Raw genomic sequence first — 72089 nt, 5'->3', positions numbered from 1 at the left:
ACTTCTAAAATAACTAGATGTTATGGACTAAATATTTGTGTCCCCTCAAAATTGATATGTTGAAATCCTAACCTTCAATGTAATGGTATTAGGAGGTGCAGCCTTTGGGAGAGGATTAGGTCATGAGAGTGGAGCCTCCATAAAAGGGACCCCAAAGAGATCTCTCACCCTCTCTGCCATGTGAGGATAAAATCAGTAGTTAGTAGTCTGCAACCCAGAGAGGGTCCTCACCAGAACCCGTCTATGCTGGCATCTTGATCTTGGATTTCCAACCTCCAGAACTATGAGATATAAATTTTTGTTGTCTATAAGCCACCCAGCATATAATACTTTGTTACAGCAGCCTGAACTAAGATGCTAAGAAATGAAGAGGAAGCAGGAAGTCAATGTAGGCACAACAATCATTTCAGAAGTATATTTACTCACTCATTTAATAAACATATACTAAACTTATTATGTGCTAGGCATAATAATAAATATTTGTGATACAGAGATGAGTAAGTCTCTGACACCTCCCTTAAAGAACACATGTCTACTAGGGGAGAGAGGCATTTAAAAACAAATGAATTGCAAGAATTACTACAGAAACATTAGCAAAACACAGAGGATACAGGTTTCTTCCACTTTATGACTCATATTTTCCTGTGTTAAATTAATGTGTTTATTATATTGATGACACATTTTCAGAGTCACATTAGGGGAGGAAAAAATAAAAAAAAAATTGAGATTACACCATTGACTGTTGGATTCAGTCAACAAATATTTACCAAATGATTCATTTTGTCGTGTGCCAGGTGTTAGGGATAAAAAAGGGAGCAAATATTAAATGATAGCCTTTGAAGGACAAAAAGTTATTGTCTGATTTTTAAACTCCTAGTTCAGTATGATCCATAGCACAGTGATCCAGAGGTTTAACATATTCCTTAGTTATCTATATTAAATTTCAGGGACCTAAATCTTGTTGATCTTGTGCATTTATGGGGGAAGCATTTTGATTTTGTGAGTGTGCTTACATAATGCTAATTCCATCTGATTTTGCTAAGAATGAACGGAGATGCATTACAAAAAAGAAACGTTGTACATAAAGCAGGTGTCCCTGCTTGCATAGACAATGTCCTGACTCAGGGTTTCCTCAGACAGAGACGTAATGAATAAGGTCAGTTGTGTTCAGTAATATTCCACCACTGTCCCAGGCAGACGGACTTACTCCATGCAGAGGAGGCTGAGTACATTCAGATTTAATGGTATCTAACAGCAAAGCAGAAGTTGGTTATGAAAACATCTATAAAGAAGCTTAAAAGCTGGAGGCGATATAGATTTTAAAACTATTAATATATATATAGTCACTTTGTTTCTCAAGCATTGATGGGGTCCTTTGAAGCCCAGGGACAGTAAGAAAGAGCAATTTTGGACTGCTCTTTCTTTAAATTCCCATCAGGAAATACATTAGACATCGCGGTTTCCTCTCATTTTCCCTCGTTACATATAAGCCAAAGGTTGAGGTGGTACAAACTCCAATGCTAAATCAATTGTAATAATCCCATCCTCCTTACCATAGTGATCAGTCCACTGGGAGCCAGAGAGGGCTGCATGGAGAACAACTGAGCTGAGCTTTGAAGAGTAGAATTTTGACAAGTAGCACAAGTCATAGGGCAAAGTGAAGAAATAGAAACATGTGAGGTTTGTTCAAGAACTGTGAGCAAATCTTTTTTAACTAGAACAAAATGTTATACTGTTTTTATCTCCCAGAGCTGTCCAAGTAATTAAACTCAATTCTTACACTCAGCAAGTAATTATTGAATGGTGCATAGTACTGTACTACATAATAGACAGGCTTCAAAGGCAGTTGCCTTTGGTTCAAAAACCTACTACAAAGATAAACCCATTGATTTTAGAACTAAAAGGGCCTAAGAAATGATCTAGCACAATCCATTCATTTCCAAGTATAGAAACTGAGGCCCAGATAGCTTAAGTGAATAGAAATAGCCATGTATTCAAAGAAAAACATAAGCTGTAAGAGTCATTTAAACTCTCTTACTTTGATTTCCATACTCTGCAAAGTGGCAGTAAGAACACAAGAAGCTGTTGTTGGGATTCAGGGAGATAGCATATGCAAAGTGTCAGGCACATAACAAATAGCATATTAATGTTCCTTTCATGTTCTCTCTTCACATTATTGATAGCAACATAGAGATTTTGTGGCAGAGTGAGAAGTAAGAATGTGCTGCCTTGATCCCCCCAAGAGAGCTTCCTCCTGTGCAGTACAGCAGTCCATTGTTTAAAATCCCATGAGAACTAATCTCAAAGGCCTCCAGATTTCTCCCAAAATAAGCAAATGTCTTCACAAACTCTTACCTTATTTTCTTGTGCATGTACCAAGCTCATTCTCTTCTTTAGACCTGTGGACACCTTGCTTCAAACCCCGACTCCTGCAAGAACGTTTTTCTTCTTTCTTTCCATCTGTCTAAATCTTCTCATCCATTCATTTATTTATTCATTCAGTTGGTCTGAATGCAATTACACATATGTTGGGCACTTACTAGGTGGAAGGCACTGGAATAAGGTTTGATAGAATAGTTTTGCCTTTAGGAAATCTAGCTGGGGCACAGCCCAGTTGGAAAGCAGGTATATTCACTCTAGGAAAGGTAAGGGATAATGGTGTGGTAGTATGGTCATGATGTCTTGGGAACATAGGGTGAGGGAACATTGGGTCTACCTGAAGGGGCTTCTGCCATTATTATACCCCAATTGCATATTGACCACCTTTTCTCTACCTCCTATTACATGTAGATATTGCCACACACAGCTGAGCCCATAAGTGTATATACTGCATTGTATTGATGCAAGGAAGTGGATAGAAATAAGATGATCTAACCAGAAAGGACCAGGGTAATCCAATTAAGCAGAATATGTTAAGGAGGTACCCCAGGTTTATCCAAAAAAGTAATGAGTCATGCTCAGGGTAGAGGATGAATAACTCCTGCACCAACAAACTTTACTAGGGGCCTACTGCAAGGTTTTAAAAAATCTTGCTTGCATGCCAGAATTATCTGGGGAGCATTCGAAAAATACGGATGCCTAAGCTTCATTGTAGACTTATAGAAGTAGTATCTTTTGGGATGAATTGCAGGCATGTGGATTTTTAAGTATCACACTGATACTGATTGATTCTGATGATTAACTAGCAAGGATTAGGAAGTGCTGGTCTATTTTGTGCCACCACTTGCAGAACACTGAGGATATAGACATGAATAAAACACAACCAATACTACTCCTGTCTTAGAAGACAAATCTCTGACCTAGAAAAACTGAAATGAGATGGGAGAGATAGACAAGCAAAGATACACACACAACCAGAGATGATCTTAGAGATAGATATGAAGTGAGATTGGAACACAGAGATGGGAAGGACCAACTCACCCTTGGGAAGGAGAGGAAGCTTCTTAGACGATGTTACATTTGAAGTGAGATATAAAGAATTCATGGAAGTGTCGCAAGTGAAGGGGGTGGGAAAGGATATTCCAAGCATAAGGCTGAGCCTCCAGCTTCCACTGGGTTCTGACAGCAAATCTAAGAGGTGCCTGAGTGAGAAGGATTGGGGTACGTCTTCTCTGGGGCAGGGCTTTGAGGTGTGCCTGAAACGCAGACTGTGATGTCGATCATTTATGTCACTGATTTACACCTGTTTCATATACCATTTTTATCTCATTCAACCAGACATTTACTGCAGACCTTTGTACCTAGGAGACATTTCCAAACAGAATTTGCAATAGGAATATGCAAGAGGGGCAACAAGTGTCTCAAACTTGAAGCCCAAGAAAAGCTTCCTGAGAAAGATGATGCTGAGGTTAGTCTAAAGAATTTTAAATAGGGTTTTTGTAAAAAGGGGAAAGGACAGAGGGGTTAAGTTGTTCTGCAAGTGCAAGGCATGGAGATGAGAGCGAAATCTGTATGTCCAAGGACCTTCAGGTCCAGTGTAGTTGAAGTATAGCATTGGGGGAGAGATGATGGCCATGGATCAGGCTGGGGAAAAAGGTATGTTGCGAGATGTTAAAAGGCTTCTTATGCTCTACTGGACTCTGGACTTCATCTATTCGGCATTGGGGACCATGGTTATTTTATGCAGGGCAGTAGTGGGGTCTGATTTTCTTGTCCAAAAGGTCTTTCTGAGCATATGTACATTTTCTTTCTGTAAGCATCCCCGCAAGAGGGAACATATCTTGCCTCTTTCATTTCTTTTTGTTTCACCAACAGTGCTTAGCAGAGTAGGGGGCACACATGTTGAGAGGTCAATAATTAATGGATTCATTACTTGATTGAGAGGTACAAACCCATACTTGGGTTGATGTCATAATATGGGCACTGTGTCTTATGTGGTGGCTGATATTTCGATATCCCAAACAATGATAAGCTGTGCTTCTTAATTTTAACATGCACCTGAATCTCCTGGGGATCTTATTAAAATGGAGATTCTAATTTTTATATCTTGGGTAGTGCCTAAGATTCTGCACATCTAACAAGCTTCCAGATGCTGCTGCTCCTGCTGCTGGTTTGGGCCCTTAAAACTCTGTTGCCTTATTTTAAAAAGTTCTGATAGTATGGTTGTTTATGAACTGTGGAACTTTCTACTTGGATTATGGAAATGGAGAAGCTTCATCAGGGGATACTAGTCCTTGGCTAAGAATCCATACGGCTCCTTTGGGACTGGTTTTGAAAGCAATGGCATGTCTTTGATGCCTCTTGGTTAGACATTGATATTATTTGCCTTTAAGGGAATTTCTTATGCTGCTGCCAGTTTCTTCCTTGCACTGCCAAGTATTGAATTCCATGAGAAAATCCATTAGTAACAGAGGAGTTGATCACAGAATAGCAGATAAAGTCAGAGGGCTCTAAAAAAAGCATCACTATCAGCGTGTAATTTGTTTAGCCCTATGTAGAATAGAGTCTTTTCTTGGGAGTTTACAAGTTTGAAATTCAATTATGGGCCAGTTTGTAATAATTTCTTAATATCTTCCCTTTTTTTCTATCCACTTTCACATACTTATTGTCATATAGTGTCAATCTGGACGCCCCTTGGGCCTCACCATCTTGTAGGCATAAAGACAGCCATGTTAGTGAGGCGGAAGTCTGCTCGCTTGATGCCACTCCTTACTATGAGCAGGAGCTTGGTCTTCATTTTGACAGCCCCTGACTTCTCTAGTGGCTCTCAGAGAAGCCCCAGGCCATGTTCTGTGTCATGTTCAATGTTGATGTGGGTTGTTGCTTACACTTTTTCCATCATTCGGCAGTGGAGCCAATGGCTGCTCCATCTGCGCACAGTTCCCCACAACGCTGCCAGTCTCCGTGGCATCTGCTCCCTGCATGGGTGTGGACATCCCTCCCTTGGCCCGAAGCTGCCACTCCTTTGTAAGAGTAAGCTGGGAGGCACTCCAGGGTAGCAGCAAAGAGAACTGTCTCTGGAGACAGAATGTCATGTATCAGCTGTGTGATTTGGGCAAGTTATTTAAGCACCCCAAACCTTAGGTTGCTTACCTGTAAAACAAGAATGACTTGTTTAAAGTTCTACAATCTCAAGATCGCTGAGAAAATAAGGTGATCCCCTTAAGCTCCCAGCACGTCATTTCTGGCACATAGAAAATGCTCAATAAATGCTAACCATGATTCACTGCTTTTCTCTTTATCACTGTGGGCCCAGCCTGGGAAAGTTTCATTTTTATTTCACCACAGCACAGCTGATAAATTTTAATAAGGTTTACAACAACAGGGCTTACGGCTCAGGGATAAGAAGAGGAGATCAAAATCTGAGGAAAGTACAACGGCTATCCAATATGGAGACTCTTAGACACAATAGTCCCAAGTGTTTGCTTCTGGGGGACTGTCAGGGTCCTGCTTGCCTCCCTATAGGACATCTTTCCCACAAGTCACGAGAGTGTCCTTGAACTTATATTGACTCCTTTGAGCCTAGGGCCAGAGATAAGGATGGCCATCCCAGGGTTCATTTTCTTTTCTGGCATCAGCTTCTTTTCAGGGTTATTGATGGCAGGAATCTCCACTCCTTCGAAAGGTGAGTCTTTATCAAACTCAGGGATGTTGCCTTACCCTGGAATGATAGGCCAATATCTCTTTCCCTTTCCAATCTTGCTCCAAGATTCATTTTCTTTTCTTTGTGCAGAGGACAACTGAACTCTCAGCTCAATTCATATACAATGTCTATTAGGCTCACATGAGAGATCACCTCTTATAATAATAATAACTAATTTTTCTCTTTTCCTGCCCCACTGCCTCTACAATGATATTTCTAAAATACAATTATTATTTCACTTCCTGCTGAAAGCCGCTTGTTGCCCCCTGGCACTTAGGAGACAAAATTCATGTTAGCGTAAGAGACTCTTTGTGCTTGCTGGTCTTTATTTTTGAAATGCACTTTCCTTTTTTGTTTTCTCAGAAAAATGCCCATTCAACCTTTATGGCCCAGCTTGAATCTGACTTTCTCTGTGGATTCTTTCTGGAACCTGGCTGACACCCCATTTCCGCAGGTCCCAGCCAGGCTCCCTCCTACAGGCCCCCATGACTCTGCACATTACTCCATTAACATTTCATGTATCCTAATTTGCTTCCAGTTCTGCCTCCCCATTAAAGTGGCCATAAGAGTGACCAGTGAATGAATGAACATTTACTTTGTGTTTTACAAAGTTCTCATCCATCTTACTCTGATACTTACTATGGGTCTGTGAAGTAAGTAGGACGAATATTACCGTGGTCTGCACTTTATGTATGGCAAAAAGAGGTTGGGAGAGTCAGGTAACTTGGCTAGTCACTGTGTCAGCTCAGGGAGGGAAAAGGAAGTAAATTCAGACTCACTTCTTTGGATTTTAATTCTAATTTTTTTGGCTACTATTTAATGCTTCCTTGTGACACAGACTAAATTCTGGTAGAAAAAGAACAAGATCTAAAGAAGACAAGACGTGGGTCCAAGGAAAAGTTAGAGAAGATGACAACATGCCCAGAAACCACAATTTCAGAAAAAGGACTTGCAGATAAAGCTGCTTGGATGTGCTATGCCCTGGGGTATGTTGCTGACTGACTTTTAGACTTAAGGAAAGATGCTTTTTGATTAAACAAGGTGGATGGGAGTGAAGGTGGGGAAAAATACCGTAAAAGTATTTCAAATAGTTTTTAATTTTAAATTTTTTAATTTCCATTATGCAAAACCAGATTACATTTAAAATCTGGCCCCAAGCACCCTCTCTCAGAGTATCATTCCTTTTCATCAGCCATCTGGATTGCTCTGAGTGATGATGGACACTTTTATAAAAGTCTTAAACTGTTGTGAAGAGACCTTTTTAAAGCTGAAAGCAAAAACAAACAAACATGATGTCCTACAAAGCCGAGAATAAGCTCCGGAGAGAGGGAAGGCAGCAGAAATAGCTACTGGGATGGGGAAGGAGATCGCGATGTTCCTTGCTCTGAGCCCCATGATCACTGGTGCCTCACCCACTTGCAGGTCCTGTGGGCAGCCCGAGCTTGGCTGAGCGGGGAGGCAAGGGAGACGCCACCCCGGGAGAGCCCAGAGCTATTTCAGACTCGAGGCCAACATCCATGGAGACCTTGAGTTACATCATCAAAACTGTCTGGACTTTGGTCCCCTTATGCCAAATGCGGTTTCCGGAAAAAGGATCCCTGGCGTATTTGGAAGCCCATCAACTAAAAGTCGTCTCGTCACTTTCATGCGTGAGATCTTTTCACTTGTGAAGAGCATATTATTTTGCTTAATTATGGGCTGTGAGGAGATGGCATAGAGTAGTGGAAAAAGCCTGGCCTCTGGAGTCAGAGAGGCCTGGATCTGAATCATGGCTCTGCTGTCCACCAGCCAGGGGGCACTGGCCCAGTGGGCCTCGGTTTCCTTGTTCATGAACTGAGAACAACCTCGTAATAATTAACTATCTTGTAGGGAGTTTGTTAGGATTGGATGTTTAATGCATGTCAAGAATCTCGTATTGTTCTGCTATTCGGATATTTAATAATCAGTAGCTATTATTAATAAAGCATTTGACTTTTAACACAGTAACATTTGGCAAATGAGATTTCTCTTGCACTCCAAAAGTGTGTGTGTAGTGGTCTATATAATCACTTTTTGCTTGCAAATATTGTTTATATTAATTTCCAATTCCCTAAGAAGTTTTATTATGTGGGGGCTTAATAATACACATTTTCACCACCTAGACAATTCCTTAATTTTTAATACTTAATAGTTTATTTCATAATCATCCACGCCATGATTAATTATACTTTTTAAAAATGATGGAGATAAATCACTGACCACCTGAGACTTAAGTTCTTTATTTCAACTATGGGGGATAGTATATGACCTATGTATCTTACAAAGGCTTTGTATTGTTTTTTCTAAAAAAAAATCAGGTATGATCATAAATGGGAAAGGATTTTGTAAATTAAAAAGATATGGAAATACAAGTTATGATGATTTCTGTTATGGATCCCTTTGCAGTAGATAGAAACATTCTTTGTGCTGTGACCACCTGCCTAATGGCTGTTGACTGGCTCATGTTAGATGCCTGGGAGTCACTTTGAGGTTACTTAGAGCATTTTTCCACCACCGGATGGAAGGAGATTGGGCAACTTTCTTGAGTAATTGGCTCTTCTGACTCACGTTTCTTACAGTCCCAATTGTGACCTGTGTGCTACCCAGGGTGAATAAGGAATTTCCTCTCTGGACTTGTTTAAGGAATAGCCCTGAACTTTCAGCTTCATCTTTTTTTATGTCTCCTCCAATACTATCTACCTGAGCAGCCACAGAATAGGTATTTGCCATGTTTCAGATCTGCTGAAATATATTCGCGGTATGTACTCTGGGAGGGGCACAGAATACTAATTCTCTAGAGAAATTCTCTTCAAGGATATCCATGCCTCCTCAAAGACCTAGTTGTGAAGGAGAAGAGTAGGTAAGACATGATGTAAGTGCCAGAGAGTGGTCAAGAGATACCTTTTAGCTGTGCTTCACCATCTTTCTTTCTTTACCTTCTCTGTTTTCTCCTTTTTATCTCTTTTTCCCTTTCTTTTTCTTTACTACTTTCTCGATCAAGAGATCTGCCAAGACCTTCCCAGGCATATGTCATTAGCTTCATTAGAAGTACTCAGAATGTGAACAGCTATAGCCATTTAGTCAAGATCTTAGATTCTTACCCCTTGCTGTGTATTGTAGTTACCTGCAGAGCTTGAAAGATACTGATGTCTGAGCCCCAATGGAATTTATAATCCCTGAGGGTGTAGTGGGTCCTAGATCCGGTATTTTTAAAAATTTTCAAAAATGATTCTACTGTGCATTCAGGTTGCATTCGTTGCAGATACTTGGGAAGCAAAGATATGACAAACTAACCTAAAAATAAAATAAAATAAGATTTCTGGCTCAAAGTGCTGCAATCTGTGGTTCAGCCATATTTGCTTGTTTCTTATCCATCAAATAACAAATGTTTTTTGATAACCACGGAAAGAAAGGAGTTGGTCATGCCCAGGCAAAGCTTCTAGCTGAGTGTCAAAGATAGGGCTAATGGTCATGAAACATTTTTAGAGCTAATATTGGTTGAGAGCATATTCTGAACCATGTGCCATGCCATACTTTGTCTCATTTCATCTTTTCAACAATGCTTCCGAGGCATTATTATTCTTTCGGGTTTACAAATCAAGAGAGAGGTACCAAGTGATTGCTTACTCACTCAAGAACTGACCCCTAGTTAGAAGTGAAGCTGAAATATTTCAATACAGGCAGGCAGACTGCAGAGTCTCCTTTTCAGTCATCATACTATATCTCCTCTCTACAGTGACAGATAAGATAAAATTACAAAAACTTACTAGTGCAGTTGTTCTCAATCTTGGCTGCATGATAGAATTGTTGGGGGATCACTGAAAAAACTCTTTGCTCAGTTCAGCTGTGTACCAATTAACTCATATCTCTCAAAAATGGGATGAGGAATTTTTAAAAGTTCCCCAGGTGACTCCAAGGTACAGCCAAGGTTGAGAACTACTGGATTATAGGAAAGAGAACAATACAGGTGAGAGTCATCAAGGAAAGCTTCATAGTTACAATGTTACCTGAACTTGGCCTATAGTAGGCAGAATAATGCCCTCCCCCTACCCAAGATGTCCACATCCTCATCCCCAGGACCTCTGAATATGCTACCTTACATGTCAAAGGGAAGTAAGGTTGTAGATGGAATGAAGGCTGTTAATCAGCTGACCTTAACATGGGGAATTGGCTTGGATTATCTGTGCAAGTCCTTGCTGGATTTGAAGATGAAGAATGGACTCAAGGAATGCAGGTGGTCTCTTGAAGCTGAAAAAGGCCAGGAGACAAACTGTCCCCAGAGCATCCAGAATTTCATAGAAGAAAAATATATAGCCCTTGATAGCCAGGCAGAAAAATGTGGTTATAGTAACAGAGTCAAATATTGATATATTGGAATTTAATAATAATGACCAAGGTATATTGTGGACCATTTATGGACTAGGCACCTTACTATTTGCTCTAGGAAATGCCTCTACAATGTAGACATTTGTATCTTGCAGTTGAGCTAGGATTCAAACTCAAGCCTTCTGGACTCCAGGATCAGTGCTCATTCCAGTTACCATACTGTGTGTTTTGCCTTCTTGCTAAGACCATTTGAGATGTTAGTGTTTTTCTGATTTCCTTTGAGCACATAGCAAGGAAATGTAATGTCTCAGGGGACTGTACGGTGCAGAGAAAGAAGATTCTCATACAAGCTTAGAGGAACTGCTAATTACTGAGACATTTAAAGGAGATTAATAATTGTGTGTGAGAAGGATTGAAGTAGGTGAAGCTGGGGGCAGGTAGCTACGTCAGAAAGTTGGTCAATAACTTAGGCTCCTGAGAGTTTGAACTCTGACTGGCAGTGGGAGAGGGAATGAAGAGGAGAAGATGCATATGGGAAACCTTGAGAAGAAAATCAACCCAAGGGAAAATATCCTACTTGAGAAGGGCAAAGGACAGCTCCAGGTTTTCAGGTCTGGCAAGATGAAAGGATGTTTAGTGGTGCCCCTAACATAATCAGGAATGCTAGAAAAAAGAGCAAATTTGAGGAGTAGGATGGAGTAGGGTGGTATTGTATAATAAAGAATTGGCCTTTGTCGCTGATCCTTGAGAGGGAGAATCTTAATCCTTGGACTATCCCAAGTAGTAAAGAGTGTCTTCGTTATGCTGGTAAAGTGACTTATGGTAGGCCCCTAGATAATTTTGGAATGGGGGCTGGTCACCAGAAAGATCAGCCATGTTGATTAACGTTGAGACTTTGAGTGAGCCTGACTTCCGGGAACAACAGAGAGGGGCTGGAAATTGAATTCAATCATGTGGCCAATGACTTAATCATGCTCAGGTGAGGAAACCCCAATACAAACTCCGGACAGTGGAGCTTCCTGGTTGGTGAACACATTACTGATGTACTGGGAGGGTGATAAGCCTGATTGCATGGGTGAAAGGGTATGCAAGTTCTGCATCTGAGGCCCTCCTAGATCTATCTCACCCTTATGGCCTATGGGTATCTTTTTTTTTTAGAGATGAGGTCTTTCTCTGTTGTCCAGGCTGAGAGAGACACATGATAGCTCACTGTAGCCTTAAATTCCTGGGCTCAAGTGATCCTCCTTCCTCAGCCTCCTGAGTAGCTGAGACTGTAGGTATGTACTACTATGCCTGACTAATTAAGAAAAAATAATTTTTGTAGAGATGCGATATCCCTATGTTGCTCAGTCTGGCCTCAAACTCCTGGCCTGAAGTAATTCTCCTGCCTTGGTCTCCCAAAGTGCTCGGATTACAGGCATGAGCCACCATGCCTGGCCTATTCTTTTAATAAAACTGTAAACATAATATAGTCCTTTTCTGAGTCATTCTAGTGAATTATCAAACGTGAGGGGATTGTGGCAACTCTCAATTTGTGGCCATTCAGTCAAAAGTATGGATGGCCTGGGGAGTCCCTGAAGCTTGTGGCTGCGTCTGGAGTGCGGGCAATCTTGCGGAGAATTTTGCCCTTAACCTGTAGGATCTGAGCTTAACTCAGGCTAGTTAGCGTCAGAATTGAATTTCGGTTCACCCACTTGTGAGTGGAAACAGAATAGGTGGATACTGAGATGACATAAATACCCATTTCTGGGCAAAACTCAGAGTTGTTTTAACACTAGGACAAGAAAATCCAGAGAAAATTAAATACAACCTTTAAATATGCACTACTTGATTCTCGACTGACATCTCTCTGACTTTGACTGTCTCTCGACTTTGGGCCAGTATAAGGGAATGAAATATCTATCAGGGGTTTAAAAACAGAATTGAGTTCAGATTCTGTCTCTGTTGCTTTCTTGCTGTGAAATGGTAGGCATGTAACTTATTCTCTTTGGATCATAACCCTTTTTCTTAAAATGGGAATATGCCTAATTTGTAAAGCTGTTAAGAGGATGAACATTAAAAGGTAAGATCTTGGCACATGAGAGATGCTCAATGAATGTTATGTTCTGCTGTCCTTTAAGATTACTTCCAACTGGAATGGTTCTTTCTGAGAGAAATGTTCTTTTATCCAGATTTATCAAAAGGAAGTCAAAGTGATTGATGTGGCTTCACTGAGCTTTCAATGAACTGACTTTGAGGGGATATGCTAACTCATCCTCTCAAATGTCAGGGGCTGTTAGAGCTTTGTCCTAAGGAGGTTCTTGCCATAATTGAGAAATTCACATTGTCTGCTGTGCATGTGAAGGGAGGACATTTCTATGATGCCTAAAACTGCTTGGTGCCACATTTTTCAGAGACTATCTAAGCTGCAGGTGTGCTGGGTACTGAGAATAACACCATTGCAATAAGCACACCATAAGCTCAAGTGACTTTTCCAGGGAGACCAAATAAGTCTGGACCCCGGAATAAAAGCCAGGTTTGTGAACATTTCCTTGTATCCTCAACTGTCCTCTCCGGACTTGCCTCTCTTCCATTTTGTGGTGAAGTGGTTACAGCCCTGAATCAAAGAACTGGTACAGTTATCTAGAGGAATACCCCTTAATCATTGCCCTCAAAAGGATTACGTGAAATAACTGGGCACTATCCCTTGTGTGAATTTATCTCTTGTAAAGAAATAGGTTTTAAAAACATATGTATACTGTGTAAATACTGTGATAGGAACTTATAATGTCCAAATAAGCTTCAGAGGTTTGATTCTATGTGTTATGCACATAGGAAGGTTGAAGCAATCAAGTGACATACTCCAGCCTCACTGTTTAGGAGAAGAGACAGGATTTGAAATCAACTGTGTCTCACTCCAAAGCCATTTTTGAAAGACTGCAACTTATTTCTAGTTGGGATCTGCTAGTATTTTCCTTTTATTCTCAGACCCTATCAGATTTTATTTTTTCTAGAAATTTTATTATGACATTCTTTATTCTTTAAATGTGGCTTAGTCAACAAGTTTATTTTCAAATTATTTGGAAATAATACGGTGCTAGCTATACCCAAGTGCTAGTCTGCTGGCTTTAAGTTTTGTGAGTTTTTTAAATTCTCAGTCCCAATTTCAGGGTTTGGGTTTAACTAAAATTTATTCTGGAGGTTTTAGCAAGATTTACCTCTTTTGCCATCTCCTCTTAGTAAGCAAATCCTGGATACTTTCCTTGCCACAAGTGCTTAATGGAAGAGAACATCTTGTCACCATCCAAGGCAGATCCTTTTGAGTGACATATTCTCCTGACTGGAGAGGAAAATCTGATCCATACCCCACAAATAGCAGATTTATATTCCATATAAAGCCATTACTCCTGGATTCCAGGCTAGTGGATTTTTATTTCTCAGAATTTTTACTTTTTCTCTCTGTTGACTCTTTGTGTCATCACATTTCAGAGACGACGTTTAACTTCCGAAGCTTAAATCCAAACGTATAATCAAAATAGATCATTGGTAGAATGTATAAGACTTAGGATAGTTGGGGCTAGGTGACCAGGCAAACTTTGTGCCCAGTCTAAGCAAGTGGATGGTTGTATTCATTCCAATAAGATGGTAGTGGATGTCAGGGAAGTCAGCTGCTAAGGCTGTTAGGATTTAATGAAGTGATAATGATATAATAAATGTATAGTGGAGGTCAGGGAGAGTCAGATAATTGGATCATTGAGATTTAATGAGATGATGTCTATAATTGTCTTAAGTGTAGGGCTGTGCTCCTTGTGAGTTCTCAATAAATGGCATTTACTATGAGTACCAAGGTCAATGTGAAAGCAATAGCAAATCAGTACAAGATGAATCAGTAGTCTCCCGCTTTTTGGCTTTATAAAACATTGCTTTCCAGGAATCTAAATGGGCCCAGAATCTGGGGTTAAGAGGAAAGGATTTAATAGATGATGTGATTATTATTATTATTATTATTTTTTCCATTTGCAACAAAGAAGATAGAGTGATGATTACAATGTCAACTGATAAAATGTAATGATATATGTATGCACCCAAAAGGGAAAGACGAGTTGGTCCCCATCTTTATTAAGAAAGGTACAAAGTTAAACAAGAGTCTTAATAGGACTGAGGAGTTATGAGTTCTATCACCAGATGTGTAATTTAATTTCTTCAAGACTTTTTTGGATCCTTAAGAATAAGGTGGAATAATATTTCTTAAAATTGCTCAACAAGAATACCAGCGGCCTGCTCCTGACCTATGGAATCAAAATCACCTTGGAAGAGTGCTAGGAATATGCATTTTGAAAAAACATACCAAGTGATTCTTATGATCAGGTAAGTTTGATAAACACTGGGCTAGAACAATCTATAAATCACACCCACCCTGCCCTGCTCTAAAAATCCAATAGTATATGAGTTTCTACTGGTTAAGAAGCCATTTTCTCTCACTCTTAATTTCAAGTTCTCAATAAATGGCATTTACTAAATGAGAGCTATTAAGTCCTGGAATTGGTGTTCCACTGGTTCTGTCTCTTGTCTGTATGTGTGTGTGTGTGTGTGTGTGTGTGTGTGTGTGTGTATGGGGGGGTGAGTGTGGTGGGGAATCATTGTAGTAATAAAATGTTTTTAAAATGGTTAAATCTCAAGTCACCACTCTTCAGCATGGTTTAGGTATGGCTAAACCAAAGCAGGAGAGATGAACAGATGACCTCATATTATCTCTTAGAAACCTATGATTTCATGAGAATGATACAGGTTCTGTGCATGATCTGCTCTGTTTACCTCCACTTGTCTGAAGTCAGTGAGTCATGAAAAACCAAAATTGCTATAGAAATGTCAATTTGGAAGACGTCTTTGTTTTAGTTAGAAGGATTTTTGTGGAAATATGACTTAAGATTTTGTGTTTCAAAAGATGAGGTGGATTTCCCTGGGAAAAGACTCAAGAAAACCCAAGGACATGGAAGATTTATTTTCTATTAAATACTTGGAAAAAGACAGAAGTCTCAATCCCTTAGTCATAACCAAATGCCCAGTGATGGTGCTCCTCCTCTGATGACTCTTCTGGAAAGATTAATGGTTCCTTACTCTGACCTTTACTTTCCCCTCTGGGCGCCACCTTCATTCTGAGCTGTCTGTTTACCGCATGATGGTTCTAATAGTCAACCACCTGGTTTAATTGTCTCTAACCTATTTCTACTCCAATCCATTCTATACTCTTGTGCCAGAATACTCTTTTTGAAATGCTGCTTTGCAAATAAGCAATTACCATTCTGAAGACCCCAGTGGCATCCATTGTGTCCATAAGTAAATATTATAAAATTAAAGATTCTCAGGTGGTTAAGACCTCACAAATCATGACAGTCAGCTCCTCAAAGCCAAACCTCTGGCATTCAAAACCCTCTTATTTATTCCATATATTAGTCAGAACACTTGTTTACGAATGACAGAAACTGGCTTGGTGAAAAGGGAAATTCAATGATTCACAAAACTAAAAATCAAGAAGAAAAGATGTGGCTAGAACCAGAGGGTTGAACATCATCAGGATTCTTTGTCTGTCTCTTCTCCCCAGTTCTCCTAGATTCCTTTCTCTGTGGCCTCTGACAGCTTTAGGTTCAACATCTTTAGATCTTTTCCTTGGACAGAAAAAGTTCCTCTTCAAGTAATTCTAAGTGTACAGATCCTAAGAAAGAGCCCTGACTGAATGCCTTGGGTTAGGGATGGGAAAGGATTGGGGGTTCTCAACTCGCATTGGAACTGTATGGTTAAGTTGGAAGTATGGTGAAGGCCCTAAAAGAAAGAAGCGTTTACCAGTCAAAAATAAAGGGTTCTGGGTAAATAAAGCAATTTGTTTTATATATCACGACCCACAGTATGTTAGTAATCAACTTCTACAAGCTTATTTTATACTACTCGCTGAATTTTTATACAAACAGCATGGATCTAAGCAGTATTTCCTCAAGATGACATGTACATTTCTCCTACAAGACCTAGCTGAAGTTACTTCTTCTTTGTCTTCCTGGGGTTCAGAGATGACATTTGGTGACTGTGTCATGTTTATACAACTCAGTCATCACTAAGCACATACTATTTGGTATTAGCAATTACTCTTTCATGTGTATATCCGGTTTCCCCAACTAGATTGTAACCATCTTCAGGACAGTTGTATTTAAACTCAGTTACAAAGAGAAATGCTGCTGGCTATTATTATGGTTAAATCCCTGTTTTATAATTTCCTACATTTGGAAAGAGAAATTTGGAAAACAACAACAGGAAAGTCATAAAGAATTAGAATATAGTTGTATTCAACACCACCAATTATAATTATACTAATTAAACAGATAATAGCCACTGGGAACTTTAATCAAGGGAAGAGAATAGTAAAAGTTTATCCTTCAGATTGAGTTTGGGCATCAGTTCAGGAAATAGCTCCAAAGGGACTAAGTATTTTTGATAGGAGCTATTTCTAGGGCTATAGATCTCTGCATTGGTAAAGAAGGGCTTATCTCTTCTTAGAGCTCTCACTCTCTCTCTCTCTCTCTCTCTCTCTCTCTCTCTCTCTCCCTCTCTCCTCTCTCCTTCCTGACATGTACACCATAGGGTTCCATCTTCACAACATCTGAAATGAGCCATAGTTTCACAAATAGCAAATTATAACAACCTAGGACTCTATACTACTGAGTGTGATGTTTTGCAACTGTATCTCTTGCTTAGAACTGGATATAAAGTGCATTTTCTTGATTACTCTAAATTTCTCACTCAAAAACTTTTTTTCAGCAAATTAGCAAATGAGATTTCAACCTGTGAATAAATAACTGAAGAGGTTTATTGAATAAGACACTTAAGTAGAACAAAAAATAGTGGTTATATAAATAAAGACTTCATAGAATGTTTTTGCTGACACATTTGAAATAAGGACATTTGAAATTATTTCTTAGTCTCAACGTGTTATTCCTTAATACCAACCCATCAAAAATACTTCACAACATGTGTCGATTTCTGGATGGACAAGAAGAGATAGTGGTTCTGGACTCAGGGGGATAGTTTTACTTCCAATCCAATCTTTTACATCAAGTCTTTCAATGACAAAATTGGTCAGTTCTGGCTTCAGCCCTGGTATACATAGAACTGGAAGATGTATAGAGCTAATATTAGTGATATTCCTAAACTTCTGACAAAAAGAACCAAACTAAGTTCAAATTCATGACTTTTTAAGAACTCATTGAAGAACTGAGGTCATAGAACACATTACTGGCCCAAACTCTAAGAGACAGTGACTGTAGGTAGAGAGGACATACAAATGTGTGCCTACCTGGGGTAGATGCAACTAGACACCAGTAAGAAGAATTCAGCTAAGAAGACTGAGAAATTGATGTAGGCCTAGCGTGGGCTGGTAGAATAGTGTGGAAATGCCTTGGTGCTACAAAAATTGGGGGAGGGGCAGTCTGTACCCTTTTGCTGGGCCTTTCTCAATTAACCCCACTGAGCACTCAAAATATAGATCAGAAAGGGCCATAGAACCTTGGAGGTCAGTTCCCTGCAGGAGGGCAAGAAACGTCTCTCAGAAAAACAAAAGTGTTAATCTGTGGGGAAAAAGGGTAAAACTACTGGCTTTAGGATATTGGTGACCACTGATTGCAACTGAGGAAAGGGAATCAAATGGAGAAAAAGCCTATTCCTGGGGAGAGAGGCAGGATTAAGTGCTGAGCCCACAACTATAGCCAGGGGAAGGGCAGGAGAACTAAAAAGGTCGCATAGCCTAGAGAAGCAGACATACTAACACAGAACCTTAATCAGAACAACAGACTGCACCTCACACCCCTCACTGTGAAGCTAAGAAGCTTCAATAACAAGTAACAGCAGTATTCTGCTGGGAGAGGAAGAGAAGAGGAACAATGATGTGCAAAGAGAACCTCTGTGAGGCACAGTTCAAAGGGAAGACTAAAGCTCAGAATCAAACAGGCATTGCTCTGATATACAGCTACTACCCTAGAGACAAGCTATCAATAGGAATTTGAAATCTGTGGTGCACTGTGTATAAACATAGCAAAAAAAGAAAAGAAAAGAAAAGAAAAAAAATCACATATACTATCTGATTCCTAATTGGATTAATGCAAAGCCCTCCATTAAGATTCTAGCAGATGAAAAAAAAAAAAAAAAGACATGTCCATTGCCAGGTATAAAAACTATCTACCTTAGTTTCTTAGCTGTCCAGAAGCTTTTTAGTTTAATCAAATTTCATTTATTAATTTTTGTTGTTGCCATTGGGGTCTTAGTCATAAATTCTTTTCCTAGGCTGGTATCTAGAAGAGTTTTTCCTACATTTCCTCTAGAATTCTTATGGTTTCATGCCTTGGATTTAAGTCTTTGTCCATCTAGAATTAATTTTTGTTAGTGATGAGAGGTAGGGTTTCTGTTTTATTCTTCCGCATGTGGCTATCCAATTTTTCCAGCACTATTTATTGAATAGGGCTTCTTTTCCCCAGTGTACATTGTTGTCTGCTTTGTCAAAGATCAGTTGGTTGTAGGTAGATGGTTTTATATCTGGGTTCTCTGTTCCTTTGCATTGGTCTATGTCTCTATTTTTGTACCAATATCATGCTATTTTGGTTAGTCTATGTAGCCTTGTAGTATAGTTTGAAGTCCGGTAATGTGATGCCTACACATTTATTCTTTTTGCTTAAAATTGCTTTAGCTATTCAAGCTCTTTTCTGATTCAACACAAACCATAGAATTATTTTTTTTAGATCTATGAAGTATGGTGTTGGTAATTTGATGGGGATTGAATGGAATAGGTAAATCACTTTGGATAGTATTGACATTTCAACAATGATGATTCTATCTATCCAGGAGCACGGTATGTTTTTCCATTTGTTTGTATCCTCTATGATTTCTTTCCTCAGAGTTTTATAGCTCTCCTTGTAAAGATCTTTCACCTCCTTGGCTAAGCATATTCCTAGGTATTTTATTTTTTTTTATAGATATTGTGAAAGGTATTGAGTCTTTGATTTGACTCTTGGCTCGACTGTTATTGGTATATAGAAATGCTACTGATTTATGTACACTGATTTTGTATCCTATGATTTTGCTGAATTTATTTACCAATTCCAGGAGACTCTTGGTAGAATCTCTCTGGATGGAACTGGAGACAATTCTCCTAAGTGAAGTATCTCAAGAATGGAAAAACAAATACCACATGTACTCACTATTAAATTGGAACTAACTGATGAGCACACATGTGTACAGAGGGAAGTATTAATAACACTCAGTGGAAATCAACCGGGGGCGGGGATAAACCTATATAATTGGTACAATAAACACTATATGGGTGATGGGCACACCTATCACCTATAGCTGGGACTCAAGTATTAAAAAAAAAAATCCATGTAACCAAAAACATGTGTATGTCCTTAATATTTTGAAATTAGAAAAAAAAACTGCCTTAGTTTCTATTGATCTTCACAGCCTATGTGGCTTTGAACAAAAAATTGTGAGGCATACTAAAAGACAAGAAAAACCAACACACTCCCAAGTGCAGAGAAATCATCAGAAATAATTTCAAGACTTACTCTAAAGTAACAGTAATTAAGACAGTATGGCATTGGTGAAGATATAGACTTAATAAACTAGTAGAACAGAATAAAAAGCCCAGAAATATATCCACACAAGTATTAGCAACTGGTTTTTGACAAAGATTCAAAAGCAATTCAATAGAGAAATGCTAGTTTTTTCAACAAATGATACTAGAACAATGTGGCATCCATATACAAAAAGAAAAGAAAAGGACTTCAACGTATATTATACAAAATTCAATTCAAAATGAATCATAAACCTAAATTTGGAATATAAAACTATAAAAGAAACAGAAGAAAATGTGTGTGATTTTGGTTATGGTGATGAGTATTTAGATACAACACTAAAAGCACAACTCATTTAAAAAAAAAAGATAAACTATATGAACATCTAAAACTTTTGCTCTTTGAAACACACAGTAAGAGTATTAAAAGATAAACAATAGGCCGGGCTTGGTGGCTCACGCCTGTAATCCTAGCACTCTGGGAGGCCAAGGAGGCGGGAGGATCGCTCAAGGTCAGGAGTTCAAGACCAGCCTGAGCAAGAGTGAGACCCCGTCTCTACTAAAAAAATAGAAAGAAATTAGCTGGACAACTAAAAATATATAGAGAAAATTAGCCGGGCTTGGTGGTGCATGCCTGTAGTCCCAGCTACTCTGGAGGCTGAGGCAGAAGGATTGCTTGAGCCCAGGAGTTTGAGGTTGTTGTGAAGTAGGCTAACTCCACGGCACTCTAGCCAGGGCAACAGAAGGAGACTCTGTCTCAAAAAAAAGATAAACAACAGACTGAGCAATTATGTTTGTAAATCACATATCTGAAAAAGGTCTTGTGTCCAGAACATGTACAGTACTCAACATCTAGAAAATAAACAATGTAAGTTTAAAAATGGGCAAAATATCTGGATGGAAGTATCACCAGAGAAGATATACAGATGGCAAATAAACATGGAAAGATGCTCAATATCATTTGTGTTATGCACTAAATTATGGCCCTCAAAATTCATGTTAAAGCCCTAACTCCCAATCTTCATAGAGATGAAGGAGATAATTAAGGTTGAGTGAATCATAAAGGTGAACCCTAATCCAATAGAACCGGCCACCTTATAAGAAGAGAAAAAGGCTCCGTCTGCACATGCACAGAGGAAAGGTCATGTGAGGATAAGATGAGAATGCAGCCATCTATAAGCCAGGAAGAGAGGCCCCACCAGAAACCACCCCTGAGAATACCTTGATCTTTAACTTCTAGCCTCCAGAAATGTGAGAAATAAATTTCTATTGTTTAAGCCACCAAGTCCATGGTATTTTATTATGGCAGCCCTAGCAAACTAATACAATTAATTATTAGGCAAATGAAAATTAAAAACACAATGAGATATCACTATCCAAAATAAGAATAGCTAAAATAAAATAAAAAATTAAAAAAAAAAGTCCTGACAATATGAGGTGGTGGCAAGGACGTAAAACAATAACTCTCATTTATTGTTGGAGGGAATGCAAAATAGTACAGCCAAGTTGGAAAAGGGTTTGGCAGTTTCTTACCAAGTTAAACATACACTGATTGTATAACCCAGTAATCCCACACTTTGATATTTACGCAAGTGAAATGAAAATTTATGTTCACATAAAAATATGTATGAAAATAATTATAGTAACTTAATTCATAATCATCCCAAACAGCAAACAACTATGATGTACTTCAACAAGTTAATGAATGGCCAAACCTGTGGTACATCCATTTAATGGAATACTACTCAGAAATATAAAAGAGAAAACTATTAATGCACATAGCAATATGGATGGAATCTTAAATGCATTTTTCTAAGTAAAAATAGTTACCAGAAAAGGCAATATATTTTGTATGATTTGGGTTATATGACATTTTGGAAAAGGTAAAATTACAGGGATGGAAAACAGTTCAGTAATTAGCAGGAGTTTGTGGAGGGGGAAGGGACTAACCAGAGACACTTTTAGGGTGATGATGTTGGTAGATACATGACTTTATGCTCCTGTCAAAACCTTTAGTCTGCCACAAAAAGTGAACTTAACTCTATGTAGTTTATTTTTTTTAATCATCCAGATTGTAGGGGAGTACCAGGGTGTAATGTAAACTGTAACAAATAAATGTAACTGTATTTCAATGTATGATATAACTTCACTGAAGAGGGTGTGTGGACAAAAGAGCTGGCTCAAGTATTGAGCACTAGTATTGAGAATAGTGCTCTGAATGGATACTGTAAAGCAAAAGACAAAAGGAATTGTAAAATAACGTGGTATTGAGTTGGTAAATTTGTTTCTCACAGGGTAGCTGTTAGCAATTCTGAAAATACATACATATGTGGTTAAACAAAGAAATAAAGTATACATAATGTGAGACATGTTTTTCACTCTCAGAGAGAAGTTACAAATAATCTGGGGAAAGGCAAGTGAAGGCTAGAATGAACCCAGGGACTTGTGTGTGTGTATTACATAGAATATATGTATATAGATATAGAAATAAACATATATGTATGCATACATGGGTTAATATACATACATATACTTACTAGCTCTGTCCACTGAGAGGGCCTAGAAGAACTGATACCTCAATAGGAACAAGCACACCTAATACCTGGATCTTGGTTTCTAAATACCATTCTCCAATAAAAGGAAAGATATCTGACTCTAGGCCTGGAGAAAGAAATATACAAAATGAGTATGGAGAATCTTGTAGGGCCAGAAAACACAAAGTGCTCAAGAAAAACAAAAAGGGATAGAGAGGTATATTGAAAGGACACAGGGGCCAATGGCCAAAGCAGAAACAATCTGAGTAACATAAATAGTGCTAGTATTGAAATATAATCCAAAGGGTAAAATCAATGTCCCCGAGTTTATAAGTATATAAATACATTATTGAAAAAAAATAGAAGTGAATGAAAGCCTTTAAATGTACAAGGAATGAGGGACCTAGAAAATCACCATTAGAAAACCACAACAAACAATTGCTGCAGGCAAGATTTATTGATGGATATTAAAATGCATGGATGAAACTTTAAGTAGAAATGGTATTTTCTGAGCCCCAAGGGATCTCCTCCTCCAAATTACTAAGTCTGTGGTAGTTTTAATATATTGCCACAAACTCCTTGATATCTCTTTCTCAGAATGAGGTGCTTAATTCCCCTCTCCTTGAGTGTGGGCTGGACCCCATGATTAAATTCCCATGAATAGAGTTTGTAAAGGTAAGAATAGTAACTGCATAGTGGAAAAGCGGGGCAAAACTATGTTAACCAAGTTATCATATCAAAGTTAAAGTAATATCACTAAAAATTAGTCATACTGATTTCATTGGCTCTGATAGGATGCAATGAGAAGGGCAATCAGTTCTGTGATTGTATTCTTCCCCCAAACCCATAATCTCGGTCAATTCATGAGAAAATATCAGACAAACCAAAATTGAGGGATATTTTATGAAATAGCTGACCACTTCACTTTTCTTCAGGTTGAGGAAAGACAAGGAAAGACTGAGAAACTGTCACAGATTAGAGGAGAGTAAAAAGATATGACAGCTAATGCACTGTGGGATCTTCAATTGATCCTGAAATAGAAGACAGACATTCCAGGAAAAACTGGGGAAATCTGAGTAAAGTTTGTAGTTTAGTTAATAGTATTGTACCAAGATTAATTTCTTAGTTTTGATAAGTGACTTAAACTTAGCTGAGTTGTGTAGGCCATTTCATTTTTTGCAAATAGTAACTTTGGAGGAAGAACCGGAGCTTCTGAAGAGAACGTGCGGCATATTAGCCAACTCCTGTCTGCTTGCTTCAATCTTCAGCACTTAACGTCCACCACTTTTTCCACATCAAGTATTGCAACATTGAGATGCCTGTGCCCCAGGTTAGAGCCTCTTGATTTCACCTTTGCTTTTTATTTCCCCAGGTTTACAAGTCTCCACGGTATTTATCTGGAGCTGCTTTTCTATCATGAAGGCTGTAGCTGGTCAGATTTCACAAACATAGGGTTGGTCTATGCCAACATTACATTCTAAGTCACAGTAAAGTGAGGGAGGAAGAACATAGAGTAGAAAGGGATAGGATATAGTTAGTTGACTCTGTTCACAATGATACTCTCTTCTTGGGAATTGCAACTGATAAACAGGACATGGCCTCAGTGGCCATGCCTTTACATCAATCCCAACCAAAGACAATCAGAGTCTGTCTCCTGGGAGTTTGAAATTTTGAACTGCAAGATACAAAGACTAGGAGAAAGAGTAGGAACTTATACCCCCAAGGAACACAGAGCTGTCTTGCTCCTGCTTTTTCTGAAGCTTGGGTGCCACCTCTATTAGTTTCCTATGGCTGCTTTAGCAAATTACCACAAACTGGGTGGCTTAAAATAATAGAAACTTATTCTTGCACAGCTCTGGAGACCAGAACTCCAAAATCAAGATGTTAGCAGGGACATACTCCCTATGAAGGCTCTGGGGTGGCAGGGAGCCTGTTCTTTGCCTCTCCTGGCTTCTTTGACTTCTGGCTACATCACTTCCATTTCTGCCTCTGCCTTCATATCATCTTATCTTCTGTCTGTCTATTCTGTGTGTAGAGAAGACCCTGTATAGCAAAAGGAATCTTAAGCAATTTACCAGACTTCAAGCTATACTATAAGGCTATAGTAACTAAAACAGCATGGTATTGGTACAAGAACAGAGACATAGACCAATGGAACAGAACGGAGAACCCAGACATAAATCCATCCTCATATAGCTATCCAATCTTTGACAAAGCAGACAAAAACATACACTGGGGAAAAGAATCCTTATTCAATCAATGGTGCTGGGAAAATGGGATAACCACATGTAGAAGACTGAAACAGGATCCCCACCTCTCACCTCTCACAAAAATCAACTCACAGTGGATAACAGACTTAAACCTAAGGCATGAAACTATAAGAATTATAGAAGAAAATGTTGGAAAAACTCTTATAGACATTGGCCTAGGCAAAGAATTTATGAAGAAGTCCCTAAAGGCAATCATAGCAACAACAAAAATAAATAGATGGGACCTGATTAAATTAAAAAGCTTCTGCAGAGCCAAGGAAACTGTCATGAGAGCAAGCAGACAACCTACAGAATGGGAGAAAATATTTGCATCCTACACATCCAATAGAGGGCTGATAACTAGAATCTATATAGAACTCAGGAAAATCAACCAGAAAAAATCAAACAACCCCATTAAAAAGTGGGAAAAGAACATGAACAGAAAATTTTCAAAAAAAGACAGACTAATGGCCAAAAAACATGAAAAAATGCTCAACATCTCTAATCATCAGGGAAATGCAAATCAAAGCCACAATGAGATATCATTTATTTTCTATTTCTTAAACTATGTAGTGCCAGTTTCTATTATTTGCAACCAAAAGAACTCACATAGTTTAGTCTCTCAATGTTAGTGGCAGCAGTTATAAGTGGCTTGCACCATCTGTATACCAAGCCGGACTTCAGAAGTTCTTCAGTTTTAGTGTAATAAGAATTACTTTGGAACTTATTAAAAATGCAGATTTCTGCCCTCATCCCCAGAGTTTTTCAACAAATTGGTTCAGGAATGTGTATTTTTGACAACTCCCAGACGTTTCTGGTGACAAAAGAATAGGGAAATTGTTAAAGCCTAGACCCATTAATGTCCCTTTCAAATAAAAGCAACAGGAAAAGCAATAAAAAATAATTTGAAAACTTTAATGATATTGTTTATATAGTAAAGCCATAAAATATTTTAAATAAGGTACATTCAATTTTTCAGAGCATCTAACATCCAGATAATTTATATTTCATACACTGTCCAACATTAAACAATTAACTAAATAATGCATTTTCTATAAAATGATATTACAGCTTATACAGATAAAATTATATTATAAAAACACTCCACACAGGAAAAATGGCAATATCTATTAGAAAATGCTACAAACTTTCCATTAAAAAATATATTTTATCTCTCTCATTTGTCATAATAATAAACAGAATATATTTTTTTCTTTCTAAAATTAAGACTTACACCATTTCTCTTTAGGATGATAATATGTACAAATCTTATATCCGAATGAATATAAATAGCAATACTATAATAGTGTTACAGATATATTAGTAACTTTTACAGAAAAAATATGGCTTTCTAATAAAAACCTCCAGCACAGCTAAAATTGCAAAGCTATATAACTTAGACATTCTCATATTTGTAAGGTACAATGGAGTTTAGGTTTTTATTTTTTTATTTCCAGTTGAATTACTGCAAGCAGTAATAAGGGAAAATATAGTCAGTAGATACTGGACCAGATCTGACACTTAAATTAACTATTAGGAGTTTATTGAACTTTCGGAGAGATGTTGGTTCTTTCTCCACATCATAGTTTCTTTTAGTGCCTTGTGGCAAAATTAGTCATTGGTGTCGAAAAAGAATCATTGTACCCCCTCAAGTGCCTGAGAAACAGTTCACTCATCCATACAATCTGGCCCATTGGGAGGAAACAGCCCAATGACTCTTTCAGGTTATAAGCAGCTTATTTTTACTGATTGGACCTGGTTCCCTATCATTTCTAAAAATAGCTTCTGATACAATTTGTACATCGTGAAGCTGTGAAGGAACCTGATGGTCTTTTTCAGACTCTGAGTGACAGTTTTGGGAAAGTGGTACGTCTTCAAGTGCTTCAGTGCGTGCATTAGGCCCTTCAGGGTGTCTTGGTCACCATTTTTTATTCTCCACAGGCTCAGCAGCTTCAAGATCTGCTCACTGGGTTTGCACGCCTTCCTTGTCTTTTCGATGTCTTCAGTTCCCACTTTCTTCCCTGGTAAGCTTTCCATCAAGCTGCGGAGCTGCTCGAAGGTGAGGTTTGCGTGCCCGAAGTGCCGCTGCACGCTGTCTTCACAGAGGCCAATATCTGCATAAAGCAAAAGCCCAAAAAAGCGCTCACATAACATATTCATCTAAGGCCATGATAAAACCAGCCTGAGGTGAAATATTCGCAATTTTATGTTAAGGGTAATATTTTATTTTCTTTTGTTGAGGGGGATGAAATGATACTAGTTATTTTTAAGAACCAAGATAAATATTATTTTGTGTTATAATAAGATAATATGCTACATATGCTTGGCATCCAGAAAAGCTTTGTGAGAAGCCCCTAATTTTGAAAATTAACACTAGAAAATTCCAGACACATCAGTCTCAGTTTTCTAAGAAAAGTTTGAGAAATTAAAACTATACCATTTCACGAAACAAAAATAAAGTATTCAAGTTAGCTACTTTGTAATATAAACTTTCATTAGTTGCTATCGACATAGGCACCATTTGACAAGTTAGTTGCTTTAACTATCTTTAATAAATACATACAGCATGAGAGGATTACCTCCATGAAGAAGCTATCTGAAAACCTGAAAATGTGAGGCCAAGGAACCGGAGGATACACACAGCCTAGATATTATTTCAATAATGAGCTAGGGTATAACCCTAAGGGGGAGTAACTAACGTTTCTATTAATGACATGAGTCATTTAGTATCTGTGAGCCCTAAGGCAAATCAGTTCATCTTTCTGGGGTGAAATATCCTCATTTATAAAATAGGGAATTTGGTCCCTTCCCATTCTAACAGTCTCGGACTCTCTATTTCTCTCTCGCTCTCTCTCTCTCTTTGCTTCAGGGCTAATTATATGTTCAAAGAATACTTTTGGTTTGCTGAAAACAGAACAAAAGTTTACTCTTTGCATAAGCAAAAGCATTCAACTGTCAAAGATGTTTGTCTCTAAAATCTGTTGCCTAGGTTTCAAATATTTGAGGTTTCTGGGTAGCATAGGACTACTCAGTCATTTAACTACTATTGAAGAGCAGAATGAATTTCTCTTTGGCACTGTCTGCATTATGAAGACCCTCCCTCGTTTTTTATGGCATGTCCTCCCAATGCTAACTGAAGTCGGAATTCTGTCCATCATATATCCTAAGGCTTACAGTCCACACGAGATGATGCTCACTTTTTCTCTTTGGATTCTCTTCCAACACACACGCACACACACAGTCTCTCTTTCTCTCTCTCTCGCTATTTTTAAAGGAGATTCTTTATAAACCTTTCAAGTACGTGAGTACTTTAACTAGCTTTTCCTATAAAAGGCTCAAACATTTTTCAGGCTTTATCTCATTAATCCTTACAACATATGTTATTAAATGACAATTTTAATATAGGCTATACTGTGAGGATTAACGAGAGTATATTTATAAGACACATAGAACCCCTCTGGAGAGAATTACCAAATAAATGCAACCTGGCTTCTTGGTGGAGATGCAAGGTAAGATCCAAAGTGGTTAAAGAACTTCTCCTTGGTAGCCCAATGAGGCTCCTAATAAAAGAGCTAAGGGATCTGCAAGCAGATTCCCTGAGATATAGTCCTGCATTTGAAATGCATTTCTCTTCTTTCAGAGTGTTCAATACATTTTACAAAGAAATTGGGGTGGGGGAGGGGTCAGAACCAAACCTTGTATAACTGCTTTAGGAATAACATTCACACTACCAGTTGGCGGAAACCTTTTCAGTCAAACAAGGATTCCAAAAGGGAAACATCATGCACACAACCAAACAGGCACATAATCTTGTTCCCGTTTTATGATAAACATGCATCTTTGATTTCTGATTAACTTCTTTATTTCAGATTAGCGTACCTTGGACGATCTTTTTGACTATGTCCTGATCTTTGTTTTGATGTTTCCATAACTTCAGCAGCTGGAAAGTTTGTTCCTGTGAGCTGTGTCGTCGTTTTATCCTCTCTACACTCTCTTTATTTACTTTGGTGCCAGGCAAATTGTCCACCAGGACACTTAGCCAATTGGGCGTAAACTTTGTAGGAACAGCAAACCTGAAGAATGCCTCCTCACACAGGGTGACATCTGGAGGAAAGTGGGAAAGCCAAGAAGACTTACTCAACAATTGGATTCCTGAAAGTTTACTGAACTTTAAATATTAAAGCCTCCATAGCAAAGTATCTGGCACAGTAAGTGCCCAACGAAAGACAAAAATAAAACTTAAAATGAATTAAAGAAAATGCTAAAGTCAGAAGTCATTCCCTTTCTCTCATTTCATTTATTAGATAAGAAAGGAAGAAGGCCAAATGACTTGTCTAAGATTATGATTACAGAGTGAAAAAATGTTGGAACTGGTTGGAATCATATATGTATATATCAATTCACATTCCCATGCTTCACACATTTCTATGTAGTCCAAAAAATGTTTGGAGAGAATCATGCTGGTCATGCCTTTGCTTGTTAAATGCAAAAACATGGCTTATCTTTGGTGTGATAAGTCCTTGAGCAAAAGTCTGAGATCAGTCTGGTGTTAGGAGTGACAAGATGAGAGCACACACTAACTGACATGGAGGGCATTCAGACAACATGAGCTTCGTGCTACTGACCCTCACCCAATAACCAGTTTAAGACAACTAGAGGAGCTTGGGGCTTCCACGCAATAGATGCACTAATACCACAGATAACAAAGTCAAGTATGGATTTTTAATTTGTCAATCAGCTTATGTCCTTTTGCTTCTCAGTTGGCAATTTATACTTTAGGTAATAGTACAGACATTCTCGAAAGTAGTAACAATATATACCTTAAATTCTACAATTTGGACTCTGCTAATTTGGCCTCCACAGCAAACTTGATACCGCCCTTTACCCATGGGTAAGATTTGATTTGAATGTGAAAGAAAGGGGAGAAACTCAGGCTTTCAGGTGTTATTTGTGAGATGACTTTTTGAGAGCTTCTGAGTTGTGCCTTAGCAACGATGCACAGAGAATAGTCTTAGCTGGTTAAGATGCAAGAAAGAGAAAATGTGAGTTTAACCAAGAATGTGGCCAGCGGCCCTTGTGTTCAACTCAGAGAGAGATAATACTATAAAATGGATCCAAATGTTGGTATTTTGGAATATAATTACCTATTTCACATTTTTGAGTTGATTCATTGTTTCCAGAACATATATTGTCATGTGTCGCATTTCCTTTCTGAGTTAGCAGGAGACCAAACGCACTGCAATTTGTGTGTTTTCTACAGGGTGCTTTAGATGACGTCTCATTTGAGAAGAACCCATCTGGACATCTTTTGCAAACTGTATTTCGCTCCGGGGTTCCTACAGAAAATACCAAGCAATTTAGTACCTTCTTCACAAATACATTCCCAGCAAATATCCTCTTAACACAGTTTTGGAAAGACTTCCCTTGGTTTTTACTGCTACTATTATGTTGAACAAAACTTTAGGCATTTTTCACTCTTCACATCGTTAGACAGAGACAACAAAACTTCTGCACTTATCTCCTTCAATAGGCTGCTCTCTTTGTATTACAAATGCAAGTTTGTTTTGCTGTTACCTACAAAATGCTCCTGAAATGTGAGAGGAGAGGAAAGAACGGTAGGATGTTCATTAGTCCTGGCGCTGCTCAAGTGGCAGTAAGGCCTTGTTGTCAATCATATTCTTCACACAATTATTCCTGGAAAATCATCAAGATAACTGCTGTGTGTCTGCTGTAATATCATTCTTCGAAATTAGTACCCACTGAATGCCACGTCGTTAAATTCCAATCAGTTCCTACTGAAGATCTTTCTTCCCTGAATCCTAATTGGGAAGCAACTCGTAAGTATGCTAACCTTGAGAAGTAAAAATTTACAACATTATAATAAACTTTTGAAGGTGGTAATAAAGTTGGCTGCTGACTCAAAAGCGTAAGCCTGCAGTTAAGCTACATAGTAAACGGAAGATGATATACCGTTTGCTTAAACTGTTTAAAAGAGCACAGTCGTTACAACTTCAGGAAGGGTGACTACAAGGGCATTTTATTTTATGGTGGAAAGATATTTGATAAATTTAGAGAAATCATTGGCAGTGAAATTTGAACCAGTCAACAAGTAAAGATGCTATTAAAAATAAATATCTTCAAAAACTTGACTGTATTAGGCATGGTTACATCACACATTACAGTGTATCTGGATATGAAAATATCTCCATCTAGTGTAAGCTAGTTGAACAGATTTAGATTTCAATATTCAGATGTAGATTTTACAGGCCAATTCTGGTATATGCAAGATAACTAACACAAAAGAGACAAATGAAAGCTAGAGAGTTATTAAATTTCATTTATTAAAAATTTCAACCTCCTACCTCATTGTATCTTTTACCAAAACCAGAAAAAAAAATGAGCAAAATGGATTGGTTCTCGTTTCATCTCCTGTCTCCTTCCTTTCTAAAGGGATAAATGATTCATTGACCTGTAAAAATGACAAAGGGCTGGCAGAAAAACAGAGGAGGAAAGGAAACTACAGCCTGAAACCTTCGCATATTAAATGTTATTTCCAGCCTTGCAGTGACATTATCTTAGGAATCACCAAAGGAAAGCAAAGAGGTTTTGTTTGTTTGTTTTTAGTACTTTCTTATTACATCCTACTCCTTAAAGAGGCTCCAACTCCACACCAAATTCTACAGTATCATAAGCAGAGGTTTTAGGCAAGGATTCCATGGCTTTCTTTCATTGCTAATTTATTAGAAATAAGCAACTTGCACATCTGGACCCACGTCTCTTTTTGCCAGCTGCCATATGTTCTGCAAAAAAAAGAATCCTGTCATTCTTCAGGTACATATTTGTGTGTCCTGGGTCTTCTCATGCATCCTAACAAGAAGGTCATAGGAACAAAACATTCTTGTAGGTAAGCTAGCCTTTAAAGTTCTTTAACAAAAGCAATCCAAGAATGATAGAACTAATGGTTCATCATATATTCAGAGGCTTTATCCAATGACCTTTCTGAACAGGACTTCCCTCTTTGTAACTGATAGAATTTTTTATTTAAAAAAAAATCTATCTAAGTAATGATTTTATCTTATTAATATCAGCGAAAATACAAAAATTATAACCTGGCATACAAAATGTGAAATATAATAATGATGGAGAAATTTGGCTTCATGGTTGAGAATTCACTAAGCCAAGGCCATGAGTAATTCCATAAGAATTATAGGGCTGAGTAACAGAATGAAGTAAATAAAATATGGAGAGGGGATAATCAGACTTCAAAACAGCAACAACAAAAAATGGTTATTAAGTACTTTTTAGAGTAACACTACATAGTCCTTCCTTCTCTTGGGGCTGGAAACCTCTTATTTTCCAAGAGGAACCACTGTGTGGGTTTTTAGGGAGGGAGAGGTAAATAAACCCCACTGTGGTGCCGCAGAATAAAATGTGTCCCTTTGTCCTAAGTCTTCTGGCTGCCTGCTTGCTTCATTCAACAAACAGATTTTCATGCCTATTTGGGAAAGATCCTTGTTATTTACATTGCTTTTCAAAATTTTCTCATTTCCAAGCAGCATAGTCCACACTTTATTTTTCTACATATACAACTTACTCAATGGAATTAACTGCATGTGTTTTTGTTGGATGGGCTTCCCTCCTACAGCTTGGCTTAGCTTTTGAAACCGAAGTATCATCCAATAAAAAGTAGGAAGTGTCACCAATCCCTTCCCGAAACACTCAGACGAGAGGCATTTGAAGAGACTCTCATGCAGTCTGCATCTTCTGTCATTAATTTTGTGATTCACTACTTATGAAACTAAATAGATTTCCATTTTTGAATGTTTCCTTTGTATGCCTTTAAACCTAAAGTATGTGTCATCTAATAATTTAGACTTTGTATATCACAGCTTTTGAACGTTAAAATAATTATAAATAAATAGCATCGATGAGCCCATGGTTCTTAATTAGAGGTGATTTTGCCATCCAGGGGATATTTGACGATGTCTGGAGATGTTTTGGTTGTCACATTTGGTGGGAGTGGAGGGTGGGGACTATTGGCATCTAGTCACTAGAGTCCAGGGATGCTGCTAAAAACTCTACAATGCACAAGACAGCTGCCCACAAAAAGGAATCAACCAGCCCAAAATGTCAGTAGTGCTGATGTTGAGATATACTGCTTCAAACTGAGTCATCAAAATCTATATTGATTGTTACTTCCTTGAGCTAACTAAGTGAATACTCTTAATTTTTCCAAGCCACAAGAAGTTACGTAATAGAATACACTGAAGTTTTATGAATGTGGTAGAAAAAAACTGTGGGTTGCAACTTTAAAAAATTCAGTGCACACAAGCTCTAACCTATGCTGTTCAAAATGCAAAAAGAGAAAGCACTTTGTTTATAGACAAGTGCTTACTCTTGGCTTGACAATCTGTTTTGTTTAAGATAAAGAAAAAGCTCGCTGAGGAGATGCAGCTATAGTCTTTATCCTCCCAGACACTCAGCTCCCGTGCTAAAGGGAGAACTAGCTTCGTTTTTAATAATGAAATGCATTTCCCCTAACCATTCTCATTTTTTAAATAATTAATTATAACTACTCATTGTTAGCCCTCCAGAGCCTCATTAATATCAGCGTAATTACTCTCTTGGTATCAATTAACATTTCTGATGTTTGTCAAAAAGCACTGCAGGTTGAAGCTGTCCATGCTGAAGTAAAACATAGAGGTATATATCAACTATCCGCAGTACAACTCTCAATATGTTCCTTCAAAAAGAGCAATCCATCACGCATCTCATTAGAGAGCAATTTGCTGCATTTGAGAGTTGTCACTAAATTGCCCTGCAGTGGCAAAGTATTCTTCTGAGAAATGGTCCTTTGGAAGCAATCCAGAAACATAGCACCTACCTAGCAGGTTCCATTACCTTTGCAATTTTCTAGCCTATAATATATGTCATCAGGACTAAAGTGTTCCTCTAAACTTTCACTACTCTCTGACTTTGCATGATCCTCATTAATTTTGCTGCACATTGAAGCTGATACGTACCAACTTGTACCACTCCAAATCCAGGCGGACAGCTCCTGTGCTTCAAGCAAAACTCTACCTCAAGGTAGTGCCCTTCCTTGCATTCACACACGCGGTTGTGGGTGCGACTGCACTCCTGCTTGACGTACTGCAGCTCCTTGCACACTGGGTTGCAGTACAGACACTCGTCACTGGTGTGCCAGCTGTCCGTGTAGTAGTGGTCAGGGCAAGGGGCACACACAGTCTTCCACCTCGTTGTACAGTGCTGTTTCAGGTAGGTGCCAGGAGGACATTTGTCACACATCAGCTGACGAGAGGTTTCTGGGTCATAATGAAGGTACTTGGGAGGAAAGGTGTCCTGGGTGGTCCATTTAATGGAGATATCCAGGAACTAGAAGGAGAAAGAAAAATAGTGGCATCATAGCATGAAAGGTCAGGTTGTTCTTGTGTGCAAAGGCATCATGAGACTCAAAAGTCCCTAATGCCGTAAGCCTAATGCCCTTCCTGCCTGCTGATCGAGATGCACCACAAATAAGTTCAGAAGCCACAATTTTTGCCTCCAGCAGCTTAATCTCAAAGACCAAGAATGCAGAAAACATATTAAGTAAATCCAGGCTCAAAGATGACTGAGTAGAAAGCTGATCGGAATAGAATTAGAAACACTTAGCTGCACCGCTAAATAACCATGGGACTTGAAAGACACTTTGTCTTCCTGGGTCTCAGGATTATCTCTAGGTTAGTGAGTTGTATGAACTGGTGGTTTTCAGAACAGCTACACCAAAATCACCTGGACTTTGTATTAAAAATGTAGATTCTTAGGATTCACACCCTTAAGTATACTTATTCCACTGGTGTGCGTTTGGGCCTGGAGACTTAAAAAAAAAGACGTCTTGCAGTGTTTCTGATACATTTGGTACATACTAAATAATTACAATTCCATTTATTCATTTGACAAACAGTTATTGAGCCCTTACTATGTGCCAGGCTCTGCCCTAAGCACTTGGGATACAGCCCTGAAAAAAACAGGCAAGAAACCCTGCCCTTGTAGAGTTTCCAGTACAATTGGAGGACGAAGAAAATATATACATTATAAATATATTATATGTCAGAAGATAAGTGTTGTTAAAAACTGAGCAGGTAAAGGAGATTGGAAACATGGAGGAGAGGGTGGTGAGATTATAACGTCCAAATGGGATGGCCATATTTGCCATATTTGGGATTAATGATATTTCTTTAAATTTTCCTATTCTAAGGCTTAATGACTGCAAACAAATAGTGAAGTAAAGAGTGGGCAGTATGTGAAGGTACGTGATACCAACAGCAGTTGTTCCTATCATTCATTCATTCATTCATAGAACAGATAAGTGCTCAATGCCTACTAGGCATCAAGCACCAGGAATGTGTTGTTGGGTGAGATGCAACCTCTGTTCCCACAAGCCTGCAATCCACTGAAAATATCTTAGAACTTTAAGGTGACATTTTCTCCAAAGGCCATATGCACCAGTAGTCTTGACTGTCATAGGTAAATGACATCTAAAAAATTAATTTAAATTAACTAATTAAATGACCACCTCTCTTCAGGTTAATTGGGATAAATTTCAAGAAGCATGCAGGGTTTCAGAAGTTTCCTTACACATCAGCAGAAGAGTTCTGTGCAGTAAGGGAAAGAGGATTTCACGGGCAGGGTGAGGATAGTTCCAACCGGGTATTCTGTCTTATAGTCTAGATCCCAAAAGGTCTTCCAGGGAACACTGAAGTAGTTTTTCACACTAATTACAGGAATCACACGCTCAGAAGCAGCAGTGTTATTTGTGTGTAGGGGATGGTTTGTTTGGTTTTTATTGCTTGTGTTTGGTACAGGGGTCAACATTGACTATTTTCAGGCTTTGGGGAGGTGGTAAACCAAACACAGTAATTTTTCCAAACTCTCCTTTTTGCAGAACTCAGGAAATCTCACAGGAACCCCTTGACCTGAAAAGAGCGTGCCAAGATAGAGAAACAGCACTCTCTTTTGAATTAGGGGTGGCAAAGATAAAGAAGAGCGTTTTTCATAAGAATTTGAGCATTTTAACCGAAGTATCTTCATCTACTTCTTACTCGAACATGGCAAGCATCTGGGCTGATGGGATAGAACATGAGTTGATAAACCAGAAGAAAAAAACAAAACATCTCACCCAGGGTCACAGAACTCTTAACAGAGACACTTTTCAAAAAGAAATGGTGCTATGATGTAAAGAACTCCCAACTAAAATTAAGCAGAGTACAGTGCAAAATCAGAGCTGCTTTGGTGGTCTTTTCAGGAAACCCTCTTGACCTGAGGGTTTCTAATGAAAGCATGATTTTGCATTTCCCTGGGGCGGCTTTATTGGCTCAGATGGAGTGGGTCCACATTAGGTGAAAGAAATGGACCAGTAGTGGCTGGAAGCTCTGGGTGAGTCTGAATCTTTCAGAAATAGATGGAACCTATTCATTCATTCAATACACATTCATTGAGCGTCCACTATGTACCAGCCATTGAAGAAGGGTGGACATAAAACAGAAATGATTCTTGCCTTCAAGAAGCTCACAGCTTAGTGAGGATGCAAACAGCAATTAAGTAAAGAAATAATTACTAAGAATGATCAATGTAATGAAAGAAATAAAGCAAGATTAAATGACTATGTTGCTCACTGGTCATTTGTATACATAACGGGACATCTTTCAAGGCTCCTTGTGTGAATTTGGCACAAATATTTCTAAATTTCTCAATGTTATCAAGGGAGGTTTTCCTGATTCAACTTGCAAAGACATATGAAAACAATGAGAAATATCTTTTTCTCTTGCTGTTCACTTACAATTTTCTGGAAAGCCACTTTTGAGGGTCTTGTTTGCTTTCAAGAGGCCTGGCTCTAGAGGGACTGCTCTTGAGCGGCACTGCTGTGTGAGCCATGTCCTGGTAGGTAGGAGTCTGGAGATTTTTCCTAGCTGAACTTCCCATTGTTCTCCCTTTCCTATTTCCAGGTGGTTCAGGTGTGCACATTTGTTGATCAGTGCTGACTCTTTTCTACCTTACCAAAAAGCGATGGGGATGAGATGGGAAAACTCAATGGGCAGAGCTTGCGTTCTTCACCAGAAGGAGCCATGTAAGTGTAGATATGACCAAGTATGCTGGTGCAATTTATATTTTTCTGGGTAATTGGACATAATATTGTTGGTTTCCCAAAACCATGCTTTGGAAACTTGTTGCCATTTCTTAGAGATATGAGTAAGTCGGGGTGAAAGGAATCCACAAAGAAAAAATAAATAAATAAGGTCGAGGTAAGGATTAGAGAGTATATTAGTGAAGGCAATTTCCTCTAAGCTACCACATAGAATAATCATATACATTTTTTAAAATTAGAAAGCCTTGAGGAACTACCAACTTGCTTCCAGCCTCTTTTTATTTGAAAATTTTCCACTTTGGTAAAAAGACAGAATTCTGTGTGGCCAAAATTGGATGTTTAGGTCTCAATCTTTGGTTAGCCTCAGTTCCCACACAGAATTTCTGGAATCAGTTACTGGACAGAGGATGGGCAAGATTAATAGAGTTCTTCATCTCAGGCTTTTCTCTTACTTTTTTCTACATTTCCTGGAAAAGTAATAAAAAAGAAGCCATATGACAGATCATCTTAACATTGGCTATAGCTCCTTTGCCAGATGATATTTAAAAGCTAATTACAGTTGAAAAATAAATTTCTGTATAAAATGCACTTTCCAAATAACCACAGATAAACATCTGCAAAAGCTAGGACACATGTATAGGTGTATCCACAGAAACCTAAAGTGCTTTCCATAGAAGAGGCCACTCTGTGTTTTTATGTTATATGCTTGACTTGTAAAAAAGAACCAAATAGATTTTTTTTCTTTATTTTTTATTTCATCCTCCTCCCCTTCCCTGTCTATCCATCACTTGGTGTAGACCACTTGTGCTTGAAGGAAATCTGAAAGTCCCCCAATCTCGTGCTTCCCACCAGTCCAGGATTTCTTCCTGAGGACCCCATGCCTCTTTTTTCAAAAGGACAATTAAGGTTCCATCTCAAAGAGCTTTGACCCTCTCCTTGCCTTCCATTATTAATGTTGGGCAGTGTTAAAGAATTTTCTATTTCAAGTCTAACCATCTTTCCTCATGTATCAAATGCTAGCAGACGATTGTAGTGGGTTAAGATGGTGGGTGGGTTGAATTAGTTGTTCTCAAATGCCTTTTCTAGCTCTACCATTGTACTAGTGTGTAGTTTAACAGTTTAATTAGCCAAAGAACTTGGAAACAAATGTCTTGCTCTAATCCCATTCATACTTCTTGCTCCCTTTTTACAGCAGAACTCTTTTTGCCAATCTCCACTTTTCAGACTCACCCATGCCTTCCATTCCCCTTGTAAAACTACCTGGTGCCCCAGAACCCTATTAGTTATGCCTTCACTCCAGCAAGCCACCTCACGTTTGATCCTACTAGTGGAACCGTATGCCTCACACAAGTCAGTTTTATGTTTGTTGCTGAATCTGTTTATACTAGTTGTACTAGTAACTATAATTGGGTTATTCAATTAAATGTTGTCTAAACCAACGAACATGGGTGTGAAAAAAAAGAATTATTTTTCTGTAAGAAAAAAATTGAATGCTTTGGGATGACTTGATAAAAAGAAAACCCCTTTCTTCCCCTCAAAATAAAACCCATAAAAACAATAAAAGAAACAACCTACTGCAGAATTTCAAGTAAGTGAGATAATTCTAAAAATAAAATGAGGAAAACACCTGGGAGGATTATATAATCAATTAGTTTCATAAATATCATTAGCATATTAACTGCCATGTGAGCTGTATTTAACTCATGCTAGTTTTGAGCCTGGGGCCTCGGGAAGCATATGTAACTCACATGTCTCTTCACCTTGGGAGCCATGAGAACTATTTTTCAAGTTGCATGTAATACAGAGAAAAGCAATATAAAATAACAAATCTTTCATTAAATTAGAAAGGATCATTTTGTTTTCGAAGTTTTTATTCTATTTTCATAATAAAACACCGTGGGGCCCCAGGGAAAATTTTTTTTTCCTAGTGTGGCAGTCAATGCGTTAAGTTCCAAAACTGAGTGGATGGGCAATACTTACAGGAAAGGGCTTTGGAGGAAAGACAGCATGACACTCTAGCCAGCAAACACAGACTCCAAAAATAGGCTTGGTCATATCTCAAAATACAGATAAATGAATGATTATTAAAAAATTTTAAGTCAAAATAAAATATTTAAATATATTTGTATAATTTTTAATATTAAATGTTCTAACTGATTTTATAATTAATCATCCAACTCTTGGTTTCAAACATACATAAGTTTCTAGTGATAATTCCCCATATTTAGGAATTAGGGAGCTATGGCAATGCTATATACAGGCAAAAAAGAAAAGATGAAGATGGAATTCTGTTTTGCCTATTCCATTAAAATATTCATGTATTAAATCTGCTCTGTGCCAGACAGTGCACTAATAAATAATGTGTATAATATTTTGGTTTGTACCTACTTTAGAATGTTTAGCCCTTAGTATTATCATTAATTCTCCACCAGCAAAAAAATGAGTCTTAGAATGTATAATTAACTTGACCCGTGTCATAGTAATTAGCGCAGACATAATAATTAGAGCATGTGTCATATAAAACATATTTTTTTTGGTCAAATCCTCTAACACTTACCAAATGTTTTCACTTATACTATTGCCTTATACATAGTCCAAAAGTAAGCCCTACAGTGATTATTTTTCATTCAGTCTCAAGGGCATAGTGTTAGAAGATCACCAACATTAGGACACCAACCAAAGCCTTCCTGAAGTCCAAAAGAACTGACTTTGACTTTTCTTTCTCTGTGCTAAGACTAGGTCTTGCCCAAAGCTACTGAGTTGAAAGTTTATTAGATGATAAGTGATTAGATTGGAGCATTCTAGTATGTTTCTTCCTAAAGAACAAAAGAATACACTTCCTCCAGCAAGTTTATTTTTGCATTATGCAATGCAGCCAATCCCATTACTGGGCTTGCTCTCTGGTATGCAGAACCATGAGTGACCCAGTGGGTTTCCATTTATGGAAAATTCATTAAAAGGAGCCCATGCAAAGCCCAAAATAACCACTTGGTTTGGGGAGTTCCTTTTGTGATCCTACGTCATGATCTTTGCTGCAAAGAACCATTTGAGGACTAGCCAGAGTTAGCTAAAACTTCTGGTCAGTTTGGAAACCATGCAATTTTACAGTTCATCTTGGCTAAGGGGAAAAAAATGAAAAACATCTAGAATATATATCATGGTGAGTTTCCTAAAGAACTCTTGTAGTATAAATTATTAAGATTATTATGAATAAACTATTTTTCTGTGAAGGTCAGTTTATTTGATTTTTTAATATTCTTATATTGTAGCTCCTTCCTCTTTTCCTCCATTCCTTAAATAATTCATTTATTCATTCAATCATCAAACACTTATTGAGACAATTACTATGCTCTGGAAATATGGCTAAATGACAGAGTTGAATAAGTTACAGGAGCATTCACCTAAATGTGCAGTCTGATGTAAAATACTCATAAATCACTGCAGAACAATTGGAAGCAGAAAAGAGAAGAAAGAAGACCACGCAAAGACTCAACAGAGAAGTAAGTTGGAAATTATGAGGAGCAGTGGTAATGGAGAAGGAAAAGAGGGATAGAAATAACATGTTGGCTGATTGCATTGGGAGGGGGTAGTTCTAGAAGCCCTGATTGAAGAGCATGCCCATGCATTCTAGCCAGTAGGTATGTGGTGCTGCTATTAATTACTGACAGCAGGAGGAGACGAAGTTAAGGAAAAATAGAATGAATTTGGTTTGGAACATCTTCCATCTATGAGACTAAGTGATGATGTTCAGGAGACAACTGGAAGTATGTATCGGGAACTCAGGACAGAAATGCAGCTGAAGACACAGGTTTCAGAGTTATGAGCATATAAATGGATTTAGAAGCAGAAAGAGTAAATACTATTAGTTACCCAAGGAAATTGGGTACAAGCAAAAAAAGACAAAAATGTTAACCCTTGGGATTTATAAACATTTGTGAGATGGGATGAAAAAGAGAAGGTAAAAAAATGGGGATATCATAGAGAATTTCAAGAAGGATGCTAAATGGGTAATGAAAAATAAGTTCTGAAAAGTGTATAGCTTGGCATTCAATCAATGAGAATCAACAAAAGCACTGTCAACTGGGAAACCTGCGTTTAGAATACGCACACCAGGATCCCAAACTCTGGTCGACCACTACCTTAGTAACCTTGGGAAGCTAGCTCACCTCTAAAATGAGAATAATCCTTAATTTACTTACCTGTGTAAAATTCTTATATTTCAAATCAGTGAAGGGACACAAATAAATTTGGTAAGAAATGAAGTTCCAGATAATCATGAGACATTATTATATATGCCAATTAAACAAGAGATGGAAGATGGGAGACATTTGGAATCAGACTCATTTCTGGAGACACATCAAAGTCTCTTGTTCAGTAGGAAGTTATACACCTAAAATATGCCATAAGTTGATTGTCTACTCTGTTCTTAACTGTGTCCAGAAAAAGCATCTCAGACTTGTTGATAAAATTAATTTCAGTACCTTCCCAGTTGGTGTCATTTTCTTGGTCTCGGTCAAATAATTCAAGGCAGTTCCTCGGCTTTGCTTAGAGGCTATGGTAGAAAAATATGTGTCTCTATATCCCTTAAATGCTTAGTGTGGTGTCTTACACATAGCAAGCATCAAATATGCCTAATTTAATTTTCTTCAATTCAATAGATATATTGATTACCTACTATGTGTCATTAGGATCATTGGAGTTATACAGACATCTACCATGATGTAAAGGATACATTTGCAAGGACAAGCACAAAGCCTGAAATTTTCTCATCTGTAAAATAATAGTAATGACAGAATTTGCCTAAAGGAAGGTATTTTGTAAAACATCTTTCCTCTTGCATGGTGTTTTGCATGTACCGTTTTATTTGTACTTAGCGGCCATTTTAAAGGTGAACATATGAAAAAAGCAGACAATTCATTTGAGAGGTTTAATCTATTGCCCCGAGTTCCCTGCCTGAGAGTCTACCACTGGCTTAATAATTTTCACAATAGCCAGTTGGTTGGCCAGGAATTATGTCTCTAGGTAAGGAAGTAAGGACAAACGAATTAAATCTTTTCATCTACACAGAACTGATTTGCTGCCAACAGCTTTCCTAGGCAAACAGGGGAGGGGGAACACAAACAATTATGATTTATTAGATGAGTCACTGGGCCAAATTCTATACTATTTTGCTTCCCTTGAGGCTGAAGAATTGTCTTCAGTTAAAACTTAATTTTAAATGTAATTTTTCTTCCCTTCAGGAATTTCCTTTAGCTGTTTGAAGATTTCAAGATTAATCAGCAATACCTTGTTTGTGTTGGGAATCAATCATAATTGTCAGGATGAATTTTCTTATGATGCTCTTGCTACTTCACAGGAGTTTTACAGACAATTAACACTTGACAGATTAACAAATAAAGGCAAAAGAAAAACTCTGAGAAAAAATAACTTGTAATCAGGCAAACACCTAAAACTTTTCAAAGAAAATATACAGATATCTCACATACTTTGGCTCCTAGGTATTAACATTTCTTCAATTGGGCTTCTGTTAATCACCTTATTTAAGAAACAACATTAATTCTGAAAACCAACTCAACAGCAGGGCTGGCTGAATTTTCCCTCGTAATTATTTCCATTCAAGCCTACCTGACAAGCACAAAGGCGGCATCACCACTTCAGGATTTTCTAGCTACAGCCCCTGGCATTTGGGGCTCAGACTCGGCGATACAGTTTAGTGTGCTGATATTTTTGGACATCAATTCTTAAGTGCCATTTTATTTCTATAGTGTTTCTCTTTGAAGATAATATATCTCTCATATCACCTTATGAATCCCTAATTACTAATGACCTGTATTAAAACTCAGTCAATATATGGCTAAGGGCAGCTGGTGAGAGAAACTTCGATATGAAAAGCCATGTGGTCATGAAATAGAACAGAAACTAGAAGTAGAAATGAAATAAAACAGCAACCAAATAAATATGTAGATTTTGCTGCATGTCTGTGATGTATAAGACATTCACATGCTGTTTGTTACACATCCCCTCCAACCACCTCTAAGGAGATATGATTATCCCCATTTTACAGATGAAGAAACTGAGTCTCAGAGACATTGAGCAACTTTTCAAAGGTCTCAGAGCCCGCACACATTCGAAATGGGATTCAAATGCTACTCTGTTTGTACCTTTAACAACTGACTCTTCCATCTGGGTATTTGCAGTTTTATGAAAAAGACAGACATATAAATGATAAACTGCAACACAACACAAAATTCACTAGGATCTATCATTTATTTAGCAATCAATCTATTTATCTATCTATCTCTGTCCATCCTGAACAGATTCTTCTCCCTGCCCTGGATGCAGTACTTCACACAGCCTCTCTGGAGGAGAGTCTTGTGAGGTTGAGCAACCAGCTGCACTTTATACCAAGCAGTAGCTGCTCAGGCATGTATTTCCTTGAATTTGTTCTCCTCCTTTTTTTGCTTTACTCATCATATGCTCACTCCTGCTTCCCCAGGATTGCATTTTCTAAGAAGATACTAAAACATAAGCTTTGTCTTATGCTCTGTTACCTAGGGAATCTGGGCTTAGACTCACGTCAGGACCAGAGTATTTAATTGCAAAAGAAAAAAATATATATGATAACCCCCTAGAGCTGAAGAAGGAGCTGAACGAAGCATGAAAAATATACTGGAATCACTTTACGTAAGGATTTGACCCTCACAACCCCCATTCTGGGCATTCTTAACCCTGGTAGAAAGCTCCGGGTTCCAGGCACCCAGAGAGGCTTTGATCTGATTGATGGGTATTTTCACAGGACTCAGCTACTAGATATAAACAATTATACAGCAGGAAAAACTTCTCAGTTGGGTAACCTCAGGGAAAATTACTTAACTTCTCTTAACCTCTGTTTCTTTGTCCATGAAAAGAGACACTAATCTCTGCACCATAGGATTTTTGTGAAAATGTATGAAATATTAGGTGTGACATCCATATATGGTACTTATTCCAAAAATGATTCGTGTCTTTCTGTCATATGACTTTCTCCTTTTGGCTTGGCTTAACAGGGTAGAAGTGGTCAATGAAGATGAGTGAACTTCTGCGAAGGAAGCGTCAGTTGGAAGTGCAAAAACATACCCATTTGGTACATAACAAGGTGTTTGATTTGGAGTCTGCTGTGAAGTATCCATTGACCTTCCCACTCTGCAGCCCAGCTAAGCCTTTATGTAATTTCAGTTGCCTAAATTTTGAATTCTCAGTAATAGAGAAAGAAAGATGGGGTCCTTCTTCATGAATTCTTCTAACAATAGCTTTGATGAAGGAGTTTCAACTGAGAATCCAAAATCATAGATTTTAGTTTTTAGTCTTTTGTGATCTATAAATGCTCTTGGCAGTTGCTGCCCCTCAATGATCAGATATAACTAGAGTTTGGCTACTGAAGCAGTCAGTACTGGTTGGGTTTCGTGCTGTGCCAACAAACAACTTCAAAATCTTAGTGGCTTAAACAAACAACAAAAATTTATTTCTCAGATATTCTACAGTCCCTAGTTGGTCTGCTGAAGGCTCTTAGTACTGTCCTCTGTCCAAGACCCAGGATGGAATAGCAATCTCTGAAACATCGCTGATTTGCCATGAAGGAGAAAAAGAGAAAACAAAACTTTGCATACATTGGCAATTAAGTGCTCTCCTTTGGAAGTGACTTATATCATTTTAGCTCACAAGTCACTGGACAGAACTATTCATATGCTCCCCACTTCATCTTCGCTGCGAGGTGACTGGGATGCACAATCCTACCAAGTTTCTGGAAGGGAGAAGCACTGAGAACCATTGGCAAAAAGCACTAACTACTAAACTATCCCTCAATAAACATTGCTTATACTTTCTGGTTGACGTTTATTTTAGCACAATCTAGTTGACTTTTTCCCCTTTTAGCTGGACATTAAAAGAAGAGATAGGAAATAGAAAGAGTGGGAGCAGAGGTCTTCTGTCTATCAGCCTGGTATATTATTCAAGTGTAATTGCTAATGGTCATGCCAACCTACCCATTATCATGCTTATTCTGCCTGAAGGTTTGACATTTATTCCAAAGAGCGGTGTGCAGTTGTCAAGTGCTTCCTTGTGAATACAAATTCAAAGAAAATTCTGCTCGGCGAGTCTAAGGAGATTGCTAGTGACCATAATTACACCTCTTCAGTAAGTCCTGAGGGAATGCCTTGGACCTGGCTTTTAACTAAATGGAATATGAAAAATACGCACATTAACAACTTCTATGCATACCAGCTAAAGACAAGAGGAAAATATTTTTTGGCTTAACAAAATAATTTGTGACCCTAAAATACATACCTACCTAAAACTAGGTAACATTTCAAAATCTGCTTCCTCTTGTGGTTTCGTTGACTTAAATAGAATCTCTTAGACATGAACCAGTGGGGCGGAAGAAACTTTGACAATGGCAACAAAATAGACTATTTTAAAACATTCCTATAGGGTAATTTTTTATAGATAAATAAGTATGCTTGATTTTTACATGTTTTGAGCAGGAAATAGTGCATAATCAATTTTTTTTTTTAAATTCAGACAACAAAAATTTAAAACTAAAGCATAATTTCCATACATTACCTGGTTCAACATCTCTATTTTACAGATGCATGAAGACGCAAAAACTAGAGTCACCCACTGGAGTGAGACTAAGGCAGGAATGAGAAATCAGTTCTTGTCTGCCATTAACATTGCACAGTATTATCACTGCGCCCCACAACTGCATTTCTAAATTACATTTTTTGTTGTTAGCGGTGGTGGTATTGATGTAAATTGATGGTGAGAACTTTTTTAAGAATAGGGTCCTGATATTGATATTTTCTAAGAATAAAATAAATCATTTTTTGAGCAAGAAAGTAATATTATATGGGAAAGGAACTGAGGTTTTTGGATCAAAGACCAGTGAAGAAAATCGAATTTACCAAAAATGGTTACAAAGCTTAGAAGAATCACTATCTTGTTGTAAATCTCAATTCATCTTGACACCTATTTTCCTATTTTATTGTTGATGATTTAAGAGGCTTTTATTGAAAATGCTGCTATGGTCTAGACTGAGTTGAAGTTAAAATCCTAAGTTATTCTTTTTATTTTTAAAGAAGATACCTTAAGGAAATTAAATAATATTTTCATAGTATTAAGATTATAATTCTAGAGAGATGCATTTTTTAAAAAAAATCACAATAAGAAGGTGATAAATCAAGGCCATAAATAGCACATTACTTTTTTGGAAAGGCTTTAGGAATGACATTTCATATCCTCTTGCATCTTCTATCCATTTATAGTCTGGTTGATTCAGGTGCTTCTGAGAAATTGGGGTGAAAAAAAATCTACCCAAGCACCTAGGAAATTATGTCAGCTTGTAGCTGGGAGGAACCATTTTAGTGTGTCTGTAGACTGCTCTGGCCTTGGAACATTGATTTAAAGAGGCCAGGTAAATGTGAGAGAGAGTAGGTACAACACAGTTTCTTACCTAATGTGTTGTAACACTATTCTTATCCCTTACAACTGTCTAAAAGAATTCTTTTTTTAGACTTTCTATGCTAGTTACCCCAAAATATTCTGTGGTAGTGAGTTCCAAAAACTAATTACATGTCACATAAAAATACTGTCCTTGTCTCTATTTCAAGTTGGCCATACCTCACTCTTTCTTCTTGCATAGATAGTTTACGGATGTTGCTAGGATTTCCGATTCACTAGTTCCTGCTATTGTGGGTTGCTAAGTTTTATTTTGATTTTTGTTTACTTTTCTAAACATGGCTGCTACTGCTGTTCATATTTGCATTTTGTTTACCAGACTATCAATATCAGAACTGTGTCTGTGGGTGGCTTCTTCCCTCTCTCCTCTCTTGCCATGTGAAGTCATCTGTCTTTACGTCTCTCAAAACCCTTTCTAGGCTGATGACCCAGGTATTTTTTTATCTACAGCGCAGTCTTCTCCTGTACTCAGAAATTTTTTTTTATATCTAAATGCCTACTTGACATATCTATTGGGACATTTTGCAAACATATAAAATGTATCAAACCAAAAATGAACAAATCATGTCCAAACCTAATACCATGTGTTCTGCCCTCAGTCCCTGTGTAATACCTGTGTTCATCACTCAGTAGGTAGCACAGAATCCAACCAGATGGGAAGGCTAGAAAGCTTGTCCTGCTGAGCTTAGATTACACCTTCAAGGATCAATATATGGATCTACTTCATTTTTGTTGCTTGCTTATGAATGGGCTTTCATGAAAATATAGATATAGACCTTTTTTGTAGAAATGTACAAATTTATTTAAAATATTGGTCAAGTAGGTAAGGTGTTATGTTTATATCTTGAAAGAGATAAAAGCCAATATTACAGTGTTAAATCTCTGGCAGTGAGCTAAATTCCATTGGAACATCCATGGAAATTGCTGGTAGATTATCCAACACCCTAGCACTGCAGTCCCCAACTCCCGGGGCACAGACCAGTATCAGTCCCTGGCCTGTTAGGAACAGGGTAGCACAGCAGGAGGTGAGTGGTGGGTGAGCAAGTGAAGCTTGATCTGTATTTACAGCCACTCCCCATGGCTCACATCACCACCTGAGCTCTGCCTCCTGTCAGATCAGTGACGGCATTAGATTCTCACAGGGGCGCGAATCCTATTGTAAACTGCACATGCGAGGGATTCTAGGTTGCGAGCTCCTTCTGAGAATCTAATGCGTGATGATCTGAGGTGGAGCTGAGGCAGTGATGCTAGTGTTGGCGGGCAGGTACAAATACAGATTATCATTAGCAAAGAGGTTTGACTGCACAACAAATGTAATGCGCTTAAATCATCCCAAAACCATGCTCCCCGCCCCAGTCTGTGGAAAAATTGTCTTCCATGAAACTCAACCCTGGTGCCAGAAAGGTTGGGGACCGCTGCCCTAGCAAATCTCACCATAGCACCTTTGACTCAGCAAACACTCATTTAGTGTCCAGCACCATGGAGACCTTGGACCTATACGTGAGGAAGATGAAAACCTGTGGTTGCAGAAAGTTCATACTTTGTTTGCCACAGAGGTAATGCTATCCTCCAGGAAAAGTTCTAGAAATCTGTGGGGTATTTCTATAGACACAAGGACTGTGTGCTGCTAGATATTCTGAACAATGAGGAATGATTCCGTGTCCCATACACGTTCAAATGTCCTACTGACAACTGATATGTATAATCTAAGTGAATAACCTATTTATTATTATCTGAGCCTAGATCAGATCCCCATTTTATATATACACAGTGTTTGTGCATGATTATTATACATACTGAATTTTTTAGGAATTTAGCAATGTAAAATTTGATAGAAGATTGAACTTTGTTCTGTTTAAAACTACTAAGATTCGTTCACCATTTCAGAAAGTCACAGCACCAAAGCCAACATTGATAAGGCTTTTGGGTCACCAGTGTTACCCATGTGCCCCAGCCTTTGCTCCCAGTGGTGTGTTCATGGCAATTCTAGCTAGCGTGTCATCACATTTTTGTGTCTTCTAGGTAAGCTTATTTTATTATAAATTATTTTCCTTTTATTACTCTTTTATAGTATAGTTATGCCAGTATATTGATTTTTTAAAATTATATGTGTAGGTAAAATATATGTACTCTGAATTTCATTTCAGGAGAGCAAGGAGGTTGTTACAAAGGATTTATTATAAAAGTGCATGGAAGATGTCTGCTATAATTGAGAACTACTGCCCTACAGGGTAAGACATACACATACACTGATAATTTTGGCATCTCTGCTCCATTGTAGCAACATAAAGACCAGCCAGGCATCATGAGCCAATGCCTTGAATAATACAAACATAAATTTATGAAAGACTACTCTATTTCTCTTCAATGTATTTCCCAGCTCTTTTTTTTTCTTTTTTCTACCTGCAAAGGAGAAACTCAAGCTAAAGGAAATGCTATTTGTTAATGAGATGCTAAAGAAAATGATGCTCTCAGAAGAAAGCTTTCACACAAAGGGAACATGCAGGCAGGGGGCTGAGGGTTGCTAACAGGAAAACCCAGCAGGCAAGTTAGAGGATAGGAGAGCAAAAGTATTTGAGTGTGCCTTTAGTGCCCCTTTGATACCATTGCCATAGCTTTCCTTCTAGAACTGGAGAAAGCATCTGGTACAGAATGCTTACTTCCCCAATCAATGGAATTTGACAACTGTGGTTTTAGCCTAAGAAGTAAAATTAAAAACCAGATTTGAAATTAGAAACTGTACTGAGGTTGCTAGGTGACCTAGGCCAAGAAGGTTGCTATGGACAGGAATCAGAATTGTTTGGATTGAGTATAGGTCAGATTTTCCTAGAAATTTCAGAGTATTCACTCTCTTTTTTTAAAAAAAAGGCCAGGCAAATACACAAAACTTAACCACTGGGGGGAGGGTAAGGAAACCAAAATAAACAACAAAACAACATAAAATCAGAAACCTCAAAGGACATTATCTAAAGGAGGACAGACAGATCAGGCAGCTGTCCGGAGAAAAAACACTTCCCCGCATACCCCTCACCCTGCCACTCCGGTTCCTGGCATTAGATCCTTAATTCAGAACTTAGCTTTGATGGATGGATCTGTCACTACATGATGGGAAGTTTCAGCCACCAGTTAAAATCTAGGCCAAAGCCAGGATGTTCTCAGTGCATTAGGTAATTCATGGGTAACCAGGAAAGAAATGACTTGGTGTTATTACTATCTCACCTTTCAGAGCAGGCTTTTGCTTAAGATATTAGTGAGCATTCCAGGAAAGCCCATTACTACTGCATTAGTACTAATCAGGATATACCACACCCAACCTCTTCACTGCTTGCCTTAGAATATCCAGTGCTCTCATGGACAGGATCTAGAATTCTACTTTACTACACAATTTTGCCTTCTCCCACTTCTTGGGTCCAGGACACCTTGATTTTATCTCCAACAATAAGACATCTTAGCCCTCTTTCAAGGTGATAACAGATGGCCATTTCTCCCTCCTCTACGTATCATCAGCATTTCATTTACATAATTTACTTGGCTCTAGATGGTCCTATAGTTATCTGTAAGCATAATGCTGGAAGCTACTGTTAATATGAAGCAGGAACTTTATGTGGTTATCTTGGATGCATGCATATCATTATTACCATTTCACAGAAGAGAAAACTAAACTTCAAGAGAGAAGTAACTTGGCCATAGTCATTTCTCCGGTTAGTGATGGTACTCACATTCTAATTTTGGTCCAGCTGATAACCACTGCACTGCAGCTTTCCTTGTAAGGTTTTGGAGGGCTGGATCTGTTATAGTCTCAAGTCACTCAGTACCCCCTTTTTTGTAACTCTAATTGTATACACAATTAGGCTGTGAGGTCCATGGGGACAGAGTGGTGTCTATCTTATTTTTCACTCCACCTCTGGTGCCTAGTGGCATTCCTGGTACAAAGTACTAAGTATCTGCAGTGCCTCCAGTTCCTGGAACTGCACCTCAGTGTTTACTGAAGGGCATTTGTACCCTTTATATGTAAGTACAAAGTGTCCATATCCAATCATTTATGAAACAAAGTCAATCTCAAAACTAAAGAAAGGGAAAGCAAAATCCTTCCTGTTTAAAGTATTTATTGTGTTCAAGACACATGTGAAGTCTTCTCTTCTGATAATGCTTATCACCTAAAATTAGTATCATATACATATGTATCTATCTTCTAATAGAGATCACATATAAAAACGTTAGTCTATGTATTACTCAGGAACACTTACTATTAGGAACATATATTATTTAGTGGAGATACTGAAATGTAAAAGCTTCTGATAGTATATTTATTATTGATTAAACCTTTGGAATAAATATGGCTAATAAGAACTGTGTCCCTATAGTGATAATTCATTAGCCCCAAACTAGAATGATTAAATCCAGTATGGTGTATTCATGCAATGGAATACTCTATAGCAATGAAAATGGATGAATCGTTGTACATTCAACAGTAGAGACGATTATCACAACAGACCTTTGAGTGAAAGAAGTCAGATGCAAGAAAGTGTATAAATATATAAAATTCCATTTACATAAAGTTCAAATTTAAGCAAAACTCATCTCTGGTGCTCAATTCAGAATATTGATTGCTTTGGCCATGGACAAAGCTTCTGGGATGCTGATAATGTATTTCTTGACCTCTGTGGTAGCTTACAAGTACTCACTTTGAGAAACTTCATTAGGCTTTTACAACTTGTGCAATTTTATGTGTCATATTTTAATAAAAGATCACTATTTTAAAAGTTCTTCATAGTATCTATATTGGTGGAGATATATATATACATATTTATACATACATATTTTTAAATATACTTATATGTGGACTCCTATCCACCCTTCCTTTTCTTTAGTGACATTACTATTTATCTGCTTATGTTTGTGTATCCCAGGAACTAAGTGGAAGACTACCTAGCCTTCCATTCACTGTTTGTGGGTTAGAGGTTGAAATTCAAACATTTACTCAAACACATCCAAAACACATATGTGGCTTAAATATGGATTTTCTTAGCCTTGCATGAATGTCTGATTCATATCTTGAAGTATTCCACACTCTAGTGACATAAAGGAAATAAGTCATTGGTCATAGAATAACTTACATACAAATCTTATTAACTTGATTGATCAAAACCTTAGCTAAAAAATGGAAGAAGCTAAGCTAAGTCACAGAGATTCTTTTCCAAATAACATTTTAAAAACAATTTTTAGCCCTATTTAGGGCCGAATTTCAATTATTTAGATATATTTTAGAACATAATTAACATTTCCCCACCAATATTTTCCACATTATGTTGAAGTTGAGAACTGTAATAACCCATTTCGATAGTAAAATTTTATTAAAATATATTGCACAGTTAAGAAGCGTGTGTGTGTGTGTGTGAGAGAGAGAGAGAGAGGGAAGGAGAGACAGAGAAAGAATTGTTTTTCTGGTGCCAATTATTCAAAATTTTCCATAATATTTGCATAAGTGAATCCAATAATCTATAATGTCATGTTCAATGCATCCAAACTGTATTCTAATAGTTTTTAAAAGACTGACATCTTCTTCCAACTTACTCTGAATCTAAGAGACCACTTCATTGCCAATAATAATAAAGTCCAAGTTCATTAAACAAAGATAGTATGAACTACAGGAAGGCGTTAATAATCTGAGATGAAGACAGTAAAAAAAAAAAAAGGATAAAATTCAAACAAAAAAAAGGTCTAGCTCTCCTCTCTCTCTCTCTCTCTCTTTTCTCCACAAACTCAGCAGGAACTTTGCAGTGCAAAGGGACACCCTAGGGGGAAGCACGCTAGAGCTTGAAAGAGGTTTCCTGTTCCAGCCTGACCCCAGATCTCTTCTGGGAGAGAGCGCGAGTTGCGCTTTCTCTGCATCAATCCTCTGGGAGGTCGGGAGACCAGGTGGCAGGCGGCCTCCCCAGGCGCGAGGCACCAGCTCCCGCGTCCCCTGCCCCGGGACTTACCAGGAGCGCGCAGCACAGCAACTTGTTCATTGTGGTCCCCGGAAACCTCAGGCGCTCGGAGGCGGCGGCGGCGACGGGGCGAGCACCACGGGTGCGTCTCCTCAGCCCGTGCACTCACGCGTTATATATAGCGTCCCGGCAACAGGAAGTATCGCCTGCCTTTGATCAGTCATTTTTCTATCCTGGACCAAACTTTGCACCTTTCTTTTTTAGGAACCTTGGGCGGGAGCAGCGGGGGGTGCAGAAAGCTCCACGGTTAACGCTTTCAGAGCCAGGGCGGAGAGGATCCCCGGAGGGGTGGGCGTGGGGGGCGGGCCGGGTGTGTCTGGCCCTGGGAGCCGGTGGGGGGAGCAGTGAAGCCACCGGGCTGCGGAACAAGGCGGCTGCTGTCTCCGCGGGGCTCTGAGGTTTCCCGGCCCCTTCCCGCCAGCGGCCGGCCTCCTGGCAAGCGGGCCCGGCGGCGGGAGGGCTGGGCACACGCTGGGTAGCCGCCGCGCTCGTCTCCTCCACCCTGAGCGTCCGATGCAGCCAAGATCCGGACGCAGCTGGAGCGCGTCCCAGACACTTTGTCCCCTCTCTGGGAGAAAGTTGAGTTTCCGCCCTGCCCCGCCATCTGACCCCTTCTCTGCGGATTCTGAGAGCTCGAGTAACAAGGCCTCTCATGTATGCACTGCGTTGTCTCAGAGCACTGCTCGGGAGTTTGCAATTGATCTTCAGGTTTACACGAACTCTGTAGAAGAAACTTCTCTATCTCATGTCTGATGGACCCTAAGGCCTGTGCTTTTCTCCATTCACTTCTTGTTGTCCAGGGTACTTAGAGTAAGAGAGAGTCAGCAAGGTGAAAACTGACTGCCTAGCGTAGGAAAAACGTTGCCGGCCACTATTTCTTCACCAACACCGTGGTTATCAAAGGGCTATTGGTAGCTCAGCTGCCTCTACACACGGAACTTGTAGAGTGGCCTCCTCAAGGTCATTCTACTGTCCCCAGGCTGTTGGCAGAAGTTTGGCGCTTTGCACAGAGGGTTCTTGTCTCTCCCCATCCCACCAGCAGCTTGCCTGGGAGTTGGACTTGATGACTTCTAAAGCGTATTCCCATTCCCCTCTCCTGCATGTGGTTCCTGGATTAGAGTTCTCAGGTCGCCACCAAAACTCTCTATTTACAGATGGCTGAAAAAGTCCCTGGAGAGCCGCTTCCCCATAGGGGCCAAGTGTTGAGTTGTATGTCTCCAGGGAAGGGCGCATTCTGCTTTTCACCGGAGTTCAGGAGGAGGAAGGGGAAAAATCAGGGAGCAAGGATTGCCAACAGGGATTAGAGCATCTGCTGCTTCACAGTGGGCATCCTTCCACCACAAATTCAAAGTGGATCCATGGACCAAGCAGAAAATACTTAGAGGAAAAGAATGTCAGCTCTTCCACTCTGAATTACGGAAGACTGGGGTCTTATTCAGCTTTCAAGGCTGTAACATAACGGCATGCTGGTTTCATAAGTGAACTAGTGAAGACGTGTAAGTCAGTTAGTGTGGACAAAGTTGTAGTACTCTAGACCAACCCCTCATATTTTAAACTTCTGTAGTTTTGACATCTATGACCTGAGATTCTAACATTAAACCTACCATGGGACTCAAGTAAATTCAAATGTTAGTAGTAAAGCACTATATAAATAGCAGTATTATTGTTTTTATTAGAGTAATATTTGTCTAGGAAATTATTTGAATTATCTCGAATTATCTCAAAACATAATGTGATGCCAATATGTGTGAGTCAGACCTTAGAGAAAATCAATCAAGGATCTAGTCCTTCAGTGTTAACCCTGGGAAGGGTTCATGTCTCTCTAAGACTCAGTTTCTTCATCTGTAAGAAAAAACAATACTGATATTGCAGAAATGTGGGAGGAAGAAAATGGAAGCATTTTGAAAGTATTATATAAATGATAATCACTAGTTGTGAGCATTAAGTAAAGTAATGCTTGTAAAATAACTTAGCACGGTGCTTGGCCCATAGGAAATATTTACTAAATCATAATTACAATTGTTCTAGGGGAGTACCTAAAATACTGGTCTTTGGAGCCAGACACTGAGAGTTGAGCCCCACCTCCACTTCTTCCTAATTCTGTGATGTCAGACTGGTTGCCTAACCTATTTGTGTTTCTATTTATTTTTTAAATCTGTCTCTATAATGAGAATAATAATCACATCTACCTCATTGAATTATAAAGGTCATTATGAGAATTGAATTAAGTAAAACACGTAAAGCACAACAAATAGTGTCCAGCACATGGTAAGTGCTCATTAAGTGTTAGTTATTATTATTATCATCTGAGGTTCTCATGGAGATATTTATACAATCACAAGGTGAATCTAGATTATAAACTCCTAAGGGTGGGAACCATGTATTTTCCTATGATATTCCCTGAAGCTTTTAGCTCACCCTCTGGCTCCCTGTAATTACTCAATAAATAATAGAGTGATGGTGGTGATTTGGGGGTAGGGGGTGTTGGTAATTAGCTCTAATCTCGAGACAGATGGGGGTATCATTCATCTAGAATTCCAAAATAGACAGTGTATTGACTATGTACCTCGGGGCCTGACTGTGGGCCCTTTATTAATCACCCACTGACAGGAAACTGACAGAGACTATGAGTTATCGGTCATTTCACTTGTTATATTCCTGGAACAATCTGGCCAACCCCCAGGGGTGTTCCCTAGTGATCCACCACTGTGGGTAGCGGGTCCTGAACACTGTGAACTGGAGTTCATCTTAAGATTTAATTGAAATGGACCCAGGGATTCCAGACTGAACCCAAAGGGGAATGTTTGAACAGTAACTTGGCAGACTACATTCATCTTCCTGTGACAGATCCCTCATTGGCAGAGGCCATCGGTGACATTAAGCAGAGTGTCCCGTAAATTCAACCCTCTGTTTCTGCACATCAGATATGTGTGGCGATAACTTTCTAGGGAACACCTCATCAGATATACTTCATCTTCTCTTTCCTAAACTCTTTGGAATTAGGCCCCATATTGAACACATGTTCACAGACCACATTTCTGGTTGCCCCCCAACAACATACTATCCACCCCCAATCTCTCCATTTCAGCCACTCCTAAAGCTTAGAGAAATGGTCTCCGAATATTGGGAGCTCCCATGGGGAAATGGGAGCAGCTCCCAGGAGCAGCAGAGCTCCTGATCCAGAAGGTTATTTATAATCATCAGCACAGTGGAAATACCTGAAACTCAGGACAGCAATTGATTTAGGTGATTTGGAAGACGAGGCGAGGCATGCAGCGGGCTCTGAGGTGACTGATCAAGTGTCCTCTCTAAAACATCTTGTGCCTTCTCACCTGAAAATTGGAAATGCTAGTTCTGAGGTTATGCATATGAAAGGATATTTACTTGAAGAACAAGAACATATTTCTTGTTATTTCATTGTTATTAAAAAGAAGTTTTATTCTGACTTTATAATAGAAACAGAGGGGTGGGAGGAGAAATATTGTACAGATAGTCTATTGATTTCCTTTTATTTTATTGACGTTTGCCATTTCATTTACAAACACAATTTTAACTGTATTAATATTCTAGATAAAGCTATATGACTTTACAGGCATTATAGACTGTGTTTAGAGATGGATATGTACTTGCTTTAACAGAATACTGTATAGAAAGGCAAGGTTATCTAGCCGACACACTTTCTGATAGAGTAAGTCATCGGTTGTTTAAGGATCTGCCTGAAAGTGTTGGACGAGGAGTCAATGGCTGCTAGTTGTGATTCCCCACTCATGGTAATGTGACGCTGTCCTAGATAGCCCTTCATGCAGACAGCCGTTTCTGTGAAAATAGGCCTTAAGCAGGCAATCACACAAATATATAAACAGGACTGTTTGTTCCATGCAAAGAAATAAGTTGCAATAGGAGCACGAGACCCTGTGTGACTTTTAACCAGAGCTCTGAAAACCAACTTTGTTAATGAGTGGTGAGCAAATCAACGGAGTGAGGAGGGAGAGACTATGGGGAGGAAAGACAACGTGTCAGCAGGCCTTCAGATGGGAGAAAGCAAAGTGTGATTTCAAGGAACTGGAAGAATCCCTCAATGGCTGGTGTGTGGAAACCAAGGCATCGCATGGACTCAAGAAGCTGAAGAGGTGAGTGGACAGTGGTCAGGCTGCCAAGTGTAATTAATTCCAGTCTTTCTCCAAAGAACCATATGAAACACTAGAGGGTTTTAAGCACGGAAGTGTGTCTTCCATGCTGCTGTAACGAAATACCATAGACTGGGCAGATTGTGAGCAACAGAAATTTATTTCTCACAGTTCTGGAGGCTGGAAGTCAAAGATCAGGATACTAGCATGGTCAGTTTCTGTTGAGGGCCCTATTCTGGCTTGCAGACTATTGACTTCTCCTTGTAACCTCACATGGCGGAAAGAGGGTAAGAGACTCCCTGGATTATCTTTTATAAAGGCACTAATCCTATTTGTGAAGGCTCCACCCTCATGACTTAATCACCACCCAGAGCTCCTCCTCTTAATGCCATCACAATGGGGGTTCAGATTACAACATATGGATTTGGGGAGATGCAAACATTAAGTCCCTAACAGAGTAAGATCATTGTTACAACTGCTGTGGGGCATAATTCTCCTAACCTTATCTTGCTAACATCTCAGGGTCATGAATGCAAACATAGATGTGTAAGAGAAAACTCTCTTAAACCACATATCAAAGTCAAATTGACAACATTTCTGGGTGGAGAAGTTGGGAAATAAGGACTAATAAACTCAATAGACCATAGCAGAGGGTCTGTTGTTCTGATCAGCTCAAGGAAGAGACACAACTACTTGCTTATAAACTTTTCTGAAAATCACTCCAGTCACTCCAATTGGAGTTTCCTGAACCGCAGATACCCATCTAGTGCCTACTCAGTCCCAAGAAATTGGTTCTTTAATTAAACAGCGATGCATGTCCCAAATAATCACTCACCTGAAGGCTTCTGAACAAATAAATATTTATATCAACAGAGTATTAAAAAATGCCTCATGCCCATTCAAGTTTCCTCCTCAAAAAATCCTTGATGAAATTTGGTCTTCTCTAGTATTAATTCAGAAATTCTCTTCTTTTCCCAACCCTCATGCAGTTTTTCTGTACCTGGCTGCTGAAGACTTGATAGATAAGTACCCTTAGAACTGGTCCCTTATAGTCAGTTAAGTGTTTCTATCTAGGAAAGTCCCCTCCTTCAACTAAAACAAACCTTTAGAAACAGAAGTTTTGATGAGATAGTTTTCAGGGAAACTAGCTTCCAAGAGTGAATTGTTTCCTGAAACAAAGGTTTGCCTACAAAAGTCTTAGCCTAAAGGAACGTTTTTAGGAGAATTTTAAACTAAAGAGGGCAGTGGAGTCACATAATGTTCAGTGAAGGGATACCATTAACAAAACAGGAAAAAGTCTGTCTGAGAACGGGTACAATGCACACTATATGGGTGATGGACACACAGCTTTAACTCAAACTGTACAAAAGCAATTCAGGTAACCAAAATGTTTGTACCCCTATAATATTATGAAATTAAAAACAGAAAGTCTATCTCAACACCAAAAAATATATATATTTATTTATTCAGAAAATATTTATTTAGTATCTACTATGTGTCAGGTGCTGTGCTAAATACCCCTGATACGGACAGAAAAAGTCATCATACTTCTGAAGCTTAAAGTCAGGTTAGAAAGATAGAGTCATCCAGTAAACCTAGAAATAAACTCTTCAAATGGTAATAGAACAGTTTCAGAGAGGTGAATTCTCATTACACAAATTAGTGCAATGGTGAGTGGTTAAGAAGGACTCTTTTAGATGAGCTTCTTAGGGAAGGGCTTTCTGAAGGAGCGACTTTTGATCAGGTGACAGAGGTAGAGGGAAGAACAAGTGAAGTGGCCCAGATGACCAAAGTCAGTGAGGTCAGAACCAAGGGCTTTAGAGGGAGAGATGAAACTTACATGGCCAGAGAGATGGGCAGGGCTAGAGGGTCAGAGCAAGGATTTGTCACTTGATTCTAATGAGAGTAGGAAGCCATTGGCATGTCTGAAATGTGAGAGAAGTGATTTTACATACATGTTAAAGGATCACTTTTGATGGTGGTCATGTGGCTAGAGTAGAAGCAGGAGGACGACTGGGAGAAGGTCCCCTGGACAATCACCATCGAACGCTTAGGTCTGAAGAGGCTGAAAAGTGACTATTAGTTCTCTAATTTATATCCAGAGTCTTTGGTTAAGTCACTCTGAGCCTCTGAGTTTCATAGCCTGTAAAATGAATATTCTAATTACCTAATGAAGCCATATATGCCTCATAAAGCTACTAGGAGAATCAGACAGTGTAAGTGAGGAAGTTTGTAAGTCCCAAAGTGCTATGTGAATTTTCCACCACTGCTAATAAAGAACATTTACTTGGATCCTGTGTTCTGAGTTAGCACCCAATGTGCCCAGAAGAACACAAGACAACTAAATGGTAAAAAAAAAATATAAAGAAGCATTTATGCTAAATGCAGACAAAATTTTAGCTCTTTAAAAATGTTCAACATATTTTTCAGATACTTGAAATTCATTGTTTCCAATAATAATAATAATAATATTTTTAATGCCTGTAATTTGAAAGATACTGTACTAAGTATTTCATATGTATAAACCTTCATGGTAAAGTCACTTATTAGTCCCATTTTACTGAAGAGGACCGAGGCTCTGAGAGGTTAAGTGACTTGCATAAGGGCAACAGCTAGTGAATAGATTTGAGCACAGATGGTCTAATTCCAGAGACTCTGCTCTTAACTACAATCTCTGCAGCCTATAATAAATTTGAGGGTTTTCAAAGCCAGAAGTCAATGCAGTCATGCAGAACTATTAAAGTACTTGGCATATTTTGGGAGCAGCCAACAGAAGTAAATCAACATATGCCATTATGTAAAGGTATTTGTTAGCAAGCTGACCGCAAATGGTCACACAATGTGAATGGATAACTGGTGAGGTGCCAGTTTTCATTAATTTGGGGGCTTCTGAGTGCAATTTGCATGACAGAGTGACCTTAAGCAAATGTGACAATCTAGTGGTAGGATGCAGCTACAATGCTTCCATCAGGCAAAATGCTTCCATCAATGCTTCCAGATTCCACCTGGAATCTGAGGTGGGATACAAGACCGTTCAGGGATCAAACCTCGGGCACCAATCTTAAAAATAAAGGGTGAAGAACTGGCTGCATTCTCTATTCATGCAAGGGTATAGACAGTGTTAAACTACTTTAGCCCAATGTTCCTCTACTTTTCTTTTGTATTATTGCCCCCAAAGGAATAATTATATTTATTTAGCTTAATTTAATGAGAGAAAGGAAATACTAAGAGATAAGATTTTATTAGGTAGGGTAGTGCCTTGGAGGACGCATAATTCTTGTAATATCTCAGATTTTTTTCCTCTCCCCAGCCCCCAAGAACCAACTCTCATCCACCTGCTGGAGATATCGCCCCCATTAAAAATAGCTAATCCCACACCTTTAATACCTGTAATTTCATCAACGAGAGCCCATTTTTACCATCAGTAAGCTACGTAACAAAGCCTCTGGTGTTGCTGACAGATGGACAGGGCCGAATCCCTGGAATGAGGCCCTTCTGGTGACATGCTCCTTCCTCTCCTGGGAAGTGGAAATCCTGGTTAAGTCAACTGTCTGCCTGTAGAAAGTAGTTCAACCTGACTAATGTGTACATGAGGTCACATTGTGTGTGCTGAAGTATTTTAAAATAAATTATGGATATAATAACAGGAATCCAGAGCAAGTAAGTGGGCAGAGAAAAGAGTTGTGTTTAGGGAATAGCCCAGACCACAGTGGAGAGAAAAAATGAAATTTGGCTGTGGAGGAATATAAACAACATGTAAATGAGAATTACAGTTCCTCTTCAGGTACCTGAAATGGTCTCTGAAAGTTCATAAGCACCACATGTCATTTGGTGAGAATTAGGAGGACAAGAACGGTGGAACCTGAGAACAGTAAAAATCACCTGTAGGGTTTTGGTAGGAAGCCCATTGTCTATGCTATAGGTTCTTCTCTCAGAAAGACATGTTTCTTCTGCTGGGAGGGGTTCTGGTAAAGGCAAAGGCCAGCTTGCACTTCTAAACCAGACTGATTCGGGGATTTTGCACAGCAGGACCAAAGGCTGGGTCTAGAAATGATGACTGACTTGTTCTAATTTCAGTTCATGTGTGGCAGGACTGCTCTCTTGGCAAGAAAAAGCTTCATGGCTGGGCCTTTCCAATTCATGAAAACTATGGGTCTTCTGCCCAGAAAAATGTATGTAGGCTTACAACGAATTTTGCATTTAATTTCAGAAAGTTCGAGGCCTGTGGTTCCAGTGGCGAAATTAATTTGGAATATGATGAAATCTTTTGTTGCTCAGTTTTCAAGAGATGTTTGTACCTTGGTTAATGATAATATTGTTGTATCATCATTTGTCATATTTCAATATTTATCTTTCCAGGGTTCTTGTCCTGGATACCAATCCTGAATTTTCAATGTTACATAAATGAAGGTTGTTTTCTCCTCACTGGCGCATCATTGTATTAACCAAGCCTATAAATGGTCTCGCCCTTTGAAATTGTGTACTCTTAGAACAGCTCAGATCTCAGGGCAGCTGATTTCGCTTGGCAGGTGTGGGATGTGCGATTGAGTCATTCTGGAATCTCAAAGAGATATTTGTTAGAGGGAGCAGCAAACAGGGACTGATTCAGTAGCTCCTTGGCTTCCAAACAACCTGGTACTTACCACAGTTTACATTTGAAGGAAGCTCTGCCCCTTCTTTAGTGGCTGTTAGATGTAGGGGAGCTGAAAGGAAGACAAAAGCAGAAGTTCCAACAGGCAAGCACAGTGGGAAGTGTGGAAGAGGGGACTTTTTTCATGGCTTTTCATTTTTTTTTTTTAACTGATGTAAGAGAAGGCTTAGATATCAGAGGATGAAGATCTGGCAGTTTAATAGCAAATGTGGTCAAGTCATGTGGGGCCTTTGTAAACTCAAAACAATAGAGCAGAGTGGTTAGGAGCTCAGGCCCTGACACTAGACTTGCGTTTGAATCCTTGTTCACCTGCTTGTTGGCTGTGTCCTTGCATTGCTCATTGTTGCTGTTTCTCCATCCAGACAATGAGGAAGCTAATAATAGTATCCACCTCTTAGGATTGTTCGTGTACTAAATGAGAAAATATATGCAAGGCACTTAGAACAGTGCCTGGCAAGCCCGTAAGCTCTCCACAAACATTAGCTCTTATCTGCAATCAAGTTCACTGCTGAATTACTTGAGCGTGATTGTACCTTGTGCTGTGTGGACGTGGCTGTCAAGGTCACTGCATGGTGAGATTTTGTCATTTTAGAGAATGTTCATGCTACAATTCCTACATATTTAAAAGTATAAACTGGATATCTAAAGTGCAGAATCTCCCAACAACCTGTCCCCAAGTGCCTGCAATGTGTTCAGCCCCATACTAGGTACTATGGAACCCCTTAAAATTGCATGTCCATGTATCTTTCTTACCTTCTATCCGATCTCTTGATCAGAGCTTGCTTTGTATGGTTACACATACTTTTTTAAAAAGTTTCAGAAAAGAAGTAGTGTAGGAGGTCAGAAAGCATAATGATGTGAGTATGGTATATATCCTTGGGAATCTAGGAGTAGGAAGGATGCATTTGGAATGAGAGGGGGATGGTGGCTGTGAGGGCTTCTTGAAAGTGAGGGGCTTTGAAAAATTAAAGAGACAGATATGAGAAGGAAATGGATTCCAGGCAGGGGAAACAGTTACTGAAGGCCCAGAGGTGTCTGATGATGCAGTGTGTGTGTCGGTGATGGTGGTGGCAGAACAGGTACTGCAGGGCCTGTGGTTCCAGCAGAGGCAACGTGTGCAGCGGTGCTGAGAGAGGCCCTAGTCACTGCGCTAAAGCTGTGGAGGAGGAAAGGGATTGAGGAAAAGTGTGGATGATTTTGAATGCCAGGTGCTGCAGATTTAGGGGCAGTAGAGGCTCCAAAGGTTTTCAAGCATGATCAGACCTGTGCTTAAGGCAACATTTACAAACTACTGTGGTTTTAAAGTACTTTTTCGTACTATATTTCATTTTGTCCCGATAGCAAGGCTGTGAGATACGTAAGGGAGCCATCGTGAGCCTCATTTTACCTAGCCGCGCCATACCTGTTGCCCATAAAGCAGAAAGATCGAGATTATCCTGTTCACATCAAGAGAAGGATTAGGAGGAAGGGGACTGGGCAGTAGGAGTGACCTGTGGACCAGGGCTTCTCCCACTCAGCGAAGCTGCTTGTTTGGAAACTGAATCTGCTTTTGTTCTAAATTGCGTTAGCAGTTTAAATAAGAACGATGTCCTTATTCATAAAACTTATCAACATTGTCATGATATCTTTAAATAAACATGATCAATTTGTAATTTAAGCCATAAGGCAAAATCTAACATTTGTACAGTGCTTTTATCATCTAATAAATTGACTTTCTCCGTAACTAACAGGTAGGTTAAATATGATTAATATTTCTATTACAGAGATGAGGAAACAAAAACTCAGAGAGGACCAGTGACCAGTCCAAGATGGCACAATTATAAATAGATGGACTGAAATTAAAGCAAGAGCTTGAACTCTAGATTCTTTCAAAACTTCCACGGTCCATATCATAATTTGCTAGCTCTTTCTGTTTAACGCAATTCAAATCATTATTGGACAGTAAGCTTCTGTGGGCTAAAGAGTGTTTTTAACTGCAATTAGAATTCTTCCTTGCTCATGTCTAATTTATCTGAGGCCTGCGGTGGGGGCAGGGGTGCCAAGATGGAAGACCACAAGTGGCTCACCTGAGTCAGGGACTAGCCCTCTCTGCATGATACAGAAACTGGTCAACAGCGCTAAGGGACTCTACCATGCTGACTTGGTTATGAGACATGTCGCACTTGGTTGATTTTTGGCCTGCCTACCTCTCATCCCATCTTTCCCTCCTTTCACTCCCAGGCCAGAGGAGCAGGGAGAGTCTGACACTGGAGCCCTACCTTTTCTGGCAGGCCACCCATCTGCGTCAGAGTGGTGTTGACTTTGGCGCCTGGGGGTTGGACTTGAGACCATCCTTAGGCAGCTATTATTTCTTTCTAATGGTTTCTTGACCTTCGAAGCCAGGAGAAAGTTATTTTTGCTTAGAGAGATCTCAAGATTTCAATGGGCATTTTGGCTTTGGATATTTTTTAATGCTTTAGTTCCCAAGAAATGGAAAGAGTCTAAGTCATTTTCAAAGAAGTGACTTTGCAAGTTGGCATGTCAGCTAGTGGGCCTACAGTTGGGCTCATGCTCTTCAAGACACACTTGTCTTAATAAGGCAGGGAAACTGATCATCCCTCTGTTGTTTTGCATAACCTAAAAGCCAACATTCCCACAGGGCAGTGGTGGATGTCAATTCTGGCACACATACAACAATGTTGAGAAACATTTGCAGTCTCTTTAGAACCTTGTAAGGTTATCAGCATACCATGGCCTGCTGGGGCAGCACATCCAAGTCCAACTGAGCTGAGTAACTACCTGTGATAGAGATTTACTAGTATGATGGGGAAAGCACAATATGAATACTGACCTGTGCATCCCATGGTATATTCCTGTGTATTCCAGGGAGCAGTAATGTCCTCCTCCAAAACTGTTGCCAGTCAGCACTCAAGTGAAGTTTTGTTGAATGAATGGATGGATGCCTAACGTATTCATCAGCCTTAATGAAGACACTCCCTTTACCTGAAATGTTCTTTATCCAACAAATTCATTCTTTTTTTTACAGGTTTATTGAAGTGTAATTGATTTACAGCCAATGTCTAATGTGTACAGTTTGAGGAGTTTGAACATATGCAAACACCTGTGATACCATCACCACGATCAAGGTAATAGGCATATCCAACACCTCCCAAATTTTCCTCGTGTCCCTTTGGTTTGTGGTAAGAACGCTTAACATGAGATCTCCCCTCTTAATAAATTTTGAACTTATTTGAACTTCTAGTATTGTTAATTATAAATACCATACTGTACGGTAGATCTCTAAAACTTATTCATCTGGTATAACCGAAACTTTATACCAACTGAAAAACAACTTGTTACTTCCCCCACCTCTCAGCCCTCAGAAAATACATATTCTTTGCTTCTACGATTTTGACTATTGTAGATTCCTCATACAAGTGGAATCAGCAGTATTTGTTTTTCTGTGACTGACTTACCCAAATTCTTTCTTATGTTCAGTCAACATATATTGTAAGAACCTTCTAGGTGCCAAGCACTGGATGTGAATAAGTCAGGGTTCACTTGCTCAAGGAATTAATACTCTAGCAGGGGAGACTGATTAGTGACAAGTTAGAACAGGCAGTGCAAATCACAAACACAGTGCTGTGAGAGTGCACAGAGGGGCACGGGAGCTGGGGCCCGGCATGTCCAGCCAGAGGGTCTAACAGTTATAACAAACAAACAGAAATTCAACTAAGGTTCAGTTCAGAGTTACTGAATAAAGTGATAGGTAATAAGAATTGCCATTTATTGAGTATTCATTAAGTTCAGAGTCTTTTGCATACATTGTCCACTTTCCAAATTAGAAAACTGAAACTCAAAAATTTGCTCATATTCACACAACGAATGATTATCAGGGTTGGGTTAGGATATCTTTGCCACTTCATACTACATACCATGGGAATGCAAAGTTGGTTTTGATTAATCTGTCTGTTCTTTATGACTATCCACTTGTCTGATATACTATCCTTCCATATCTAATTCCAACTTAATTCATTCATCAACTCAAGGTGCTCTCTTGACACATCCCATCTATTTTTGTATTTCTTTTTTTAAATGTTTTTATTTTTTTTTATTTCAGAGTATTACAGGGGTACAAATGCTTTGGTTACATAAATTACCTTTGCACCACCCTACAAGCATGCCCATCCCTAAGACAGCACGTACTGCATCTATTAGGTGTGGATTTATCCATCCCCTCAGCCCCCTCCCACCTGCCCGACAACCTATGAATGTTACTTCCCATATGTGCTCATTAGTGCCGATCGATTAGTACCAATTTAATGGTGAGTACATGTGGTGTTTGTTTTTTCATTCTTGTGATACTTCACTTAGAAGAATGGGCTCCAGCTCCATCCAGAATAATACAATAGGTAGTTCATCATTTTTTATGGCTGAGTAGTACTCCATGGTATACATATACCACATTTTGTTAATCCTCTCATATATTGATGGGCATTTGGGTTGTTACCACATCTTTGCAAGTGTGAATTGTGACACTATAAACATTTGAGTGCAGATGTCTTTTTTATAGAATGTCTTTTTAAAATATATTTTTATATTTCACTTTAACACTTGTCATCATCCAACATAGGCTTTATTTCATTTCTTCAATTCTAAAATGCCCATTCATTCATACTTTTATACCTCCGAAGTTAGGAAACATCAATGGCATGGCAGAGTTTGTGATATCCTTTTCATTGTTTATACATTAAAAACAACAGTGCATGTTTGAACTGATGACATCTGAAATTCCTGAAGTATGCTGTATTTTATTTATGTTATATTGCTTATTTTCTCTCTTCTCCCAGCAGAACATAAGCTTTAAGAGGTCAGGGCTTTTGTCAGCTGTTTTCACCTTGCTATCCCTCATCATTTGGAATGCTGCTGTACAGACTACTGACTGAATAGTCACGGAGTGCCTACTATGTGTTGGAAGCTATGGGAGGTGCTGGATGTAGAGTGAGCAAAAATATAGACATGGTTCTTGCCCTCCTGGAGGAGATGCAAGTTAAATAAACAAAGAAACAAGCTAATGCAGAAAAAAATGTGCAATTTCGTGTGGAAAGTTGAGAGAAGTGAAAATACTGGAAATGCTGTACAGGGGTGTTTTTCACATTAGGTTGGAAATTCAAGGAGGACCTCTCTAAGAAAGCGATGACAAAGCTGACACCAGAAGGGTGAAGACAGTAAGATCAGGAATCCGGACTATTGTGCTGCTTGGCACATACAGCAGCCGTTCTTGACCATCCTAGTCTAAAATATTTTCTCCCCTCTTGTAACCATGCATGGCGCTTGTTATATCTGCATGCACTTTTAGTTATATTTTTGCAGATATCCTTTCTGTACACCTGGATTACAAATGCATTGATCTCTTCTGGTAGAATGGGGAGAACACTGGATTAGGACACAGTAGCCCTGGGTGGTAGCTCCAACTTTGCCCCCACTTTACAAATTGGAGAAGTTACGTAAACGCTCTAGTCCTCAGTGCCTTTGCTTGTATAATTAATAGATTATAAGGTTAGGGAATCTCTAAGGTGTCATTGAGCTTTAAGATTTAAATTCTATAATTATTATTCTATTTTAACAAACAGTTATTGAGGAGTTACTGTGTGCTAAGCTGCTAAACTTTCTGCAGTCCACTGGAGAAATTGGGATGAAAGAAAAGAAAAAGACACAACCTATTCATTTTAGGTACTTAAAGATCTTGAGAAGGAGAGTGATGTTTGATGACTTCAGTCTAACACAACATAGAATCTCCTCTGCTTCCAAACAGTGAACAGTTAGCCCTATCACCTTGCACCCCCTTAGTAAAGGCACTTAACCCTGCCTGCCCCCAACAGATTGTATAAGTAGTCACATCAACTAGACATCGTTGCATTGGATTTTAGAGCCAATGGATGAGAGGCAGATCTGAGAACCTAAGTTATTTGTAGGAAAATAATCATCTATATCCCAGGGTACCACGAGAACTAAAAGTTAAGGGTCACTTCGGTCCACCTGGGTGGGATGGGGGTGCTGTGGGGTGGGTCAAAGAGTCTGTTGAGGGAGACTTTTAGGGCATTGATTTCTCAGATGAATTTTGAAGGAAGAGAAAGGATTAAACAAGTATATTTCTTGGGATGCCTTCAACTGCATAACACAAAATACCAACTAAATCTGGATTCAATAAGAAGTACAATTACTATTCCATCTAATACTAATTTTGCTGCTGTTCAGAAGCAGCAAAATTCTGGGCTTAAATGGAATCTCAATGGCCCAAAATGTCCCTGAGGTCTCAGGCTCTTTCTACCTTTCTGCTGTCGCCCTCAGAATGTCGGTTTTTGTTCTTAAGTTTTTCCCTCATGGTTGCAAAATGACTGTCAAACCTGTTAGAATAGTATTTTCACACAACTGTATAAAAAGAAGGCTCCAAGGGGGCATGTTTTCTCAAAATTCTCTTTACCAAAGAGAAGAACCATGCTCTTCCTGGCCCATTTTCTCCATTTCTCACCCCAGCCTCAGCAGACCTCCCATGAGGTTCCACCGACCCCGGCTGGGCCACATGCCCATGCTCTGCATGCAAGGGAGGCTGGGAAGTATGTACCTGAAATTCCAGCCTCCAGACGACATGGCAGACTCTGTCTGCTAGCAGGAGGTATGAGTGTGAAGGAGGGAAGAGGTAAGTGGAGTGATTGCTGGCTACACCTCCAACACTGTCTTTCAAAACAGGAAAAGAAGGAAAGGAGAGTTACTCATGGATCTTGTGCTTAGGACTTGGCACAGCACTTTGCTTTCTGCATTGTAGGCACTCAGTGGATACTTGTCAACTGTAAAATCATTATCATGGAAATAGAAAATCATTGTTGGTTCAGGTAAGTGAGTAGTGAAATCGGTTATTCTTTCCAGGCCATGACTGACTGAAAAAAAAAAAATTAATCCCGTCACTTGAATGAGTGGCTCTTGATATTTTAGTGGATGGTTAAACTGAAATGCTAATTCAACATCAAGAGAGGTAGTGGTGGCACTTTTTAAAACCATGTCTAACTTGGCAACAATTACATTATCCAAAAGCAAATCAGGGAAAAATCTGAGTTAAATGGAAAAAGACTAGAAATGAAAGTTTACTGAAAAGACTATGTGTGGGGTTTTAATGAAAACAACGGCGTGTAAGACGGTCCCAGGGATATGGAAAAAATTTAGCAGATCCTAATAAAGTCCTTACTGTTTGTTGATTACACATGGAAACTCACAACATGGAAGTAGGACACCAAATTAGTCAATTTTAAAAAATCAACTATGTACACAAGCAGACATTAACATTTTTTTGAAAAAAAAAACAACAAAAATTTCCTTTGCCTTTCCTACAAACAAAACAGAAAGCCATGAAGTTGTTTTCAAAATATAATGACAACAGAAAGAACATTACATACAGACTGAAAAAAGAAACAGGTCATTCTGTTGGAAGAAGTGAATTATTTTAAATAATTTGTATGAAGTGATGCACGCAGATTTCAAAATCAGTATGAACTTGTCATAGCACATCCATCCTTTGAAATGACTTTTCTCCATGTCTTTATAAGCCTGTCAAATCCTTCTGCAGAATTGTGAGAGCTTGCCTGGAGAATGGAAAGCATTAGGGAAGAATAAAAGGTATGGGTTATTTCCCACTGCTCTTTCTTGGATGAAATTGCTCCGTTTTTTAACGACTGCAACTATTTGACTCCAACCACAGTGTATTTTCAGTGGTTTCTTCATCTGCAGTTTCATTCTTCGGCTCCACTTCACCCTAACTTTCTTCTCACGAAGGCAGAGGCATGCCATAACACAGGAAAAGGGCCTCAAAGGACCGTATTAGGTTGGCACATTTTTAAGTGTTTCCAGTTTCCTAGTGTCTGCTGTGATGTGTCAAGCCAAGTACCACATTTTAACTGTAAGTCTTTCTTTCCACCTAGGCTAGGGTCACAATCTTTTTGGAGTGGTTATATGCTTTTGTTGATCAACTTTCCAACACCACCTGGAGTCCCTAGATTCCTTCAAGTCCTTGAAGGTGAGGATGCAGTTTCTGCATTTCTTTCAGTATCCAATAAGATCCAGTGAAATCGTTTTTTCCCCAAGATTCTATATTACATAGAGAGTTTTTACAAACACACAGGTGTCTACTTGGCTTGGCATGACATATTAGAACCTCTAAGTCTACAGCCTGGCAAAAATACTTGGAAATACTTATTTGATTTATTCTGATGTAAAAGTCTGGTTTAGGACCATTGGCCTACTGGAAATTATAAATTTACTCTCAAAAGAGAAAAGAAAAGAAAAGAAAAGGAAAGAAAAGAAAGAAAAGGAATGGAAAGAAAACCAAAGGCTGTATAGGCAGCTCTTGCCTCTAACTCATATGATACCTTAATGAAATGGTAATACTGAAAATTGGTCTAGTATAATAGTTAAGTGACTGATTCCCTGGATTCAAATGTCTGCTCTGCTCTGTGACCTGAATCAAATTAAGTAGCTGCTGTATGCCTCAGTTTACTCAGCTATATAATGAGTATAATAATAATACCTATAGTATTTTGGAATTAAGTTATATATTACATATAAGACTAAATTCTCATATTTACTGGAAGAAAGTACTCAGTATCAACTGTTATTATCTCTGGCTATTCAGAATCTCAGATTGGAAGTTAAATGGCATTTAATTAATGTTATATTTGATAGCAAAATATAAAAACACAAATGGTAGTAAACAAAGGCCTTTTATTTAGTAGCTAGAACATTTAAAAACCTAAGATCCATGTGGGATTTTGTTTTAGGTTCTTGGTATTATATTGAGTCCATATTTTAATTTAAATAATTATATTAATGTTGAGAATGCTAGAATCCCTGTTACCAGCATTAGTAAAATCCTAAGATATCATAAAATGACATCTAGACATTACTGGCTTGGATAATTAAGGATGGTGTTATTTCCTGCGGGATAGACTATTTTGAACTGGATTATCAAATAAGAAGCTTAAGAATGCATTTAATGCAACAAGAAGGCATGACAAGAAAATGAAAGTTCTTTAAATGAAATTATTCAATATAGATATTTCAAAAAAATATCAGATTACCTCGTCAAAAATCTCAGTTCTACTCAAGATAAAATTAGATGTTTTTTCAGCTCTTTCTATTTATTTTGTGCTTTAGAGGTTTTTTAAAATTTTAATTACAAGTGAGAGTGGGACATGATAATCTTTTCAGTGCTTGGGGGTCGCTGACGCTTTTTAGTATGGTCCTGAATCAAACTGACTTTTAAGGATGTGGGAATTCTATGTGAGCAACTTCTTTTAGACAGTGTTCTCGTGCAGTGATGCCATTTTGGGAGTGGAGTTAGTGGAAAGTGTCTAACTAAACCTTGCTCTTATCCTCAAATATATGGCATAGACACTAAACCATCTGGTTCATGAAATAAACAGGAGTCACCTGACACATAAATACTCTTTCAGCACCTCTGATTTGCCATAGAACAGCTTTGCTGACGTTGTAATAGACTGTCAGCTCCACAGACAGCAGGACCAGGTGCTCTTGGAATTCCTAGCCTCAGCACCAGCAGTGTGAGCCTCCCAGAATTTTAGACTTGAAGGAGTCTTGTGGTAGACTGAATAATGGTCCCCCAAAGATATCCACATCCTAACACCCAGAACCTGTGAATATCTTAACTTACATGGTAAAAGGGACTTTACATGTTTGATTGAATTAAGGATCTTGAGATGGGGAGATTATCCTGAAGTATCCAGTGGGCCCAATCAGTCAGTAGAAGGAATTGTGACAATGGAAGCAGAGACTGGAGTGATGAGCCATGAGACAAGGAATGCCGACAGCCTCTAGAAGCTGGAAGAAGCAAGGACAGATTCTCCCTTGAAGTTTCTAGGAGGAACCAGCCCCGATGGTATTAATGCTTTTATTTTAGCCCTATAAGACTCATTTTGAGTCTTAAGAGATTGAGGTTGAATCCAAGTTCCACTATTTGATTTTCTTAATCAACTTTCCTATAAATGGTAATATTAACATCTATTTTCTGGGTGGTGTTCACAGAATCAAATGAGGTACTATATGTTAAGCATTTAGCAATGTCTGGTGCATAGTGGACTCTTTGTTTTTTTTATTTCAGCATATTATGGGGGTACAGATGATTAGGTTACGTATGATGACCTTGCCCCCCTCCCCCCCAAGTCCGAGCTTCAAGTGTGTCCATTCCCCCGGAAGGTGCGCATCTCACTCATTGTTTGTGCATATGCCCGTCCCCTCCTTCCCCTCCCCCTACCCCTGCCCAACATCCAATAAATGTTATTCTTATATGTGCACTTAAGTGTTGATCAGCTAATACCAATTTGATGGTGAGTACATGTGGTGCTTGTTTTAAACCAAACCTGCGTGTGATCGGGGTTCATAGTGGACTCTTAATATATATTCATGCCTTTTCCTTTTTCCTTCAAAAGCAGGTGTGACTAAGACTTGCTTTTGCTTTTGTATCTTTGGGAGATCCTCAGAGGGCATTGGAGCTCTCTGCATGTTATAATACCCTTTCACACACATACTCTTTTTATCATCCCAATAATTTTATGAGTAAGTACTATAATTATGCCCATTTTATGGATAAGGAAACTGAGGCTCAAAGAGATTAAGCCACTTGATCAATGAGCACAAAGATAATACTTGTCACAGCTATAACTTGCACTCCAGTCATTGGGCTCAGAGCCTCTTTTCTTTACAGTCCATACTTTTTCTCTGAGATTTGCATGGAGCCTGACTTTGTGGTGGCCAAAGATCAAGCCAAATTAGCACTACCTCTATCTGTTAGCCTTCCTTTTTTCACTGCTATTAGAAACACTTGACCCAAGGTCAACTCTAGGCAT

The 72089-nt window shown here is 38.8% G+C and overlaps 1 protein-coding gene across 1 annotated transcript; it reads right to left on the bottom strand.

Annotated features, from left to right (window-relative positions):
- Nucleotides 1–26244: 26244 nt before the first annotated feature.
- TNFRSF11B (tumor necrosis factor receptor superfamily, member 11b) lies at nt 26245–52823 on the bottom strand. The gene is made up of 5 exons (XM_012646555.1): nt 52411–52823; nt 33819–34188; nt 29940–30131; nt 28675–28899; nt 26245–26909 (listed from the first exon to the last, which is right to left on the bottom strand). Exons 1-5 carry the CDS (start codon nt 52438–52440, stop codon nt 26521–26523), a joined length of 1206 nt encoding a protein of 401 aa, XP_012502009.1. The 5' UTR covers nt 52441–52823; the 3' UTR covers nt 26245–26520.
- Between the last annotated feature and the right edge of the window lie 19266 nt (nt 52824–72089).

This window comes from Propithecus coquereli, unplaced genomic scaffold (genome assembly GCF_000956105.1).
Source record: "Propithecus coquereli isolate 6110/MARCELLA unplaced genomic scaffold, Pcoq_1.0 Scaffold247, whole genome shotgun sequence".
NCBI classification, from domain to species: Eukaryota; Metazoa; Chordata; class Mammalia; order Primates; family Indriidae; genus Propithecus; species Propithecus coquereli.
This window is presented reverse-complemented; position numbering and strand designations above follow the sequence as displayed.

What these genes read in the sequence shown, in the direction of transcription:
- TNFRSF11B (XM_012646555.1), bottom strand. Translation starts at nt 52,440, where the DNA reads ATGAACAAGTTGCTGTGCTGCGCGCTCCTG. An exon ending in TGCTGTGCTGCGCGCTCCTG is followed by an intron (nt 34,189 to 52,410) that starts GTAAGTCCCGGG and finishes TTCTCCTTCTAG; the next exon opens with TTCCTGGATATCTCCATTAA. An exon ending in ATTTGGAGTGGTACAAGTTG is followed by an intron (nt 30,132 to 33,818) that starts GTACGTATCAGC and finishes TATTTTCTGTAG; the next exon opens with GAACCCCGGAGCGAAATACA.